General features: G+C 50.9%; 3 protein-coding genes and 1 long non-coding RNA gene across 7 annotated transcripts in view; 3 read left to right on the forward strand and 1 right to left on the reverse strand.

Annotated features, from left to right (window-relative positions):
- Positions 1–3,358: 3,358 nt before the first annotated feature.
- DIPK1C (divergent protein kinase domain 1C) lies at positions 3,359–20,873 on the reverse strand. Its single transcript, XM_060311034.1, has 4 exons — positions 20,688–20,873; positions 11,270–11,944; positions 8,366–8,530; positions 3,359–4,073 (listed from the first exon to the last, which is right to left on the reverse strand). The coding sequence occupies exons 1-4, from the start codon at positions 20,871–20,873 to the stop codon at positions 3,873–3,875; spliced, it is 1,227 nt and encodes a 408-aa protein (XP_060167017.1). The 3' UTR covers positions 3,359–3,872.
- A 244-nt stretch (positions 20,874–21,117) lies between these two features.
- On the forward strand, positions 21,118–31,383 carry LOC132598300 (uncharacterized). The gene is made up of 3 exons (XR_009566339.1): positions 21,118–21,690; positions 22,758–22,818; positions 31,254–31,383. It is a non-coding gene; the product is annotated as an uncharacterized lncRNA (long non-coding RNA).
- Positions 31,384–48,886: 17,503 nt separating this feature from the next.
- On the forward strand, positions 48,887–66,368 carry CNDP2 (carnosine dipeptidase 2). 3 transcript variants are annotated; one of them, XM_030868189.2, is made up of 12 exons: positions 48,887–48,955; positions 51,947–52,036; positions 53,133–53,276; positions 56,635–56,797; positions 58,919–59,007; positions 60,492–60,692; positions 60,924–61,008; positions 61,761–61,921; positions 63,732–63,896; positions 64,847–64,988; positions 65,201–65,348; positions 65,741–66,368. In XM_030868189.2, exons 2-12 carry the CDS (start codon positions 51,977–51,979, stop codon positions 65,808–65,810), a joined length of 1,428 nt encoding a protein of 475 aa, XP_030724049.1. In that variant the 5' UTR covers positions 48,887–48,955; positions 51,947–51,976; the 3' UTR covers positions 65,811–66,368. The 3 variants fall into 3 exon arrangements, with proteins under 3 accessions (XP_030724049.1, XP_069903021.1, XP_060166097.1); XM_070046920.1 differs by having other exon boundaries at positions 48,937–48,955; positions 51,780–52,036; XM_060310114.1 differs by lacking the exon at positions 48,887–48,955 and adding an exon at positions 48,962–50,622.
- Positions 66,369–68,544: 2,176 nt separating this feature from the next.
- Positions 68,545–69,512, forward strand: part of CNDP1 (carnosine dipeptidase 1) — a 33,967-nt gene continuing 32,999 nt past the window's right edge. Inside the window, exon 1 of one of the 2 annotated variants that reach the window (XM_070047080.1) lies at positions 68,545–68,757. Coding sequence is in view for 1 of the 2 variants with exons in the window: in XM_030868182.3 (XP_030724042.1) it covers positions 68,734–68,757 (24 nt within the window). In the remaining variant the exon portion in view is untranslated. The remainder of the gene's footprint in view (positions 68,758–69,512) is intronic. The other variant, XM_030868182.3, reaches the window with a different exon arrangement.

Below are 69,512 nucleotides of genomic sequence, written 5' to 3' on the forward strand. Positions count from 1 at the left end.
CTCCTCTCAGGTTTCTATTGGGGAAAATAAAGGACAAAGCAACCAAGTGAGCCCAAATACCCCAGTTTAGTTTCTTAACCACGAGGTGCCACAAGCACCTCCCTGATCCCTGCGCACAGCGCTGGCTACAGTGTCTTTCTGAAGCATTAAGCTCAGGGCACTGAGAGCAAACGGACACTGCAGGAAAGCAGCTGCGCATGGAGGCCTTCGCAGGGTCAGAGCCTCCCAACACGCGGAGGCACAGATGCTAGCTGGGCGTCCGCGCTGTCTGCACTGGGAAGCGGGCCCTAGGAGGTGAGGGAGAGACCGTTCCCGCAGGCACCCCTCCCACCGCCTCAGACTTACTGGGGAGCAGCTGGCTCCCTTCTTCACGGCCAATGCCATTATCAGCAGCTCTGCCCAGGAGGCACCTTGGGCACTCACAGGTAAGTGGGAGTTGGAGACCCTGGCAGCTCCGGCATTGCTCCGCTCACACCCTAGCAGGCTCTCTGCCACGCACCCCGGCACTGCTGAGCCCACCGCTCTCAGGGAGGGTCAAGGACAGCGTCCAGGGCAGCGTGCAGGGCAGGGCAGTCCTCTTAGTCAGCCCAGGCTGCTATAACAAAATACCATAGACTCGTGGGAAATACAGGGGATGCTGGCAGTTTTAGAAGAGGAAAGGGAGAAAGGCTGAACCCAGAGCACCACGAGGAAGAAGCAGAGAGAAGGGGGCTCATGGAGACTTCTCCCAGGAAGACAGGAAGAAAAACCGCAACTCCTCACCCATCAGGTGCCCCACCAAGGGACTCAAAGTGGGCCCAGCAAATGTATCTGCTCTTAACATTTGCCCATGGGATTTCTCATGAAGCTTCACTTCAGCGATCCTTAGGAGGAATGAAATACAGTCCACTGGAAAAACACAGGGAGTAAGATTGAGGCCAAAGTCAAGAATCAACGTCTTCAACACAGATTTCAGGACCCAAAAGGTGGGAGAAATCACGTATGTTACAGAGCCAGAGTGGCGTTTTCCCCCTACACTGCAATTACTAGCACAGTAAATGTTACAGTTTCTTTATGTTCCTTGGTTTCAGAAATTTCCAGCCTAACTCTCCCACCCCAGCTGCTCAAAAAACAGCTTCCAAATCAAGTTTTTAAAATAGCTGCTCTTCCAATAATTTAAGTTAAAATTCTAGGCGTTTGTCCTGGGTGTTCCCAGATGGCTGGTGCCGAACATGGGGGCAGACCCATGGGAGGCAAGCCTAGAGGACTTCTTGGAGGTGGCACATCTGTGAACTGCTTGCTACTCACTTCCTGTGAGGAGATAAGAACTGAGAGGAGGGTTAGAAACATTTGTGGCCACTTGACATCGTCCATGCCTCGTGGAACAGTTCAGGCATCATGCGGTCATAGCATGTGGCCTGAGCTGCCTACAATTTCTGTGCAGTTAAGGTTTGTCACCTGTAATCCAACAGGGCATAAAATCTGGAATCATTTCATCAAAAGATCATTTTAACTGTAATTTATTAAGGTAAGTTGTGAAAATTGACTTCTGATGAGGGTTTATAAATGAATAAAGCACTTACTTGCTTTAATTTGGATAAACTTTAAAAGGAATAAACCGTGCTTGCTGAGCTCACTTTATAATCTCTTCGAGTCCCGTCCACACAGTACTGAGCGTGTTTTGTCTACTATGCATGTTATTAAAACAAAACATAGAAATATTTAGGGAGACATTTTCCCCTACAAATACGGTGGTTGTTTAATTAGATAAGCAAGAAAGAATCTCACTTGTCACATTGAAAATATTAAATACAGATACAGTGTTTGTTTATTGTATTATATAAAAGTATTATTTTGCAAGCGTTTGAAAATTGAAAAAAAAAAACTGAACTTCACCACAGTCTAAGAGATACTGCCATAGAGGGAATTCTCCAGGCAGGATGGGAAAGGGGCGTGGTGTGTGTCTGTGTGTGTGTGTGAGATGGGTGGTCAGACGCAGGGGAAGGAATAAACTGCAATTTTCAACAATAAAAACACTATTGTGTTGGGTAATTACATGTTGCACAGCCTCCATGACAAACAGAAACATTTGTTTCCATTCTGGTTGAAGTGAAAAGGAAACTTTTCCCTCCGCTGCCTGGGCGGTTAGCTCAAAGGCCAAGGAAGGGGTGTAACCCCAGGGCAACCACAGGAGACCCATGTGCCCTCACTATGCAAAAGACGACTGTTTTGAGGGCACAGACCGCAAAGCCCCTGCGCCTCCCTCCCTGGCCGTCTATTTCTCACTGCCTTCGTGGGAACCTTTGGCTCAGAAAGAGAACCTGCCCTGAGGGCCCGGAGGTTCGTTAAGACCCTCACCACTGCAGACACAACTTCGAATAGCACAGCTCAGGTGCAACAAGCCTCTGCTGGGAACACCGCAGCCAATTCTCTTTTTCTTTTAGAATCTACTAATCCAGGGCCTGTGCTCAAACTTTAGTTTTAGTTTACTTCTGCCACAAAAATGACAGACGTGGATTTTTACTGCCTGCTAGGCAGAGTGGGTCGTTTATATATTTGATTAGAGGAGGCCGTTGATGAAATTCAGTCATGTGGAAAATGCCAGTGGTGATGGGGGAGGGGAGGGGTCCTTCCAACCAGAGTGTGGGGAGTCACAGAGTTAGAACTGGGGGGCCTTAGACTACACCCCCCAACACGTCCTTCCTCTGGGCGAGTGGAGATGCAGCTGAACCAGCATACACAGACAATTGCTCTTTGTCTGCATCAGAAGGGGTTTGGGCAAGGAAAAAAGAAATACTTGGAATTTGTCAATTTGTGATATTTTAAAACTTCAGATTAATTTGTCTTCTCCTGTTTGTAAACCATCAACAGAATCCCTAATCCTCTCTTGGCGTCTTTCTGGGTTTACCTTGAGGGTGGCCTGTGGTGGTTTGCTGAGCTCTCACCCTCCCCAGATGTGGACTAGGGCTGTGTCCCCCCCAAGGTGGACAGACCTCTGGCCGGCTCCACGTGCCCGACCCAGGGAGTGACCAGCATGCGGTTTCCTCCCGTTTGCTCTCTTGCAGCAGAGCCACAGCATCGGGAACGCCTTGGAACCAATTCTGCCAACAGGTGACACAGGGCCTGCGGCCTGGTCTTCACTGGAGCGGCAGAGAGGCGCCGGGTCACAGACAGGCACTGAGCACAGGCCACCTGGCCCTGGCTCTGCCTTGAATTCACCAAGCCTGCAACCCCTGCTCCCAGGGAGGATGTACTGTGATACGAGATGAAGTGCTCCCTAAAAGCGATGTTACAATCTGTAAAATCCGTTCATTCCTCAAAATGAAAAACACTGTAAACTGTGCTTTCACACCCTTGCCAGTACAAACTACAGCTCCCAGAGATAAAACTTGGGTTTTTTATTGTTTTCAATTCCAAAAGCAAGATGACTCGTCTCTGCTAGCGAGGCCCGCGGTGCCAGTGGCTACGCCAGAGAAGGCACCTTCCCCGCCCGGAGGCGCACAGGGCCCACACCCTCACCCGCTCACACACGCGTGCACACACGTCCACACACCTGCGCAACTTTCACGGCCACGTGCGCACTCACCCTCGCGCATGCGCGTGTGCGCGCACGCAGGTGCACTCTGTGACGTGGTGACGTCTGCAGGGCGCCGGCGGGGCTCTTGCTCCAGCACAGCGGAGCCATCTTCCGAGAACCCGGCGCCGGGACCCCCCTGCTTTGTGTCACTTCGAAGGGGTGACGGGCGAGGCCCAGAGGGGTCCTCAAAGCAGAGCAGAGGGAGGAGGCGGCTGAGGGACGAACAGCGCCGGGCAGCCCCCTCCGCACACAGTAAGCGTCCCCGAGGCCCTTATCCGCGCCGCAGACGCGCTCCCTCACCGCGCGGGGGCCGCGGCTACTCGTCCTCTCGCAGCTCCCGCAGCGCGGCCTGGAGGAGGCGCCGCAGCTTCGCGAGCACGCGGGGCGCCGCGTCCTGGGACCCCGGGGCCGCGCACTCGAGCACCGCCGCCCGCAGCTGCCGCCGCAGCGAGGCCGAGACGGCGGGGCTGCCGCGGGGCGAGGAGAACCAGTGGCGGAGGATCTTGTCGCAGACGACCTGGGGGAGGGCGGGAGGGGGCGGTCAGCTCAGGCCCGGGGGCCTCCTGGAAGGGCCCTTCCTGGACCCTAACCCGCCCAGCGGGGAAAAGGCCACCCCGGCTGTGGTGGAAATGCCGAGGGGGAAGCTCCGGGTGACACTCAGAAAGGACTGAGGACACTGCAGCAGAAAGTCACAGGCGGGAGCTGCTGCATAAAGAGTGGGCCCTGGGCAGGCCCAAGGCTGCCAGCCCCGCCATCACCGCACCCCTGAGGGCGCGCTTTCTTATCCATAGGTTGGTCACGGTGACAGTCATCGCCACCTGGCAGGGTTGTCCTGAGAGCCCCAGGACACACTGGTGACGAGGGGTATGCAAACGTGATAGTACTTTGAGGCTCACTGAAAAAAAGGTATATTGGAAGGGAAAGGCTGCAGACTCTTTCTGAGGAGCCTTTGAGAGTTTTATTTTAGGAGAAGTAAAAATTAAGCCACTATCTCACAGCCTTTAGTTCTCCTTGGGTATGAAATTCACTGAGGCTGAAGATCTCTTTAAATTCTCCATTTAAACACACTGTCTGTTTTACAGCCGTCATGGTTTCCTCCCTGTTGGATGGAGCGCTGCCTAATTAATATTCTGCTCCATTTTTCTATGTCACACTTTATATTAGACTCAGTTAACAAATGCCTCAATTTTATAGAGCTACTGTTTCTATAATTTTGACTTGTGTTTCCCCACCTCTGCAAGACTGAGGATTCTGTTTAAAAACAAATTATCTTATTTCTCTTTTGAGTTGATAATACATTTTCAGGGGCAAACATGGAAAATGTCCCAAAAGATAGGCTGTAAGTCTCCATCCCACTCCTCATAACCAGACACTCGGCTCCTGGCTCTGAGAGGCAACCACTCCCTTGAATGTCCTTCTGGAGAGTCTATAAATATACATGCATTTCCTTTTTCTTTTACTTTACATGGATGGGAGTATATTGCACACACTGTTCTGTAGCTTCCGTTCCCATTTAACGAAATATAAGGGAGAGCCTTCCAAATCAGTCCTTATAAGGATATTCCATTTGTTTTAATGGCTGTACCTCAAATGCATATCATAAATTATTTAGCTAGTTCCCTATTGGTGGAAATTTAGGTTGTTCACTAACTTTTGCTATTATGAAAAATGCTTCAGTACATATCTTGCAGATATCTTTTTCATTTTGCATATGACTAAATTTCTGGAAATGAAATTTCTGGGCCAAGGGGTATGCATATTTTTTGTTTTGATAGCTATTGCCAGATTGACCCCATAAAAGTTGTACCGAGTTACACTGTCATAGCAGCGTATGACAAGAATGCCCTCAACAACACGTGTCGTCTTTCTTTTTTGTTAACTGATGAATGAAAATGGTTTAATTTGTATTGCTCTTCTTATCGGTCAGGTTGAAAGTATCTGTGCTTCCTTTCCAGTGAGTGGTCAAGGTGATGTTCTTTGCCCACATTTCTATCAGATTGTTAACTTTTTTCATATTGATATGTAAATGCTCTTTATATATTAAGGACATTAACCCCCTGCTTAGATTGGTTTCCTGGGGAGCAGACTGTAAGGTGGAGGTTTTCATGCAGGGATTTATTGAGGGTCGTTCTCAGGAACCATCTTTCCATGGAACTAAGGGAGGAGGAAAACTTCTGGTACTGGAATGGCCTACAGAGTTTTCCTTATAGAGGCCAGGGGGCTGGGCTTTGCATTTCCCGCCTCCCCACTGACCAATCACTAGATGCTGCCCCTGGGATGTGGGGTTACCGTGAGCCAAGGACGATGCTGGGGGATGCCGTGAGTCTCAGCAGCTCTGAGTCTCAGACAGATAAGGGCTGTCTCTGTCCTCTATGCTCCTCGTCTGTAAGAGGAGTTGCAAATATTTTGCCAATTTTCTCATTTAACCTTTAAATTTGCTCATATTTTTTGTAACTTTGTTTTGTTTTTGCCATGTGGATTTTTTTAAAATGGTTAAATGTGTCAGTTGTTCCTCTTATAGCCTCTGAACTTTGTTCTGTACTCAGAAAGGCCTTCCGAACTCTAGGGTAGTACTTTAAATTCTCCCAGTTTTTTCTGGAACATTCAGGATTCCATTTTTTAGGTGTAAGTATTTGAGCCGTCTGAAGTTTAGTTTGATATAAGGAGTGGACCAGAAGTTAATGTGATCATTTGTTGTTCCTGAATACCCACTTTACCAGCACCACTCACTGTATAACCCAGCTTCCCTCTCACTGGCCTGAGAGGCTGCCTTTATAACATACTGAATACCCATATGTCATTAGGTATACTTATGCAATTTTTAAAAATTCTATTCCTTTGATCTGTCAATCAACTGATGCAGGGCAGGGATTTTTTTTTTTTTTGAGTAAAAGTGTAAGTTAGAAAAGTAATACATACCACCGTAGAAAATTTATAAAATATAGGGCAAAAGGAAGAAAGTAAAAATTATCTGTAATCCTATCATCCGTAAGTAATTGCTTTTGACGTTTTCATATCTTCTTTCCCAATCACGTACTACGTAACGAAAATGAGATCATGGGTAAATACTGATTTGTAACCTGCATTTTTTCGCTTAATGAATGCTTCATATTTTCTCATATCCTTAAAGGAAGCGAAATTTCGTTTCTAGGTCTTTATTCAAAGGCATGAATCAGAAAAGGTGCACAAATGAAATTGCTCAGCTAAAGAGAGTATTTCCAACAGTCATGCACCCTCCAGAGGGATGTAGAATTTCACAATCACGTTAACAATACAGACTCTTACCTCGATTTCTCTGAAGCCTCACCTGTTAATTAATAGCATTTTAACAACTATTCCCAATAGTTAAAGGTAAAAAATTATTATCGCTGGGTTTTAACTTGCATGTCTTTGAATAGTAAGATTAAATATTTTCCAGGTTCTCTGTCTGTCTGCACTTCAGCTCCCGTGTATCTGTCATATGTTCTTCTCTTGCCAGTTTTGTGTGTGTGTACCTCTCCCCGCTTAACGGCTCTGTAAGAGCCGTTTATATATTAAGGATACAACCCTAGTCTCCAGTTATGCTGCAGAGGGCAGGTGTTAGTGTTTCCACTTTGTGGTTTGAGGGCACAGGGTGGTTGATGCTCTAGTGAAAGCATATTGTTCCCACATCTGGAGAAGAACGATTGCGCTGCAGACCCACCGAGGGTGTGAGTCCACGTTACGTTGTAGAGGCTGCCGAGTCAGGGCCTTGTTCGGCCTGGTCCAGGACCGCCAGGTTAACTACACAGCTGTCCAGGTCTCCCCAGGTCAGTCCTCTGTGCCGGCGTGACTCAGCCTCAGGCTCTGGCCCCATCACCAGGTGTGCACCGGGGTTATATTGGCCTTATGGGCTGGAGGATTGTACACAGACTGCGGTGGAGGTGAGACTGCGGAGTGGACTGGCTAGGAGAATGGAACACTAGGAGGGCTGAGGCTAGAGCACAGATCAGCGGTGGTGGAGGTGCGCCCAGCTTCCCTGCTATGACCTCTTCCTGGTTGTGGTCAACACCTGTGAGCCCAGCTCATCCACACCCACCTGAGGGCCTGGAGTGAGGGCTGGGAGCAGACAGCTTCTGCCGGAAGAGGGGAGATGTCTTCCCAGTGCAGGGTTCTCCAGCCCCACATCTGGGTCTCCCTCACTCTAGCCTGGATCCTAGAGCTGGAAGCCAGGATGGGTTCCTACTTGTCACTGGTCTCCTGGATGTGGGACCCATGCACTTTCTCCTTCTATTAACCACCTGCTGGCCTAACCCCTTGCCTGTCGGATCTGTGGTGTCGCCCACCCTCTCCGGTTTGGCCAGTTTTCAGGACTGCTTTGCCCTTTTTCTAGATTTATCCTTGGTGAATCAGTCTCTGGGTGCTCATTCTGGGTGTGTGTGTGTGTGTGTGTGTGTGTGTGTGTGTAGATGCAGAAATTAGACCTAGAGAGAAGGGCTACCCAAGTCCCCATGGCTCTGGGGGACCCAGTAAAGGCTGTGCTGGGAGCACCATCCATTAACCCCATGGGGTCACTTGGCCGACAACCTCCGGGGTAGACGACTAAGAACAAATGATCCCCGTCTCCCACCATCCCTGCCCTTACTGGACACATCGAGCCCAGGTGACATGGTAAGGGTGATGACCTTCAGCTACATCACCGGGATGTCACAGTGTGGCAGGCAGAGGCACCCAGAGAGAACAGGGTCCCCCCTGAGAGAGGACAGGGTCCCCCCCGCAGAGAGGACAGGGTCCCCCCCTCCGGAGAGGACAGGTTCCCCCCCACCCAGAGAGGACAGCAGCATTGCTCACCTGCAGGTTGCTGTTGGTTCTCTGGGCTCCACACCTGTGCACTCGCAAATCACACTTTGAAAAACAGTCAAAGAAATTGCAGTCTTCATCTCCCGTGCAGTTCTGCTCAAGAATTTCCCTCATTTTAGGTTCAAAAAAGGCCATGTCCACGTCAATAGCCACCACCTGTAATTGAAACAGCACACGCCTCTCAAGAGGACCCCCAAGGCCGCAGCACAGAGGGAGCCCTGCAGTATCACCCCACCCCGTTCCCCTTTGCAGGTGCAAGTGTCACAGACTTCAGGGGTCACAGAAATCTACCAGCAGGGAAGAGGGGCCAGGTTGTGCTGGGGACATACAAGCCACCGGCATAGATGGCATGGCAAGGCTTTAACTGCAGAAAGGACCTTTGTGGTCACCAGTGAAAGCCTAGCATGTGCAACTAGTATCACTTTCCATCTTTAAAAGTTTTCTCAGATTTAAAAGTTGAATCTCTGAAATATCTTTAAAATGAATTGGTTTCCCCTTCTGTTGCTTTGTCACTTTGGTTTCTGACATTCAAGGCTCAGGAACACAAAAGCTGTGAGACACAGGTAATCTATCCCTATGAATATAAGCAACAAAAGAAAACTACATTCAAGGGACAGGTGGAGGGTGTGATGGTGAGAGTGGGGTGGGCAGTACGTAGGTCGTCTATTTATGCTGTCTGTTACCTGAGGTGACTGGTTTCCAGCTGTGGGGAGCTGGGGGAGTGCAGGGAGTGGCAAAGCCAAAGTTCGTAAATTAGGGTCGATACATATGGACCCTGGTCCAGCAGCATCAAAAACTAAGTCCCACTATCAGCGTGAAAATGTGATGAGCCCCTGGAATTTCAGATTTATCTTCCTAGCGTCAACCCAAATAGACTTCAAAACCAGAAAAAGAATAATGTCTAAATTATGCAGATGTTCCTCCACCACCTGAATTTAAAAAAAAAAAAAGATGAGCTCAAACCTGAGAAAACCTGGACTCTGCCCAAATCAAGCCGTGTATAGCTTCAAGGTATTAAAGAGCTATTAGAAGACTCGATGAGGTTAATGGAGTCTGTGGCATTTCACAAGCCTTCACAGATCAACCTCAAAATATCGGCCTTCTCCCTTTGGTAGCGTCTCAAAAAAGTGTTCATTTACATCTCAGTTCTCTGCAAAGTCAGGAGGCACATTCCCAGGTTGTTGTTTCTGTTTTTTCCTTCAAGATTGATGCCAGAATGCAGTAAAGCTTCTTGGGGATTATCCAGTAAAACAGAGGAGGGAAAAATACTTTATTTCAAAATATGTGGAGAATAATGAAAACAAAGAACAGGGAACTTTTCCCTATTTAACAGCCTTGTCGAATTACTAATCCAGGCTCTGCAAACAGAAATTACCATTTTAATCAATTTTTCCTATCTTATTATTCAGACAAAAGAAATAGCTCATTTCATTATTTATACTGGTTAATACACTAGAAATATATGAGGCTGTGCTAATGAGTCTGTTGTCTTTCATAATTTATTTGGGGGGCTACAAGACACTTCTTTTGATAGTTCCTGGCCATCTCCCCAGCTTCCCCTGGGCCCCGGTGGAATTTCAGCTCCCTGTTACTTCTGTCTTCTGGCTCTGATTGTTCCCTGTTCATCTCCCAGGAAGAGCCAAGTTTATTTTTTAATTTTAGTGTGTGCTGTAGAATGGATTACAGCTCCTGGAAGCATAACTCTATGCACCTAAAATAAGAACAGTAACAAAATGAACAGAAAAACCTGCCTGAGGTTTCTTAGATAACATCGGGAGAATCCTAAAATTTTTCCTGCACAAAATTACCTAACTTGCATCATCTTCAGACATCGTCCTAGCATCAGACTAGAACGGATTGACGAGGATTATTTTGTTCTCCACTGAAAAGTGTGCCTCTAGAGCAGGAAACATCATCTGTTTGAAAAGAGCACTTTCTGGCAATAGTTTGGGAGCAAGAAGTAAAGATGTTTTCCTAGTTCTTTTGCAACCGCCGGACAGATTCTCAAGACCTGCAAGGGGGGACCCGAGAAAGTGAATGACTGCGAGTCATCCATTCTTAACACGTTACCTGAAGGACAGCGCTCCTTCCCCACTGCAACACGGACCAAAGGGGGAACCCTCCTGCTGGTCCGTCGGTTGCTAGTTCTCACACTGAGTGTGCATCAGAATCACCTGGAGGGCTTGCTTTTAAAACACAGAGGGCCGCATCCCACCCCGGAGCCCCGGGCCTCCTGCTGCTGCTTCTCCACCTCGGTCCCTTCTTTGTAGGCCTGCACTGCCTGGAATGGGACATAAAATGCACCTGCCTTCTGCAGAGCCTGCAGAGGCTGACGTGTCCACCCGGGAAGGATTCTCCCTTGTGTGAGGCACCAAAACGCCAGTTGTCCCTCTAGAAGTCTCACCCACAGAAGGGAAACTAGAACGTCTCCAGAGGAAAGTATTAGAAAAAGTTGCCCATCATCCTAGAGCATGGACACCTTGAAAACAGTGTCCCCCTACGGAGCCTTTGTACAAAGGCCCCCAAAGGCCGTCCTCTCTCCTCATCCTCCGAGGCTCCTTGTCTCCTGAAGACTGTTTTCTGCACAATTTGCTTGCTTTCAAAATAGCCCTAAGAAGACGCGAAGTCGCTTTGGAGAAAACAGAGCAGCCCTTAAGGACGACAGACCACGCCTCCCGCTGCGAGCGGCCGTCCTCCCAGTTCGGCACCGGGCAGGCGCCTCTGTTCTTTAAATTCTGTCATTCCCACTCGGAAGGTTTGGCAGGTCGGAGTTGTCCTGGCTAGAAGGTTGCATAACGCTGCAGGGTCTCCCCTGATTTCAGAAACCCCCTCGTTTAGGACCACCCAGACCCAAGTCTGCCCTCCACGGGCGAAACACACGCCGCAGCCACTCACCGTGAAGTCGCTCCTGATGGCAAAGTTCTCGGGCTTGACGTCGCAGAGGTGCAGGCGGTGCGAGAAGTCGTGCTCGAAGTGGCGGACCATGTCCAGGAAGCTGAGCGCCACGCCGCTGAGCGCGCGCGCCTGGGCCCGGCCGCCGCGGGCCGCGCCGTCCAGGGGGAAGAGGGCCCGGAGGCGGGGGCTGCCCGCGGCCAGGTGCTCCACGGCGTAGAAGTGGCCGCAGGAGCCCAGCACGGGCGGCGCGTGCGGGCTGCGGCCCCGCAGCAGGCTGAGCAGGACGAACTCCTCCTGCTGCAGCAGCGCCCACAGGCTGGCCAGCTGACCCCGCAGCCGGGGCCCCCGCCGCCCCAGGCCCAGCCGCCCCAGGCCGCCCTCGGCCAGCTCCAGGCCCAGCGCGCTCTTGACCTCCCCGGCCGCCAGCAGGAGGAGCTCTGCCTCCGGGAAGCCCTGGCCGCCGGCCTCGGGCTGGCCTTCCAGGAGGCCGAGCGGCGGGAAGCTGGAGAAGGCTTCCTCCTTGGACTTGAGGACCACAGGCCGGCCGCGCCAGTCAGCCTGCAGCACCTTCTTGCCCCGCTCGTAGTACAGGCAGCGCCGGTACCGTAGCTGCCCCGCCACGCACAGGTCCTCGCACAGGTCTCCGCCGAGCGCGCCGCCCCGGTAGTCCTGGCACTGGAAGGAAGGGGACAGTCGGTTACACCGCGGAGGGTCAGCGAATAGACACAAGGCTGGTCCCCGCACCCAGCACGCTCCTAACAGCTGTGCAGACCATCTTCACCAGAGTGAACCACGAGGCTACTCGGGTCAGAGAGGAATTATGAAGTCAAAGGTTTGAGAGCTTCCCTGCTGGCACAGTGCTTAAGCGTCCGCCTGCCAACGCAGGGGACACGGGTTCGAGCCCTGGTCCGGGAAGATCCCACATGCCGCGGAGCAACTAAGCCCGTGCGCCACAACTACCAAGCCTGCACTCTAGAGTCTGCGAGCCACAACTACTGAAGCCCGTGAGCCACAACTACTGAAGCCCGTGTGCCACAACTACTGAGCCCACTTGCTGCAACTAGAGAAAGCCCATGTGCAGCAGTGAAGACCCAACGCAGCCAAAATAAATAAATACATTTAAGTTAAAAAAAAAAAAAAAGACTTGAAAGAGTGCCTCAAGTTTGTTCTCCATCAGGCCCAGGTCTTAGGAAGCAGGTCTCTGCCCTCCCCCACTTCCAGCTGAGGTGGGTGATGCTGGCAAAGGCCTCTGGCAGCTGCGTTCAGTTTCCTTGACTGTCAGCGAAAGGGCTGGGCCAGGCCCGTGGTTCCCAACTCTTGGCCTCACGTCAGGGTCACCCAGAGAGCTTTCAACCCCCGGTCAAGTACAGGTCAGCCAGACCTCGGGAGGTGGGTCCCCGGCGACCCCAGGAATGGCCCTTCCTCTAGAACCTCTCCTTGCACCCACTGTGGTCGCCGGGAAGTGGTATGGCTATAAGGCCAGCAGGCTCTGGGGGACTGCGGGGTCTGGAGAGCCCACTGCAGGAAACAGGAGGCAGGAGAGGCCTCGTGGCTGGCGGGGCAGGCACTGGGCGCCTGCAGAAGAGGAGCCCTGCAGGGTAAATTCCAGAAGCGGGGGGTGTTCGGTTCCTGGGGGTGGTGAGGAAGGCACTCAGGGACCCTGAAATGGGGAACTTCTCCTAAATGTCAGGCTCTTAGGCCCTCCTGCCACATGGGGGACCTGGTGACCCCACCACGACACTGCAAGCATCCGTGCTAAGAATACAGTCCAGCCAGGCCCTGCCCTTCAGACCTGCTAGAGGGGGAGCAGGAGATGCCAGTGTGAAACCGATTGAAAGGGAGGATTATTATTCTGTTCTCTTTCTTTTTTATCTCTTTCAGGAAACCTAAACCTCTGGACCCACGTTTATTAGCGGTTGAGCCTATTTCCTGACTCCACCTGTTTCCCCCCAGATGCCTCTTCCTCCCACGTGGGCAGAGGCAGCTCAGGTCTGTACTTATATGCTGGCCAGACTCTCTGGTGGTTCTGTGCTGCTCGGCTTTAGTAACCCCAAGGAGGTTGTATACAGCTCCTTCAAGTCGGAAAATACACCTCCAATGCTTGGATATGTGAATAATCCCCGAATCCAAAAAGCTCGGAAAACTACAAGTTTTTCCATGACTCGTTCGCCCTCATGGAGTGTCACATCCGACTGAAAAGATGAGAGCCTATTTATGGTCTGAGTGTATTTGACCTGTGACTTTGCATATACTTCGCTGCAGAGGTATTCATCAGCTGGATTTGTCTGATTACGGGTGCTGCCTCATGTGCAAAATAGAAGGTATATATATGCGGCATATTATCTAACACCCCAAACAGTGTGAATTCTAACACAGGCCTGGCCGCAGAGCACTGGATAAGGGATGGTGTATCTTTATAAATACTCCCAGTGACTTGTTGAAAGCACATAACCAAAACGCTCATTAAAAAGATATACTGGGCTTCCCTGGTGGCGCAGTGGTTGAGAGTCCACCTGCCGATGCAGGGGACACGGGTTCGTGCCCCGGTCCGGGAGGATCCCACGTGCCGCGGAGCGGCTGGGCCCGTAAGCCATGGCCGCTGAGCCTGCGCGTGCGGAGCCTGTGCTCCGCAACAGGAGAGGCCACAACAGTGAGAGGCCGGTGTACCGCAAAAAAAAAAAAAAAAAAAAAATATATATATATATACTCCCTGTTCTTAAAACAAGTATCTGGATTTCAGGGACCGTTTCAGGCAGTAACTGGACAACAGCCCCAAAGGACCAAGACAAGCCATCAGACCTGACCCCCCCAGCTTCCTGCTGAGGGGCTCCCACAAGCTGCTTCTCCTTTGCCGCGTTAGATCTCGGCGCCGCACCGTGTTGGGCGGTGGGGATGTCACGCTTGCCAAACCCAAAGATGCACGTGATGGTCCCGATCCTGGAGTCTGGGAGTGCACCCTGTTTGCCTGGGGCTCGCTTTTTGTCTTTGCAAAACAGACAACCATAATGCAGCTGTATTAATAAACACCCATGAAACTGTTTTAAATACACTTGATGCTGTGTACATCTTGCAATTTAACTTAACACCATTTTGGTCAAATGCCATCCTTTTACTTTTCATCCTGGTACCTCTTTCCAAGGCGTGGGGTCATAAGAGGAGCATCAAAGGATCAGGACCCTCTGAGTGACTCTCTCTGCTTGGAATTGCTTCCACATCACGGTGCCTCGGAAGAAAGCATCAGCTGATTCTGGTTCCTCTGAGACCTTTCAGGGTAATCTTAGAGGTAAGGTGGGAATGCAAGGTTTAAATGATTGAGACTCCCAAGAGTAAAAAAGGTGTGAGTGACGGAAGTAATGTGGGCTGTTCATTTTACCTGCTGCAGCTCTGTTCTATTTTATCTGGTATTTACAGAGTTTCACATCTCTGTAACAAGCCTGACAAGAAAAGGCAACATTTCTTTTTCTTTTTTTTTATAAATTTATTTTTGGCTGTGTTGGGTCTTTGTTGCTGCACGTGGGCTTTCTCTAGTTGCGGCGAATGGGGGCTACTCCTCGTGGCAGTGCATGGGCTTCTCATTGCGGTGGCTTCTCTTGTTGCAGCACGGGCTGTGGCCGCGCGGGCTCAGTAGCTGTGGCTCGCGGGCTTTAGAGCGCAGGCTCAGTAGTTGTGGCGCACGGGCTTAGTTGCTCCGCAGCATGTGGGATCTTCCCGGACCAGGGCTCGAACCCGTGTCCCCTGCACTGGCAGGCGGATTCTTAACCACTGCGCCACCAGGGAAGCCCAACATTTATTTCTTGATTGTCTTATGAAGCCCCTAAGCCCTTTGAGTATATCCAAAATGGTTTAATTCAATTCCATAATCCTTTTTAGAGTGTCATCAAATTTGTAGTTTAATCAAAGGTGTTTTTGTATGAAGGACAGAACAGAACTGGAAAAGAAAGAAAAGCAGATGATACAATCGAGTTTGGTAGGAGGAGATGGATCCTGAGCTGCGAGCTTCAGAATCCTGCTGTGCTGGGCCGAGGGGAGAGGCATGGGGAGGGCGAGATAGGGGTGTGGGCCCTGGCTGGGCCACTGCCGGAGAGCGGGGAGTGCCGAGGGTGTCAGCTGTGACTGCCCAGGGCCTTCACTCTCCTCATCTAGAACTGCGGCTGAAATTGTCACTGGCCATGAGAGACACCTGTGGGCCCAGAAGCCCGCTCCACACCCCGGGGGTGGGGAGGGGCCGTGGGCAAGCTGCCTCGGGCGCACCCAGCCACCTTCCAGCTAACAGTGCTGTGTGTGAGCTGAGCCACGATCCAGCTACAGGTGCCGGGCTCAGGCTCAGGCATCACAGAACGAGGTGGCTGCCTTTCAGACTCCTCAAGTGACAGTGGAGTGTAAGCAAGAAAGGCACATGGCCAGGCTTGGCTTTGGGGCCAGCTGGGTTTGCCTCTGGGCTCAGCCTCTTGCTGGCCTGTGGCTTGTTTCCAAGTCTGTAACATGGGATGATGACACTGTGTCGTGGGAGACCTGTAAAGGTCAACCAAGGCCATGGGTGCGGAGGACCTGGTGGTCTCTGAATTCTAGTTCCCTCCAGCCCTGGTCATTAGAAGGCAGGGGGCTGGGGAGGCTTCTTTCTGGAGAGATACACTCGAGCTCAGTTTTGAAAGATGAATTGCGAGTCTGCCTAGCGGACCAGGAGGGAGAGAGCAGGGAATGACCTGCCGAGGAACCCACAGATGCGAAGTCGCTCGAGTGTTCAGAGAACCGGACAGTTCAGGGGAGCACAGGGCAGGGTTAGAGCAAGTGCCGTGCGTCAGGGACTGGGCGTCCTGCCAGAAACGCCACTTGCTCTGTCTCCACCTGACAGAATGCTGCCCCCTGCAAGGGTCGGACCCACCTTCCCTGGGAGGCCACCCCACCTGCCAGTGGGAATTCTTGTCTCCTCGGCCCCAGGTTCCATTAAATAACCCCCGTGAGCCTCCATACCATCCCCGGCCCCCGCTGGCTCCCCACAGCATGGTGTTTTCTACGAAACCGTACCGCGTCGATGAAGTCAAATTCAAATTGAACCCATACGAGATTTGCCCCTGCAAATTTAGAAGGCAGTTCCAAACGGGTTGCAAGGACATTTGGCATATAGTCTGCTGATTTTGGAGGGGAACGTTACCTTTGGCTGTTTTTTTCTGAAGGTCAGCATGTTGAGGTATAGGCATACCTCCAGATGGCTGGCAGCTTGCAGGGAAGCTGCCGATCAGGAAGGGTGGGCAGTGGCGCTGGGCGCCCAGAGCCCTGCCGGGCCACCAGCTACTGGAGGTGTTGTCCTAGGTTTCTGACCTAACTTTCCGTGCCCCGGCTACCTCGTTTGTCACGGGAGATCGCAGGGGTAGTTAGTGCAGAGCTGCTCTTTGTCGTCACCCTTTGTGATGAAGCCTTTTTGGCACATCAGTCCCTGCTCTTCTGATACAGAATGTAAAATTCATCCACTGTGGCTCTTCTGGTTACCAGAGTTCCAGTGAGTTCTGTAGGATCTTTTTGCATGCCTGTGCTTGCTAAACTCAGAGAAAGACTTAGCTCGGCTTTTAAAAACCAGTAAATTTACAGATTACAAGTTTACAAGCTAGTTAAGCAGTGTCATCGTGTTAGAGACAAGAGTGAAATTATCTTATTAGCAGCATGTCCTATTGAGGTAGCTAATTTTTTTAAACTCAATAGAAGTAATGTACTTTTAACTCCATTTTAAAAAAAATCACTTTCCTCTGGATATGAGGAGGCCCTGACTGCCATCTTGAACAGGTACATTTCTGTACCCAAATGTGTGTGCATACAAAATCCACAGGTATCAGATTTTAAGATAAGCTGGGAAAAAAACCAAGTTAATAAAGTCTCATTATAGTTAACTGGCATTTTTAAAAAATTAATGAAACTCACAGCGAATTCATATTTCTTATAGGTTGTGTGCAAACGCACACTCCCAGCAGCCCCAGTTCTTGCAGAAAGCGTTCTCAGTGGTGGTTACTTAGAACCTCCCTCTCTGGCTTGTATCTCGGTTCTCAGGCAAAAACAAAACCTGTCCTCTCTAGTCTGGGAAACCGGTGACAGGGTCTCAGAGGTCATGCCCAAGGGCTGGGTTTTCTTTTGTGTGTTTGTTTTTGTTTTTAAGGAGAATTAAGTTCCTATGCGGTTAGCAGCCCTTATATCTCACGGTGGAATTCCTTCATGGAGCAGTCACGCTGTGCGTTGCAGAACCTCAGAGCAATTAGCCAGGCCACTCTGCAAGCCTTCTTGACCCCTGGACAGCTTAGAAGATAGACATCACATACGTGGCCAAAGCACTCATTCCCTGCTATAAAATCTCTCTGGGTATGTGCCCTGGATGCTGTAGTCCCACTGGGACCTTGGGTTTCTATCAGAGCAAAGAAAGATAAGCCTGCCCTGTTAAAAAGAAATCCCAGATGTAGGCAGCCAAGTTAAGTCACATCAAGACCTAACCAGCCGGAAGGGACTTAAACCTTCTGAATAACAGAGAGTCTGTGGGAATCTTTTTGAGATGCTTTGAAAGTGATGTGCTATAGAAGGGTTAAGTATGCCCAGTTGTTAGTTACTTATGGTTTTCAGTATTGGAGGAGCCAGTTCTGTCACGGGGTCTCTACTATCAGAGGCACATCCTGGCTCCACGACACAGTAACCGTGTGAATCGGGACAAGTTACTTCACCTCTCTGGGGCTCAGTTTCGCCATCTGTGAAATGGGAGGAGTAAAAGTACGTACCCCGCAGAGGCTGAGATTAAATGAATGAATACGTGTAAAACTACTTAGCACAGAGCCTGCCCCGAGTGAGCCTCAGCGGGCACCCGCAGCATACGTCCCCGCCGCCCTGGGAGGCGCTCTGCCTGCAGAACCGGAAGCAGGGCCTGTGAACGGTCAGACCCAACGCTAGTCAGCCTGGCACAGCCTGCTGACACGGTTCCCTGGGAAAGTGGGGCTCTGGAAACCTCACAGAGATGTCTTGATTACGGAATGAGCTGAAAAGCCGCAGGAAAAAGGGGGGCTGCCGTCTGCCCAGAAAATTCTGAAGCTGGAAGACCTGGGCTCGACTCTGGAACCAATCCAGTTGGCTCTTCCAACACTCTCTTGAGACTGGAGTGTGCGGGGCCCCCTCCAGAGGTGGGGTGAGGCTCGGGGGGGCCCCAGCGCCCATGACTCCCCGCTCCTAACCAGCCCCTCAGCTTCATCCTCAGATTCTCCACCTGCCTGGCGTGAGGGCCCGGGAACGTGCTCAGAGGTTCACAGCTCCCTTGGCTTTGCCCAAGGGAAAGGGGTTCCCTCTGGCTCAGCTGCGGCTGTTCCTTTGGTGCTCTGGGATTCAGAGTGAAAGCTAATGAGAGTCTGGAGGCCAGTCAGAAAAATAACAGCCAGTTTTATTATTAAGGATAAAAGCCAGGCAGAATGAATTGAAAGGACCGGCGGAGCTGAGAGACAGAGGCTCGATTCAGTCCTGGGAGGCCACAGTGCCACAATGCCAGCCTCTGCGTGGCCGCCAGGGCCCGGCAGAGTCTAGGATGTGGAGACTGGGGTCCTATTCAAACCTCAGTCTAGTTCACAGTGTCCTGGGTGAAAGGGAGCCACGGTGCTGGGTGGGGTTCCCGCCAGCAAATCCAGAATGGAGAGGGTAGAAAGGGAAAGTCAGGTCCTGAGCAGAGCGTGAGAAATGGCGGCCTCAAAGGGGGCCTCCAAATGACGCTCCCCCCAAAAGCAGGTCATTGAGAACTGGTCAGGTGAACTTCAGGCAGACAGACTGACATGGTATTTCAGATTGTACTTTTGGCAACAGAAAAGATTGGCTGCCACAGGAGACATGTTGGTTCAGCCTCCAAACAGAATTGGTTTTAATTTATGAGCTGGAATGCTGGGAAAGTTATGATGAGCAATGACTTAAGTTATACTAGGCTATTTAATTTCCATTAGGCTTTCTCTCACTTAACCAAAGGTAAAGAAATGAAAAAATAGTGTTTGTTTTTTATTTTAATCTAAAAGACTATTATATTATTTTTGGTACATGGGTAGTCATCCTGGCCAAGCTATTCATTTTATACTATAATTAGTCAATCAGTCTCCCCAAAACAGAGGGAAAAAAATCTTTATCAGTGAAAGGAATTTTTAGAGGAGTTATTGAGGAAAATCAATGAGCTCTTGTAACTTAAAGAAAACTTGATAGAACGTCAGTGTAACAATGAACAGATAAGTGGATAGATTATTGATAGATAGGATGGAGGGAATCGATGAGTATCTCACCAACGTTATGATCAATTCATGCGGACACGTCAGACTCAATTAGGGAAAATGATTTGGTCTAGCTTGTCCATTTCACCTCATTCCTTTAGTTTTTCCAAGCTCACTTTTTAAAAAAATCATTTACCTGAAAGCCTTTATGCTACCACGTTTTGAAAACCTACAATCTCAGAAGGCTCACCCAGATGTAAGCAATTGGACTGAAAACTTCCCATGAGTTTCTTGAAGATCTCTTAGAAAATAGATCACTTTTCACACCAAACACTGAGATGGTCAGTATTTTAGGAAGTGAGTAATCACTCAATCAATGTAACAATAGTTGCCTTTACCTTCACCTTGGCCTTCCTTTTAGGGATTCCTGCCTTTATCCAAGTCTCCTAATGCGCTTCATCTTCCGAACCAAACAGAGAGACCAAAGAGCAGCCGGCGTTCGGAATCAACTAATGCGCCTCTGGGGCCCAGAGCGCGCAGCAGCAGCCTGCAAACCCAGGTGTTTCTTTCTCTCCCTAATTGCCGGGCTCAGCTATGGAGCCCCCAGGCCCTCCCCTGTCCGGAGACCCCGCTCGGACCCCAGGGTCCGACCGCCTCCCTCGCGCTCCGTTCGTCTGAACGCGCTCTGTCTTGGGTCCCGCAGACCGCGCCGGGGAGAGCAGCGGCTCTGGGGCGCAGCGAGGCGGGGGCCGGGCCCTGCGAGCCGTCTGCATGGGGCTCGGCGAGGTGCAGCCCAGGCTGGACTCGCCGAACAGCGGCTGAGCGACCGAACGGCGAGTCCAGGGGCAGGGGCGTGGGCTCCCCGACCCGAGCCCTCAGCGGCCCGCGCCCCGAGCCCCGCTGTCCGAGTCGGGAGACTGGGAACAGACCCGAACACTTGCTTTAGGAGCGCGGGCTGGGGGCGGCGGGAGAGCAGTCGGGCAGGAAGACTCTCTTGGGACAAAGGACCAATTTGGGCGAAACGGGGGGAGACATCCCCGCCCGCGCACAGAGGACTCCCGGGATGGAGACCGCATCCCACGCACCGTGTCCGGGTCCCCTCCCCTCGGTCCACGGCCGTGCCCAAGTCCCCGGCTCCCGGGGCCCGCGGAGGGTGTCCCAGCCCTGCCCCCGGGGCGCGCGGCGCGGGGCAGTGCGGCGGCGGCGACACCTACCAGCGCGGCCAGGATGCGCCGGCTCTTCTCGTCGGTGCAGCGCTCGGAGAGGACGCCCGGGTGCGCGCGGAGCAGCAGCGCGGCCGCCAGCACCCAACCCGCGGTCCACGCGACGCAGACCAGCAGCGCGCCCCGCCCGCACCACCCGGGCCGGCCCCGCGAGCCTGCCGCCCGCGCCCGCGCCATGGCCCGCCCGCCCCGCGCCCAGCGCCCAGCGCCCAGCGCCCCGCGCCCTGCGCCCCGCGCTCGCGTCTGGGCTCGGCGGCCCGGCGGGGGAGGGGCGCGGGGGAGAGGCAGAGCGGGCGGAGGGGAGGGGGCGCGGGGGAGAGGCAGCGCGGGCGCCCGGCCCGTCCTGGGGGGCGGGGATGAGGGGGGTGTCCCGCGGCAACAACCCGCGCCCGCCCGAGCAGCCGGGGTTCAGTGGGTGTCCGCGCGCGGGACGCCCTGCTCCGCCCGCCTCACCCCGCCACCGTTTGCACTTTTTTTTGCACCTTTTCCCCAAGAAGACCAGCTCCTTCCTGGTACCGACTCTGCGTAGAGTCAGGCTCGCCCCGTTTAGACTCCTGGCTCCCCTGAAGACAAGCTCTCGCCCCTTCTCCGGGCGGCTGCTCGGCGCCCTGCACTCTCTTTTACAGACCCCCGCCCCTCGGACCCCTGGGCGCCCTCGGCTGCAGCCCTGACCCCCCATACCCCCACTTGGGTCTCCTCCGAGCGCTTCCCGGGGTGAGATCCTGAGTCGGGGGTCCGGGACAGTCTGGGAATGTCGTGGCGGCCCCCGCCCGCCCTTCCCAGGCAGCTCCTGAATCCCACCGCCGTCTCCCAGACTGCCAAAAACTCCAGGGTGTCCTTGCCAGGGGTGAAAAAGCGCCGCACTCTTTAAACGTTTCCCTTCCCCCTGGCGAGGAGGAGTCGTTCACTGAATGTATCTAAACCTGTGTTTCTGTGTATCTGCAACGTCCTCTGGGGAGCAGGCTTCCACGTTCCATCGCAGTCGTCGTATGAGGTAGGCAGGAGCCCCGGCCTTCAGAGCTGCCCCTGGTTCTTTCCAGCCCTCCCTGACCCCACCCCAGCTGCCCTCCGCTCCCTAAAAGCGTTTCTCCCCTAAACGGAGAGCCAGGGCGGGGGAACTGTCACAGCCAAGGCCTCTGAATGCTGCCCCCGCTCCTGCATTCACTCAACAAAAGCTTATTCAAGGCCTGTTGTACAGCCAGCCCGTCCCGGGAGGTCAGGCCCTACCTGACCGCCCTGCACCTAAATTTCACATATTCCCACCCTCCACCCGCAGTGAGGGGCTAACAGGAGTTACTCTCACCCTGATGGAGCATCCTGTAATCACCCCTGAGGAACTGGCTTCTTAACCTTGTCTATTCTGCAACTTGCTGGTTTAGCTTTCAGTTTCGTGGCCCACAGGTGAAGTTCTCCAGGAATTATGAAGCATCCAATTAACAAATGCTCAGCCCTCAGGAACACTTTGGGTACCCCGCAGCTATTCCCTAATGCAACAGACACTTGGGATTTGGGGATCACTTGGCTGGTAACAGTAGTGCCTGTTCGAGTTCCTTCTGTGTGACCGTTTCTCCCACCTCCACCCTACCAGCCCCCCCCCACACAGGGCACACCCCACCAGAAGAACCACGTGGGAATATTTCCCTAGGCTGGCTCTATGAAAACTTGGTCTCTTCTTTTAAAATATTGCAGTTGTGGAGTAAAGGAGGCATCCTAGGACGCTGCTTTAAAATCTTGGCTTGGGGCTTCCCTGGTGGCGCAGTGGTTGAGAGTCCGCCTGCTGATGCAGGGGACACGGGTTCGTGCCCTGGTCCAGGAAGATCCCACATGCCGCAGAGCAGCTGGGCCCGTGAGCCATGGCTGCTGGGCCTGCGCATCCGGAGCCTGTGCTCCGCAATGGGAGAGGCCACAGCAGTGAGAGGCCCGCGTACCGCAAAAAAAAAAAAAAATCTTGGCTTGATGGTGTAAAGCTGATTCCCTGTCCCAAGAATTTTATTGGGAGGGGGCAGGAATAGGAAGAAAAATAAAATACAAAAGTGTTAACACTTCTCCTTTAAAACCTAGGTGTGCAAACCACAGGGGAAAAGCAGAACATGAAAGCAAAATTGATATTAGGATTTGCAAGGTAAGTTCTACTTTCATAAGTTTTAAAAATACATTATTAATAATACTTCTTTTGGCATTTTTATAAAGAAAAGTATACCAAAGAAAATGATAATCCCACAGTAAAGAGATCCTTTAAGCATTCAGCATATTTTAAATTGAAATATAGTTGACATACATGAGCATCGTTTTAAAACAGAAGGTATCGTACTCTCTAGAGCCAAAACAAAACGCTTAGAATGCAGAACTTACACCGGCTGCCACCCTCTCGTGCGGTTTGTACGCTGCACAAAGCCGCGGAGGGGTGGATGGGGCTGAAGTCCACCAGAGCCCACGCCACCAGGCCCTTTTCCTGGGCGCCCCATCCGACTAGAGGGGATGCCTTTTTAAATGACCTGTGCAAAGGGGGCTTTTTTGGGGATTCACATGACAGTGCCTTACAGGCCAGCTGTACCCTGGGTACTAGATATTCCCCTAGAGCAGCAAACAACTAAACAAATAATTACATTAGCAATAAAACGTGAAGCTCTGGCTTAACAAGCAAGGTAAAACGAGTCTGGTCTCATCTCCCAGGAACCAGCGTGCTGGTAGCACCAGCTGTAATTCCCAGGCAGCCTTGGCGGGGCCCGGCAGGGAGCCTGCAGGTCAGGATGAGGGGACAGGCAGAGCTGGGAGAGCGGCTTGGCTCAGTGCAGGTTTCACATGGAGTTGATCTGAAGAGTCTTTGACTCCTTCAAAAAACTGTATGAAATCCAAGAACCACTTTTCCCCACTCCCTTACCCAGACTGTGAAAACTGAAGTCATAACACTAGAAATGGCTTGAGTGCAGTGACCCTGCCAATCATACTCTGGTCACACAGATATTCACAAGGTGGTTTTCCTCTGTCTTGAAGGAGATGGAGACGTGTCTCTTTATAACCACACGAGGCAAAAAGTCCTCTGAGCCGGTGATAGGGGCCCGGGGGTCCAGGGCCCTGTGCCCACACTCAGGCACCACCACAGCCAAGCAGAGGGAGTGTACTAACCAGGGTGCGTCTGCTTTAACTAAGCACTTAGACTAAACTGTATTTGTTCACTTACTTCTTCCATCAGACCAGAGGCTACTTGAGGGTAAGGACTGCGTCTCCCAGCACCTAATCTGATACCTGAATCAAAGGAGGTCCTTAAAGACCTGCTAAAGAAATGAGTGGAATATGTATCCTAGCTTTTCCTCTGAAAGGTCAGAAAACTTCGAGCACCCTGGAATTTTTCTTGAGAAAGTGCTTTTAACACATAAATATTTCTCTCTGATTTCCTGAGGCTAAATGGAGCAATCCAGACACGTCACAGGGTTAGGAATACGTTTGAACGTACGCTTTGGATTCTGAACTCATCTATTGGCAGTTGAACTTGTCACTGAGAACAGGATATGAATATTTTGATTATAGGCCTTTCTTGGAAGAAAAGGTAAAATTCTATAGTTTCGGCTCTGATTATATTAGACAAATAGGTTTATTAGTGCTCAATTCTACTACATTTCTATGAGCTCATAAAAGTATTTTTCTTCCTGAAAGGACTTTGACAACAACAAATATCTCTGTGTTTGTATAGTACTTGGTATATTCCCAGACATTAGCTCATACAATTGGCCTAGCAACCTGGTAGGGTGGATTGAGTGAATGTTGTTATCTAATATTTCATAGAAAAGGGTAATGGCCTTTTTTTTTTTTTACTATCATCTGTTAGTGGGAGTGACAGGGTTAGAGGCTGACTCACCTTCTTCTAGGTGTTATATTCTAACGCCTGTTTCCATGTCAGAATTGCCCACCTTAGAAGTGAGGGGGTGAAGTGTTCTATGCACCTCACAATCATTTATTGATGTATCCTGCCTCAGGCCAAGAAAGTTTCAAACATTTATCAGCTTTACCAGTCATTTGCAAAATTACAGTTGGAATAGGATTCTAGCTCATGCCCAGCTTTGCCATGGTCTCTGTGGCCCTCTCCCAGCAGTGGCGACCACATTTGCACAAGGGTCAAAGTGCAGGAAAGGGGAGGCCACCTTTCGGAAGGGGGCGAGTTTCCGATCACCTGCGGGGTTGCAGGGTGAGGGAGGATAAGCCTGAAGAAAATGAGAGCCAGACAAACTTGCCTCCCCACTCAAGAACATCTCCCCTCAAACTCATCCCACACTTCAGCAAGTTCAGCTGCTCCGTGGTTGGGGTTTTACTTTTTCCAGATGCTTGCCTTGCTTTCCTCCGAAGCGAGACCAGCCTGTTTTAAAGTGAGAGTTTTGTTTGGAAAGGAAGAAGTTACTTCATTGTCTGGGACCAGCCTCGGGGTGGGGATGGGAGATCTGGGTGTAGGTCTCTCTGGGAGCCCTTTATAACCAGAAGCCTGGGTTCCAAGAGCCGAGGAGAGAAGAGCTTAGAACGGTTAGCAGAAACGTGGGGCTTCTCCCGCACTTTTGCCTGGACTCCCCAGATCATCTAGTTCATAAAGATCAGTAACTGTTTCACCGTGATTCGGGAGAATTAAGAAGAGGTGAAGGATGCGGGCACAGATGTAGTGTTAGGATCTCCTTTCCCGCATGGTTGCTAACAGCAACAGCTGGAAGTTACCTCAGCGTGTGTCCTAGGGGTTGGGTTGATAAACGGTGGTCATCCACCGGTGGAACCATGTGTACTGTCACCAGAGGTTGGACCTGAAGCCTGTGTTGATAGGAAAGGTGTTACTGGAGAAATGGTCCTTTTTCCTGGCCCTGCACCTTCCCTTCTCAGTGCACACCCCACGTCTTCTTAGGGAACCACACCTCTCACGCTCAGTCCTGTGGTTTGTTCCAAAATGCAGCAGCGGTGAGGGCTTGTGAGAAAGCCCACTGGGGAGAACAGAGACACAAGCTCCCAACCACAGGGCTGGTCCGGGGCTCCCAGCAGGCCAGTGGGACGGAAGGGACTCACTTCTCAGCGTTGTTGGAACCGTAGGGAAAGAGGAGGCTTCTTCCCCCTGAGGATGCCAGTGCCGGGCTCTGAGGATGCAGGGGCTAGAGGGCTATCACACGAGGATCTGCTGGAGGATGAGGCCAGCCTCGAGGAAGGAGGGCATGGGTTGCAGGATGCCTCAGGACTTCGTGTGAGCGCCTGACTTTTCAGTTACCCAGTGGATAGATTCCCTTTGTGGCTGAAGCCAGTTTGGGCTGGGTTTCTGACATTTACAATGGACAGAGTCTTGGTCAATAGACATTCATGATACGTCATGGAGTGAAAAGGCAGGTTTCAAAACATTATGTTCCATCTTAGTGTTTAAAAGCATACCATATACTTATTTATAGACACAAAAAGTCTTGGAAAGAGACATCACAATGTATGTTATCTCTAGCTGGAGGAATGACAAGTGATTTTTCTTTTCTTCTGTTAATTTTCTAATTTTAAGTAAGACAGGCATGCCTTATTTGTGTAATGAAAAAGCGTTTTTATTTAAGGAGATGAATTACAGGAAGAGAAGCAGACATCAGGGCTCTGGGATCAGTAGCTTCTAGTCTCAAGAGCTGCTGTGATGCTGGACGTCTGAGAGGTGCAGCCCTTGGCCATCCTGAACCACTTTGTAAGGGCTGGTTCGTCTTCTGTGACCTCTCAGCCTTGTTCCTTTTCCTGTAATAATGCTTACCGTGGTGGGCGTTCATTCATTCATTCATTCATTCACTCTGTAAGTGCCGCTACTCTAGTGTTAAAGATGTCAAGATGAATGACACAGGGTCTCAGTCCTCCTTTGCTGGGAGCAGATGCTCTACAGCGTGGAATTCTCTGCAGAAGGATCTGCTGCATCTCTGCTCCTCTCTGTTCCTTCCTGACCCCCCAGGCCCTCTGAGGGACCCTGCCAAAGGACAGGTCTGGGGCTGATGTTGCCAAACCTCTGCTGGACCCAGGACCACCTGCTAGGCCTTGCGCTGCACGGGCACACGGGGATCCCGCCAGGACTGGAGTGGGAGCCCCGGGGGGGAGGGGCTGTGGGCCAGGCCACGGGATGATAGAGGTTCTTTTCTCTTTCATCCTTGTCATCTACCAGGAGCCAGAGAAAGCCTCTCACCATCTGCCCGAAACTCAGGAACAGCTCCTGCCCTTCCCAACTCCTGCCTGGAAGATGAGGGGACACAATTTCCTCCTTCCTGAGGGCAGGTAGCCTCCTAGATCAGAGACCCTCCACACCTTAGGTTTTCAGATTGCTGGGCTGTAGCCGTCGTCATTATTTTTTCACAAATTTATTGAGGCACGTTTTACATACCTGAAATTTACTCCGTTTTAGGTGTACATACAGTTCAGTGATTTTCAGTAAATTTACAGGGGCTGTGCAACCACTCACACCATCCGGTTTGGGAACATTGCTGTCACCCCAGAAAGATCTGTCTCGGGCACCCATTTGCATTTGCTGCCTGTTCCCGCCCCCAGCCCCAGGCAGCCACTGATCTGTCTCTGTAGGATTGCTTCTCTCTGGACGTGTCATCTAAATAGAATCGTACAACAGGTGTCTTTTGCTTCCGGCTTCTTTCGCTCAATTTCGTGTTTCTGAGGTTCATCCGTGTGGTAAGAGCATCAATCCTCCATTCCTTTTGTATTACTGCATGGTGTTCTATTGTATGGACAAGTCACGTTGTTTATCCATTCATCAGTTGCTGGACATTTGGGTTGTTCCCACTTTTTGGCTGTTGTGAATAATGCCGTTATGAACTTTTACGTACACGTCTTTATGCGAACACACGTTTTTATTTTTCTTGAATTCGTAGGGGTGAAATTGCTGGGTCTTATGTAAATTGACCTCTAGCTTAAGGAACTGTCAAACTGTTCCAAAGTGGTTGTACCGTTTTACATTCCCCTCAGAAATTACAAGGATTCCAGTTTCTCCACGTCCTTGCCAACACTCATTATATTGGTTCTAGTGGCTGTAAAGTGGCATTTCATTGTGATCTTAAAGTGCATTTTCCTCACGAAGAGTCATCGTATTATTTTCCGTGGCCAGAAGTGACCCCACGATTTGTGTGATCACTCTTTCCTTGTCCTGCAATTCGGTCCGGTGATGCTGGTTAAAGGGATGGGAGCTAAAGGCCGGCAGGCACTCAGCATGGTTTCCTGAGCTGTCTTGAACGTGAGAGTCTGGAACCACCCACTGCAGTCTTTGCTGTGCTGTTTTGCTGGTGCCTTTGCTGTGTGTTAAGGTTGGCCCGAAATCCTTGCACAGAACAAATCACTGTGTTCCTTGCAGGGTTCGCCTTGGTCGTATAAGCCTTGGAGTTTCCTAACCCCCCACACAGTTGCACTACATTGTTTGGGACAAACTTTAGGAAATCTCTGCCCTTCTTCTGGCCTCCTTTCTTGCATTTTCATTTCAACTCAAGACACAGCTGCTGGTTGGAATTTCCCTCCAGGACGAGGGGAGCGATGGGACTGATCACACTCCTCCCTCCCACCCGGAGCGCCTGCTCCAGCCCACATCGTGTGTGCGGTGCTGTCTTCGAGCAAGCGCACGAGAAAGACCGGTATCACGCCCATCACATTCCCGTGAAAGCACCTCGCGGGGAAAACATGCAGCCTGCGATTTGGCCTCGAGACTCCTACACAAGGGCTCTTAGGAAAGGGTGACATTCCAGAACTTATTTCCCTTTTGGCGAATGACATGCCGCTCTGCAGGGAGCGTGCTCCACCCTAAAGTGTGCCTGAAATAGTCTGCAGCTGGAACTGCTCACCTAGCTCAGAGCTGGGTCCCGTTAAGGGGGTCTCCTTCACCAGCAGCTGAAAGCAGAAGGCCCTCAGCTCTGGTGGGTCCAGGTTGCTGAAGTCGGGAGAGCCTAATGCCTTTGCCAGATATGCGTCCTGAAAATACCGATAGTTCTGGGATGAGATTCTTCTCACCAGGTTATTGGATGTCAGCCTATGAGAAGACACAGTGTCAAGTCACCCCCATTTCCCCTCCCCTCCCATTAACCTTGGCTCTCCAAGTGCTGTTGAGAGACAGCGGTGGCCTCGTGAGTGAAAAAGATCGCACTATTACATCCAAGAGGTTGTGCCGCCTGAGCCCCACTCCCCAGAAAGCATCTCCCAGCTTTCACCTCCTCAGGGTAGCGGGCTAGACGCCGAGGAATTCAAGACGAAGAGACACTGCTTTTCCCAGTTGGTGGGAGAACCAGGTTTGTCAAACACACACACACACACACACACACACACACACCCAGGTGTTCAGACAGTGGCGGGTGGAGCGAGGGGAGGGGAGTCAGGTGAGACCCTGAGGAGGTGGCCCTGGTGCTGACTCTTGAGGGTGGAGCAGGGGCCACCAGTAATGAAGGAGGACCCAGGCCTCCACAGTGAAGACACGGAGGTGCAGACGGAGGACCTGGGGCGGGGCCCATGCAGCGGGGGACAGAACAGCCCAGCAGGCAGTGCATCACACAGCGATCAGGACCCTGGGTCTGGAACGTGGCAGTCGGCTTCCTGGTCCAAGAAGGTAACTCATAGCTCTATTGAGGTGGGACTGGAGGCTGCCTTTGGGGAGAGGAAAGGCCCTCATCCTGGATGGAAACCTGGATGTGAGGCCTCAGAGGACCAGCTGAGACCTTTAGTGGCCCCCAAAGCACTGAAAGGGTGGTGGCACCCCACCCCCCAACTAAGTCAGCATAAAAATAACCCTCAGCATAAATTAACTGCTTGGAAGTCTAACAAATTTAGCTTTCCCCGTGATGATTATTCCATTGCTTCTCATGAAAAATCCAAAATAAAATGAAATACTTTCCACACATATTTTGAGTTTTCGTGCCATCCATGTGTCCTAAGCCTGTGCTCACAATCCCCACTGAAAAATGCACTCAACGTCGTATGTGCTCAGCAGATTGCAAAGTAAAACAACAGTGAGCTATCACTACACGTCTATTAGAATGGCCCAAATCCAAGCACCGACAAAACCGTCCTTCTAGTGAGGACGTGGGGCAATAGGAACTCTTTGTGTTTTGCGGGTGGGGACGCAAAAGGTCTCCGTCCACTCGGCAAGACAGCGTGACTGTTTCTTACAAAAGTGAACATATTCTGACCATATGATCCAGCAATTACACTCCTTGGTATTTACCCAAAGGGTTTGTGTCCACACAAAAATCTGCACCTAGATGTTTATAGCAGCTTTATTCATGATTGCCGACACTTAGAAGCAACCAGGATGTCCTTCAGGGCTTCCCTGGTGGCTTAGTGGTTGAGAGTCCACCTGCCGATGCAGGGGACGCGCGTTCGTGCCCCGGTCCGGGAGGATCCCACATGCCGCGGAGCAGCTGGGCCCGTGAGCCATGGCCGCTGAGCCTGCGCGTCCGGAGCCTGTGCTCCGCAACGGGAGAGGCCACAACGGTGAGAGGCCCACGTACCGCAAAAAAAAAAAAAAAAAAAAAGATGTCCTTCAGTATGTGAATGGATAAACTGAAAGGTATATAATTCCCCATTGGGAAGCATTTTTTTATTGTGGTAAAATATATATAACATAAAATTTACCATTTTAGCCATTTCTAAGTGTATAGTTCAGTGGCGTTAAGTACATTCATTTTGTTGTGCAAATAATACCACCATCTCCAGAACTTTTGATCTCCCTAAACTGAAACTCTGTCCCATTAAACAATAACCCCCATTCCTCCGTCTCCCCAGCCCCTGGCAACCACTATCCTACATTCTGTCTCTATGAGTCTGACTACTCCAGGTACCCCATAAACTGGAATCCTACAGCATTTGTCACTGGAATCCTACAGCATTTGTCCTTTTGTGTCTGGCTTATTTCACCGAGCATAATGTCCTCAAGGTTCATCCATGTTGTAGCCTGTGTCAGAATTTCCTCCCTTTTCATGGCTGAATCATACTCTGTTGTATGGATAGACCACATTTTGCTTATCTATTCTTCTGTCCATAGACACATGGATTGATTCCACCTTTTGGCTATTGCGAACAATGCTGCCATGAACATGGGCGTACGTACGGCTGCATGAGTCCCTGCTAGAATGCATGATTGTTAATAAAGGAAAATAACAAGCGATAACGAAAGTGCGCCTTCTGATAAGGCACGGCCGCTTCTGTGAAATCAGAAAACGGATTCTCTATAAAGCACAGATCATGGCCGTTCTGATTGCAGCTAACATATACCAGCAATGTTTTTTTTTTTTTTAAGTTACGAAAACTATATTTTACGTGCTTGCCAAGGTACAGGATTACTCAGGAAGAAAATCTCCTACAACCAATGCCAGTCAATGCAAATAATTAAATAACTCTAGCCTCAGGGGTGGGGGGAAGTTGTCTTTTCATCGTGCAGACCCGATTACCTCACCTAATTCCCTCACTAGCAGCTTCTGCCAGCGTCCCGGCCCCCTTTCCAGTCTCACTGCCAAGGTCTTCTCATTCTGTCGTGTAAGTTTTTCCCTTACCCACGTGCTCCTTCCGCCAAGTGCACTTACCCTTTTGCTTCCACAGATTGCCGTTTTCATGGGGAATTTCTGCTGACTCGTCCCTGAGCCTTGCCTGCCCCTCACATCCCAGTCGTCTTAGACTGTGAATTCCAAGAAGGCAGGCAAGGTACTGGTTTCACGTACTTTGAGCTGGGAAGTTGCCTGCGCTGCCCGCCTCTCCAGCAGCCCTGGATGGTAGATGCATTGAAGGGAACCAGGGTGGGGAAGTCTCAGAGCAGGTCCTGGCCCCAGGGTTCCGTCCCCTCCTCACATCAGAGACTGAACATCTCACCAGCACAATGAATGAGCTGATCTGGTTCAGAGCAATCAGGAAGCAGATTTCTGGGTGTTTCTTTTCCATAACATGTAGTGTTTTCAATGCTCCTGGCTGCTGACGTCACTTTCGGCGATAAACAATAGCCTATTTTCTAAGTAGTGAAGAGTCTCATCCTGTGGAACAGGAGTGCTCCAGAGTTCACTTACAAATCCCGTCCTTTCTTGGCTCAGGTCAGCCTCGGACCAGAACATCTGTGCTGAGGAGGGGTGTGTGTGATCTCTTTTCTTTGTATTTCTTAGCCTCCCTTCTTCCCGACTTGCAAGTAATGATGGTGTGATTTCGTCCCTTCCAATCCTTCTGTCTTTAATTTTTTTGAACCTCCTGTCAGTCTTGTTTAGAAGTAGTAGTAATAAGCATCCGTGTCTTACTACTACATTATTTTTCCCTGTGACTGAGTCACATATTTCATTTGTATAACTGAAGAAAATGGGCAACTGGTACTGGGCGCTTTAAGGAATTTTGCTATAATGAGGGCCTTTCTGATGCTGATCATTGAAAGTACATGGGAATAACCTGTGCAAGTTCTAACTGATCTTAGCTTCTACTGTTTGATTTGTAAACCAACATACAGTGGAATTGACTTCTGTGTGAACGTGTGTACCATTCTATGAATTTTCACACGTGTATATATAGAATCAAGTAACCGTATATACAGAACAATTCCACCATCCAAAAAACCCCCTCATGCTGCCCTGCCCCTCCACCACATCCCCTGGTAATCACTGAGTTTTGTCCTTTTGAGACCGTCATGGAAATGGAACTGATCTCGGGTGGCCTCGGCCTGCAGCGGCTTGAAGCAGGGTTTCGGTTCCCGGCCAGTGACTGAGGTCGGGTCGCAGCAGTGAGAGTACCGAATCCTAGCCACTAGACCAGTGGTTAGTGACAAGGCCCTGCCTCTACGGCTCTGCAGAAAAAAGAATTCCCACAAAGATGGAAAATAGTGAAACAAGTAAAGTATTTATTTAGGAGAAAAAAAGAGTACATGTGGATAGACACACGGGCGGACTCAGAGAGAGAGTCGTGCCGTCGCAACAGTTTAAATCACTTACATGGGGCATTTCTTCCGTGTTTCCTTTGTCCAGTCATTTTGCTTTGCCTGGTTCAGACTCCATATTCGGTGTATCTCAGGATTTTCCCATGTGTGCGCGCGCATCTCTTAGCCAAGATGGATTCCACGGAAGAGGCCTATGGGTAAGTGAGTGTCAGTTGGCATCACTCCCCTTTTGACCACCAAGGAGCCTTTCTGCGCATGCAGTCGGGGAGGTCTCCTGACTTCAAGAATGAGGTATATGTGGTATCTTATCTTCTACCTGGGCAGGGCCCAGCCTCCTCTCTCAATTGTCCTGTTATTCCCGTCTATTGGTCCACAAGGAATGAACTCAAACTGTTTGCCCTGGGGGCCCATCTGTCTCCTGCCCCAGAGCCATACATTTTTGAGACTAGCTTCTTCCACGCAGCATCATGCTTTTGAGATTCATGCAAGTAGTTGCATGTATCAGTAATTTATTCCTTTTCATTATTGGGTCGTATTCCATTGTATGAATGTTATCAGTTTACCCATCCACCTGTTGAAGAACACTTGAGTTGTTTCCGGTTTGGGGTGAATATGAATCGACCTGCTATGAATAGTCATGTCCAGGTTTTTGTGTGAACACATTTTTATTTCTCTAGGAATCTCATACCTAGGAATGAGATTGCTTAACTTTACAAGAAGCTGTCAAATTGTCTTCCAGAGCAGCTCTGCCACTTCACATCGCTACCAGCAGTGCTGAGAGCTCCAGGGGCTCTGCATCCTCACTAGGACTTGCTATTGTAAGTATTCTTTTATTCCAGCCACTGTAACAGGGAACAAGTCCCCTGGCCTCTTGGAATTTACACTCTGAGACGACATTGTTGCGAAGGGGCCTGTAAGGCTTGCAGACAACACACTGTGGCGTTAGTCTGCATGTTCCTAGCATCTAATGGTGTCGAACATCTTTTTATGGCTTATTTGCTGTCTGTAGATCCTCCTTAGTAAAGTGTCTGCTCAAGCCTTTTCCCAATTTTTAACTGAGTTTTCTGACTGTTGAAGTTGAGGGTTCTTTATGTATTCTGGATAAATGTCCTTTAATGGCTACATGGTGTGTAAGTATATTCTCCCAGTGAGGAGCTTGTCTTTTCATTCTCCTAACAGCTGATTGCAGTCTTTGAGTTAATTTTTGAATAAAGCCAAAGGATGTCGGGGTCCCTTTTCTGCGTATGGGAGTCCCATTGTTCTAACACCATTTTTGAAAAAGTCTATCCTGGTTCCACTGAACTACTTCTTTGCCATTGTCAGAAATTCACTTGGCCATATTTATGTGGGTCTAAGTCTAGACTCTGTTCTCTTCCACTGATCTATGTGCTTATCCCTTTGCCAATATACACTGTTGTGATTACTGTTGTCTCTATAGTAAGTCATAAAGTAGGGACAAGTGTGATTCCTCCAACTTTCTGCCTCTTTTTCAAAGTTGACTTGACTATTCTAATTCTTTTGCCTTTCCATGTGAATTTTAAAATTAGGTTGTCTTTATCTGCAAAATAATCCTGCTGGGCTCTTGCTCTGAATTGCATTAAATCTGGAGACCGTTTTGAGAAGATTTGACACCTTTACTATTATGAGTCTTCCAATCCATGCACACAATATATTTCACCATTGATTTGGCATTCTTGGAGTTCTTTCCTCATTTTTAGTTTGCAGCATACAGATTCTGTATTTTCAGCCCACAGATCCTGTTGTTTCCAGAGTGTTGTTTCTAGCTTTAAAAGAAATAATTCTGTTTCCCATTTATGACGACTTATGTTGCAAGTGTTTTACAGATATTCTTTATCAAGTTAAGGTACCTTCATGAATGGATGTTGAATTTTATCATATGCTTTTCTCTGCATCTATTGAGATGTTCATATATGGTTATATGTAACCATATATGATCATCTGATCTCTTAATGTAGTAAATCAAATGTATAGACATGAAAATATTAAAGAACCTCTGAATTCCTGTGAATCCAACTTGATCATAGCATGTTATCTTTTTTAATGTGCCGTTAGATTCAGTTAATATTTTATTAGAACTCTTCATCTATATTCATGAGTAAAATAAGGCTCTAATTTCCCTTTTACATACTGTTTTTATCTGGCGTTGGTATCAGAATGATACTGGCCTCATAGAATGATTTGGAGAGCATTTCTTCTGGGAGAGTTTGCATAAGATTGGAATGAGCTGGTCCTTGAAAAGTTGGCAGAAGTTTTTGGATATGGTTCTTTTGTGGGAAGATTTTTAATTACTCCTATTTTTCTTAATAGTTACAGGATTATTGGGGCTTTCTATTTTTTCTTGCTGCATGTAGTAAATTATTATACCTTCTAATAGCTCCTCTGTCTGGTCCCGTCCTCTTTTTCATTTATAACGTTATTTATTTATAACCACTCTTCTTTTTCTTTAATGAATCTACCAGAAGTTTTAAAGGACCACATTTGGCTTGATCAGCCTTCTTAGAGCGTTGTTTTCTGTCTGGCAATATACGGTCTTTTGTTTATTATCTCCCTTCTTAGATTTTTTTGGAGTTCTTTTGTTCTTTTCCTAATGTCCTTTTTTAAAAATTGAACTATAGTTTGCTTTTCCTAAGTTCTTAAGTTTGAAACTTGGCTCACTGAGTTTTTACTTTCTTCTTTTTAAAAGATACAAGTATTTAAGGCTATTAATATATAAATATTTATATAAACATACAGCATACACATACAGGCTCTGAAACATCTTGTTCACTCTACTGACAACCTTGCTGGGATCAATCCCACTTGGTCATGTTATATAATTCTTTTTACACATTGCTGGATTTGGCTGGCCTGTATTTTCAGGGTTCTTGTGTTAATATGCCATAAAGTATATGGCATATAGTTTTCGTTTCGTGTGATCTTTGTCTGGTTTTGGTGTCAGGGTAATACTGGCTTCATAAAATGATATTGGAAGTATTTCCCCCTCTTCTATTTTTTTGGAAGAGCTATGAAGGATTGGTTTTCATTTTTCTTTTAACATATGGTTGAAATCACCAGTGAAGCCAACTTGGGCTTTTCTTTGTGGGAGGTTTAAAAATTACTAAGTTAATCTCTTTACTTGTTATAGGCATATTCAGATCTATTTCTTTCTTTTTAAGATTTATTTTTATTATTTATCATTTTTTTTAATTTATTTTTGGCTGCGTCAGGTCTTATTTGCAACATGCGGGATCTTCATTGAGGCACACGGGATCTTTCGTTGCGGCACGCGGGCTTCTCTCTAGTTGTGGTGTGCGGGTTTTCTCTTCTCTAGTTGTGGCACGCAGGCTCCAGTATGCGTGGCAGGCTCTAGCTGAGGCACGTGAGCTCAGTAGTTGTGGCGCGTGGGCTTAGTTGCCCCGTTGCATGTGGGATCTTAGTTCCCTGACCAGGGATCGAACCCGAGTCCCCTGCATTGTAAGGCGGATTCTTTACCACTGGACCACCAGGGAAGTCCCAGATCTTCTATTTATTCTAGAGTCATTTTTACTCGTTTCTGCCTATCTTGGAATTTATCCATTTAATTGAGGTTTTCTAATTTGTTGCTATTCAGTTGTTCATAGGATTCCCTTACTGTGCTTTTTATTTCTGTAGAGTTGGTAGTGGTGTCCCCTCTTTTATTCATGATTTTAGTAGCTTACATCACCTCTCTTTTTATCTTGGTCAGTCTAGCTAGAGATTGTCGATTGTACTGGTCTTTCCCAAGAGCCAGCTTTGGGTTCTGTTGATTTTCTGTGTTGTCATTCTGTTCCTTATTTTATTTATTATGCTGGAATCTCTAATCATTTCCTTTCTTCGGCGTGATGTGGATTTTGTTTACTTTTCTTTTTCTTCTTAAGATAGAAGATTAGGTTGTTGATGGCGATCTTTGTTCTCTTTAATACAGGCGTTTACAGCTATATTACATTTCTCTCCTTTACCTGCTTTATTTCACTGCTTTAGTTGCAGCCCCTAAGTTTTGGCATGTTGTAGTTTTGTTTTCATTCATCTCAGCGTGTTTTATAACTCTCACCTTATGATTTCTTCTTTGACCTGTAAGAAGTGTGTTGTTTCATTTCCACATATTTGTGACTTTCCCAAATTGTCTTCATTTATTGGTTTCTTATTTCATTCCATTGTGGTGAGAAATTGTGCCTCAGACTGTGCACTACGCAACTCCACAGGGCGACTTTCACACGTATATGGCAGCCTCGGGAGGAAGAGGCCCTAGAGGATGAGGACGGCTGTCATTTGACACTGGGGCCCTCGAGAGATGGCATATTTCAAATGCTGATTTCTTTCCTCGAGATGCTTTATCTTCAGAGATAACATGCTGCTGGGGCTGGGAGTCTGTGACCCACAGTTTCCTTGGTGGTCCAAGACTCCCTCTGGTGCTTACACTCCATGTTCTGCCCTGTTTTAGGGGCCCCTCCTCCAGATGTTCTACCCAATCTCTCTCCACATGGGTAGATTCTCTCTCCACATAATCCAGACGGTTCCCTTCTGCAGGGTCCACATCTGGCCCACAGGAAGCTCTGGAAACAGACCACCCCTGCCCCAGCCACTTCCTCTGGTTTTTCCACGCATGTGAGTAGAGTAAAAAGGAAGCAGCTAGTGGCTAAGCCGAACTCCCTGGGCGGGAACGTGACCCTGCGTGGTTGTCTGGACACTGCAATGTTGGACTTTCAAGATGGGTCTTTTTTTTTTTTTTTAAAGATTTTTTTGATGTGGACCATTTTTAAGTCTTTATTGAATTTGTTACAACATTGCTTCTGTTTTATGTTTTTTTTTTGGCCGTGAGGCATGTGGGATCTTAGCTCCCCGACCAGGAATGGAACCTGCACTTACTGTGTCGGAAGGCAAAGTCTTAACTACTGGACCGCCAGGGTCCCTCGAGTTGGGTCTTTGATCTGAGCTTGTTCATCTCCCAGGAGACTTTTCCACTAATACCTCACACGTGGTGGGAGGCTGAGTAATAACCCCCACCACACACACATGAGGATGTCCACGTTCTTATCTCTGGACCCTGTGACGTGACTCTCTCCATGGAAAAGGGGACTTTGCAGGTGTGACTAAGGGAAGGATCTCAAGATGGGGAGATTATCCTGAACTACCCTGGGGCCCGATGCACTCGCAAGAATCCTTGTGAAAGGAGGTAAGACGGTCGGAGTCAGAAAAGGAGATGTGATGGACCAGGTGCTGGCGTGATGCACTTGAATAAGGAGGAAGGGGCCACAGGTCAAGGGTGGCCTCTGCAAGCCGGAAAACGCAAGGATGGGTATTCTCCCCTGAAGCCCCCAGAGGAGCCAGCCCTGTTGACGCCTTGATTTTAGACTTCTGACCTAAAGACCTGTGAGAGAATGAATTACTGTTGTTTAAGTCACTAGGTCTGTGTTGGTTACAATAGCCACGGGAAACTAATGCACACGTCTTTTACTTGGAGAACTGTCTCCTATAAACTGTCAACAGACGTAGAGGGAAAATTGGAGCACTTCAACATTTAGCAGAAATTCCATCTTGGGTTAATTTAAGGATGAGTTCCTCACATCCATAAAACCAAGTTCCAATTCCTTTTTTTTTGAACCACAATGAATAGTGGCACTTGAATTGTGAGTGACAGCAACTGTTTACAGTTTGAAAACTTGCAAAATCATCCATGAGCAGATGATGGCTTTGAACCCGGCACTTCATTTACCTTGCCCATGTTTGCCCAACGGGAAACAAATGCTTTAAAAAGAAATAAAACTTCGTTCAGGGTTCCCGGCAGCATTCAACAATGGAACCCCATCTATTCAAATAAAAGCTTCAGTTGGAAACTTGTCATCTTGGATCGCATCGACAAAATTCTTTAACCCACCAAACTGAAAAAGAAGTTCCTGTTACTGCTGGCCTTATGTCCCGGGTCTGAGCAGACCCTGATGACAGACCAAGGATGCACTTCCTCTCTCTATATATGTTACAGCTGCACAATTCCCCAGACTGCTCGGTGCCATAAACACCCACCTCGTGGCGCCCCCGTTACTTCTCAGTGTCCCCAGTGGGGTGACCTAGGGTCCCACACTGTCCTCAGGTTGCAGGCAGTCCCCGCGTACCCTGGCTCTTCCTCAGCTCCAATACCTGTTGCCGCATGGGCGGCCCTGCCTGCCGAATCCCTCAGCCTAGCCTCCCCCACCACCAGGACAACAAGGGGCCTGTGGGAGCTGCCGTCGGGGGGCTCAGGAGCCAGGCATCTGCTGGCCTGGGGTGCAGGCTTGAGAATGGCTCCTTCCGCAGCCCTGCAGCAGCTCCTGCCCATGGAAAAGCAGGTCCACCTGGTCTGGTCCTGGGGCCCCTCCCCACAGGTGCTCAGAACCCGTCCACACGCGGCATCCTCCCTCCCCTGCTCTCCCCACATGCTCAGAATCCTCGCTGGACCCACAGCGCCTGAGGCAGGAGGGCCTTCCCTAGGAATCTCAGCAACCGGTCCTGAAGGAAGTGTAGCCGAGGGAAGAAACCATCCACGCTCATCTTCCCCCGCATCACCCTCCCCAGGTGGAGAGAAATCCCCCCACTTCTCCCCTAACGGCCTCTCCTGATGACACAACCATGCCAGGCAAACAAACTTGGATCCTATGGGCAGCCCCCAACCTGGGAGCCTGCAAGCTTTGGGAATCTTGGCTCCCAGCCCTGCCGGCTGCACGAGAACCGCCGTGAGCCCACAGGGAGACACCGTGTTTCCTAAATCTTCCCGGGGGATGTTCCATAGGCTGAGATAGTTCTCGAAGATAATGAAGAGGCCAAGCTAACAGTAACAGCAGAAATGCCAGTACACGTGGTTTCTTCCATTTTATTTTCTGTAAGATTAAGTACAGTGAAAAGCTAAACGGGTGTTTTAAAAATAGCACAACTTAAATCACGAGGAGATGGCAGAAACCTCTGGGATGAAGCCCACATGTCGTCCAAATGGGGATTCCAGGCAGCAGCCTGGATGCAGGCTGGGGGGCCTTGCACATCTTGCCTGGAGGTCTGGGCAGCTCTGTCCTCCCTCGTCAGCCCAGCCTGGACTCAAGTTCATGGGACCTGACGTCTTAGAATTTAGGGGATCTCTTTAAGAAAAAGAACACAGAACTGTGAATAAAAATTAGACACAAAACCGGATACTTATTTATTTAGAAGGGGCCTGCGGGAGAGGAGCCCTGAATCTCGAACGTCACTGATTTCAAGGTAAATGACTTCTCCGATTAGTCCAAATATTCCATCACGTTCTGGCTCTACTGGTACCGATCAGCCAAGCGCGTGCCGACATGTCCAGCCTTGGCTGCCTCCTCGTTGTGATGACCTGCGTGGTGTCCTTAGCCCCCTGGGGAGGGACAGCGGGCGGCGAGAGCCTTGTTATCTTCCAGGAGCGCCTGACACACATGGGGGTGGGGTGGGGTGGTGACGCACCATGGGCCCTACTAACAAATACCCCAGCTGAGTAACAACTCCACCTCTGCCATCATCCCACCTGCACTACTAGGCCCCAAAGGTGCGCTCAGGACCCGGGGGTGGGCAGGTCTCACCACCGGGACACGTGTGGTCGCTGTGAGCCTGACCGCCCGGCTTGCTCTGTCCCCTCCTTGCCTCGGGACCTCCTCTCCACTAGGTATTCCTTTTCCCCATTTTCCGCCTATTTTTCTTCCTCTTTCTGTTTCTCTTCTTCCTTCTGGAGTTCGAATAGGAGTCAGAAGCTGCTCTGGACACTGACTATCAGGGTGTCTCTTGGGCTCACTCAGTGGATAGAGACCCAGCAGAGTGGCATGAGGGCAGCTGCGGCTTCCCCGAGGACGGGGACCCGCAGAGCGGGGTGTGTACTGTGCGCACGTGATTGTGAAATACACGTTCACTGGCTTGAGTAGTGTGCCCCCGAGTTCTTGTCCGCCCGGAACCTCAGAGCAGGGCCTTATTTGGAAATCTGTCTTTTGCAGGTGTAATTAATTAAGATGAGGTCTGACTGAATTGGGAGGGCACCCTAAATGCAATGACTGGTGTCCTTTTGAGAAGAGGAGAGGCCACACATGCACACTCAGGGAAGAGGCCATGGCAAGACAGAGGCAGAGACTGGAGGGCTGCAGCTGCAAGCCTGGGAACACCAGGGGCCACCAGAAGCTGGAAGGGGCAGGGAAGGAGCTCCCCAGAGCCTTGGGCCTTGATTTCCGACTTCTAGCCTCCAGAACCCGGAGACAATACAATTCTGCTGTTTGTCAGCCGCCCAGTTTGCTGCAGGAGCCCCGGGAACCTAACATGCATGTAATAAGTCACTTTGAGAAACAGTCCCAGGGTGGCTGAGTACATGTGCAGTAGTAGGAGAGGAAAGCCCTACCTGTGTTGATGGCTGAAGCTTTTTGACTCGGCCTTTGTTTCACAGTCAGAGGTAAGACCTAAGTGCAAATGCATCCGGGAGAGGCAATGTACTGACGTAACTGAGGCTGAAAACGATGCTCTGGGCCAAGCAGCCTTCTGAAACCTTCCTGTGGACACCAAAGGTGGCAAATATCTGAATGTGAGCAGACGTTTTTGTCGCATAACTGGACGTTTCTCTGTACGTTTGGTTATGTTGCTTTTCCCAAAGAAGAAAATGAAAATTTCAGTCTGGGTTTGCAGATTTGGGGGCAGTAAATAAAGAGAATTGTTTAGCAGGCCTCACCTACCCCCCATCCACCTATTCCTCCAGCTTTGGACAGATTGTTATCTCTCAGAACACACGGAATTCCTGATGTTTGCTGGAACAGTAGAGCACTTCAATTTCCCTCTGCTTATCTGGGGGTCTTTAAACTGTTTATATTCAGGATAGATTTTATTGGGTATTTTTCTTCCTCTCACTTAAAAAACAAACTGGGAAATAGCCTCCAACTGGCAGTGAAATGTAAACAAATCATGAATTTTTAAAAATCCTCAAGTACATGCTTTGCTTCTCAGATAAGAAATAGAAAGATAACTGGAGAGTCGGTCAATCAAAAAAAAAAGGAAAATGGAAATGCTTATCACCTAATTGCACTGGCTTAGAAATAGGTGAAGATGGAACAAATCATGGAGCACAAAATAGAACATGTATTTCGAGAACTGTTTTGGCAGAAATCTACTGTGAGTTATTGCTAAATGGGTATAATTTCTGGTGAGCAAACATGTTTCCATTATGTTTCATAATTTTTAGTTTAAATCTGAAGTAAGTTGCAACCAGTGGTGTATGCTTTTAATTAGACTCAGCATTTGGACCCTTTCTAAATAATCAGTGCAAGATGGGGAGTGTGGGAATAGACTGAAACGTTAAAAAGTTTCTTCTTGATTAATTAGTAAATATAACCCTTAACTATTTGGAAATTTTAAAAATATAATTGAGAAATGAATAATAGTATTCTTGCAGCCAAGAGAGAGGATATAAACCCAGAAGAGTTATCACCAGCTCACAGGTGAGTCCTGAAAATTTGTCACGTTATAAAAGATGACAAATCTCAATTAATATTATTAATGGCAAAGCTCCAAGATCAGTCTGAAATTCTCATGATGGTGTGGAAATTGGCACACATTATTAGGGTGGAATAGATGCAAAAGACTAAAATGAAAAATCATTTTTATTGAAGTTAGTGTCATAATAAAGGTAGACGTGTAAACAGAAGCCTAACAGGTAAACTTGCTAAGCAGTCCTCTTCATCCCTGCTTCCAGACCTTTGCACCCTGGTATGCTGTGACCGGGAGACATGGGGTCTCAAAACTAACTCCCTGTGCTGGCACGTGGGGTGGGCTGGCCCTGCGTTCCTTTCAGATCATGGGCCACCATGACTTCGGTTCTCTTTTTCCTTGGTCAGATACCTACTTACAGATGCTGTGCCACTGTTTCCCTTTATGGGACAAGAAGCTAATGTTCTCTGAAGTCTAAAAAAATGAAAGACTTTGTGAAGTCTGTACTTAAAAATGCCAAATGGTAATTAAAATACTTTTTGAATTGTTTCCATGTCTTGGCTATTGGAATAAGGCTGCAGTGAACATGTGAGTGCAAATATCTCTTCAAGATCCTGATTTCAGTTCTTTTGGATAAATACCCAGAAGTGGGATTGCTGGATCGTATGGTAGTTCTACTTTTAAATTTTTGAAATAAGCTAAATGTTCATTGACAGATGAATGGATAAAGAAAATGTGGTATGTACGTATAGCAGAATATTATTCAGCCATAATAAAGAAGGCAGTTCTATCATATACAACAAAAGGATGAACCTTGAGGACATTGTACTAAGGGAAAGAAGCCAGACACAGAAGGACAAATACTGCATGATTCCACTTATGAGGCATCTATCGATAAAATAGTCACGCTCACAAACAGAGAGTAGATTGGTGCTTGCCAGGGGCTGGGGAGGGAGAAATGGGGAGATGTAATTCAATGGGTGTAAGGTTTCAGTTATGCAAGGTGAATAAGCCCAAGAGATCAACATGGTACCTATTTGTGCACTTACAAATCTGTCCAGAGGTTAGATTTCATGTTATTGTTCTTACTACAGTAAAAAAGAAACTTTTTGGAAATTCTGCCAAAGTTAACTTTTTTGTATATTGAGAGTCATAACTTTTTTTTTTAAGGTCAATTCATGGATTCCATGAATCCATGAATTTTAGGGTTTTTGTAAGAATCAAGGTGATGCTGTCACGCCTGTAGATGGAAGACATCCAACACAGGAAGACTGGGGGAAGGGAAAGCATTGTAACTTTCCTTCCCGGTCACTACACCTATAAGATACACCTGTTGAAGAGGACCATCCCAGGCAGGGGAGGAAAGAATGATAGAAAGAACAGCTTTATCCGTCCATTCATTTGTCCACTCACTCTCCACGTTTAGTGAGCACCTACTGTGTGTCAGGCACTAGACTAATTCAGGACTTGCGACCCACATTCAACGTTCTCAATTCCTACAGCTTCTTGTTGATATGACACAACCGTGATTTTCAGAACACTCTTTCCAAAAGTGTTACATTGTGAAGATCTGTGTGGCAATTGAGATCATCAACAAAAACATATCTCTGAAAAGGCAAACATGAAAAAAGAAAATTCAGCGCTAACCTGACAACAAAGCCCCTTTTCAGATACACAACAGCCGAACTCTATCTCTAGTAAAAAATACATGACTAAGAACACTTGCCGTAAAACAGAGAGCAGACTGTCCTGGATGCCTGGACGTGACAGCACAAGGCATAGAGCCAGAACTATGGAGTCTAAATGTTAACCGTGGCACGTGGATACTTATTCCAGTTTCACGGTGCTTTCATTGACCTTTGTAAAAAGCTCATAAATATTAGGGGAAACAGCAAAGTCTTATATCTTGAAGCTCTTTCAGGCTCTTTGAACTTGAAAATCTTTGGCATAGTCAACATAGACTTCACTGAATTAGAGAAAATTGCAGGGGGGTTTATGAATTCACTCAACTGACGTTCTTAAATATACTCAGAGTTAAGGTGTCACATAATTGTTCCAGGCCAGAGAGCAGGAAACGCTGATTTCAAAGGTGAAGACCAGGCTCCGCTGCAGCTGCTGCTGTTCTAGTTGTTTTTTAGTTTGGGGGGTGGGGAGGGGGGAGTTGTCAGAATAATTGGAGTTTTCTTCAAAGTAGTGACTTAAAAGCTCTCGTTTCCGTCTCTTACCTGCCTACTCACATTTCTCTGCCCAGGGTGGCACCTCCAGGCTCTTGGATGAAAGTGCTGTCCTGGAAACCATTAAGTCAAGAAGTCGGTACTGAGTCGGCGGTAGCTTTTGTCTTGAGGATAAAAGCAGTCCTGTTTCTTCAAGTGCTGGGATGGCGTCCTGACCTGACCCCAAATTGGAATGGAAGCTTCTGTCACTTCTGCCCGAATCCCCAGAGAGCCAGGGCCAACTGCCCCCAGAGTCCCACCTGCTAGAAGACTCTCCTGTTCCGTGTCCTGTACGCTGGGGAACGGGCCAGGCCAGGCAGGGGCCTCAGTCATGCCACCCTGTCCACCGTCAACTGCAGACCGCGTCTGTCTTGGTCTCCTGCAGCACAGAGCGCCGCGCTGAGCTGGGACGTTGCCCCCTCGGCCAGATTGGGGTTGCACCAGCTGGGGAGACCGACCCAGAGGCAGCTGTCATCATGCAGGCTGCTGGCCTGGTTAGAACCTGGCCAGACCTTCTGGCAGGGGAATTGACTCCTAATGGTGACTTGCTAAACCAGTCATATGCTCTCTTTTGAGAAATGTCAACTTGAAGCAAAGGAAATGAATTCTCAGTGTCCGAGTAGAAAGTGGAAGCAGACTCATGGGGAGCAGGAACCAAAGGCAAGGGTGCCGTGGACTCCTTGGGTGACTGCTGGGTCATCAGGGTGGACGTTGGCCATCCAGTGGCCGTGGCCGTGCGTGGCACCCAACGGTCTGTGGGCATCTCTCTCTAGGAAGCCCCTTCCGTCTTAGCACCTGTGTGCTTCTCTCTCCCCTGGGAACTAAGGGCCTAAACCCGGGCCTCAGAAGACACGCTGGGCATGGGCCTTACCCTGGAGTGATGTGTAACCGGTGAGGAATCAGAACAAAGGAAGAGTGTCCTCAGTAGAAGCTGCCCTACCTTTCCCAACTCATTTTCTATCTTATTTTTGAAATATCCTCCTGGGTCAGGAATAGGAAGACATGAAGGTATTTGTTAAGTAAAAAACTATTGCCCACAAAGACTGCTGCATGCCCTGCCTGTGAGAGCCTTTGCTCTGGAGAGAGGGGTTCTGGGCGGAGACCTAATCCCCAGCTCATAGGGAGGATAGAGGACACCAACCGTGGCTCCTGGATGCTCTACTTGGGGATGTGGGGGGGTGCGTAAGGCGGGTGAAGTATGAAACGTGAATCCTGGTTACGTGGAGCCTGCGGCCGCTACATCTATGCTGCTGCTTCCGCTCTGGATCAGACCTTCCATCTCCCTGGGATGGGGACGGTGAGACCACTAGACGGTTCAGTCTCAGCCTTTGAGTTTCCAAGGGCTGCCTGGTCCCTGTCATAAAGAATGAGGAGCGGTGGGCTTCCCTGCTAGCGCAGTGGTTAAGAATCTGCCTACCAATGCAGGGGACACGGATTCGAGCCCAGGGCCGGGAAGATCCTACATGCTGTGGAGCAACTGAGCCTGTGCGCCACAGCTGCTGAGCCTGCGCTCCAGAGCCCGTGAGCCACGACTACTGAAGCCCACGTGCCTAGAGCCCGTGCTCTGCAACAAGAAGCCACGATGATGAGAAGCCTGCGCACCGCAACGGAGAGTAGCCCCCGCTCGCTGCAACTAAAGAAAGCCCACACGCAGCAACGAAGACCCAACACAGCCAAAAATAAATAAATAAAATAAAGTTATTTATATATATAAAAAAAGAATGGAGGGCGGTGTATGACAGACACACTGAGGGAGACCCACAGAGACCACTGTGGGGGGACTGGAGTTCAGCAGCCCCTTTGGGGCTGAGGCGTGTGAAGCAAGGCTGGCGTCTGCTGTCCCCTCCTAGCCTCCTCCCCCGCTGTTCTCTGTTTGTGCCATCCAACGTCGCAGGCATCTAACGTGGTGACCTACCACTTCTCTGCATCTGGGTTTCTGAGAACAATTAGGCTTTCCAAAGTGGCCCCTGTGCTCAGGAAAATTCTCAAACTTCCAGGGTGATGGGTGCTCCCATGGTCTGTGTGCTTAGTTAAGCTTGGTTAAACAGAGCTGCCTGGGAGTCTGGAGACTAAGCTCTGTGACCGTGCTGGGAACTGAAAATCGTGGTGATTGGAAGGACGATCTAATGTATCAATGGATCTGTAATCAATAGTAACTTCCGTGATGGTGGTATTCCCTACGTTCTCAGAATAAGTCATGTCATTTCTCTTTCTGAAGCACCCAACCTCTGGTCACCCGACCACATAACTCTTTCTTTGTCTTCTCTCATAGTGTCCTTGTTCCCCAAAAAAATCCAGCAAAGAAGTGAAACCTATTTACTTAGCTCTTTAAACTAAGATTGGATTTTTCAATACTGAGCAATCTGCAAAGCATCCTTTACCCAAGGACTGGATTGCATCGCCACCTGCTGGAGATTTCCAGCTGTGTACCCTTAGGTTTAAATATTAGCTCATTTACTTAATCGCTGGGTAAGGCAGTGATCTTCAGACTGAAATACCCATGGGCACAAGAAGACTTTTGAAGAAGGGTTCAGAAAGTTTTAAGGGCACCAATTTCCAGCTGCCCCAATTCCATGTTTTCTCTCTCCTACAGCAGATAAACCTGAGAACCTGCTGGCAGTGGAGCCACCTGCTGTCCTTATTGCCTTCCTGCATTCCTTTACAAGACAGAGCTACACAGACTGCAGGTTTGTGTCCTCCCGAAATTCATATGTTGAGACCTAATCCCCAAGGGGATGGTATTTGGAGGTATTTGGTATTAGACCTTTCGGGAGGTGATAAGGTCATGAGGGCAGAACCTTCATTAATGGGATTAGCGTCCTTAGAAAAGAGACCCCAGAGAGCTTTCTGCCATGTGAGCTTGCATGGAAAAGACAGTGTCCATGAACCAGGAAGCGGGCTCTCACCAGACACTGAACCTGGTAGCGCTTTGATCTTAGACTTCCAGCCTCCAGAACTGTTCGAAATATATTTCTGTTATCTATAAGCTATCCAGTCTTTGATATTCTGTTATAGCAGCCTGAGCAGACCCAGACACTCAACCCCGGGCATCGTTCTAAGTGCTGTACATTTATTACCTCTTTAAAAGCCAAAATGCTCCAAACAAAGGGACAATTTGAAATACAGTTTGAAAGTATGTTATGGGAGAACGCCTCCTCACTCAAGACCACCTGTCTGTTGCATGTTTTGCTTTATTTCAGGGGGTAGGAGATAGAAAGTTCCACCTTCTGACAATTAACGTTATATTTCCAAGTAAAAGAGTTTTGTATCAAGATTAAATTGTGCATTTTCTTAACTTTTATTCAGATTTGCAGGAGAAACATTTTCATTAACTTTTGTCAAATGATTATTAGCTACTGTAAATGCACATTCACTTTTTACTTGGACCCAAGCTTCCTCTTTGCTCTTATTTATTTCTACCACATGCCCATAAAATTTTAATATATGAGTAATGTATTATGGATTTTATTCTAAATCACTGTTTTTGGCTGTGTTTTTCACCGAATCCTGTCTCATTCGAGCAATAATCTCATTTATAGATAACTGAACTAATTTTTTAAAAGCCTAATAGATATGAGTAAAGCATATATTTCCAATAAATTACTTTAAATAGCTAAAAATTCTTTACCAAAGCGTATAATATATGTAGGTGGTTTTTTAAATCAATCATGTACTACTAATAATTGTAATGAGAATTTAGCCCAGAGGAAAGATTTAACACTTAGAACTTTCTAGCTATAGTAAATACTAATTTAAATTTTTATACATATTCTGTTGCAGAGAAGTATGATAGTATCATCAATAAAAGACTCTCAAGTATAAACGTGTTATAATTTGACAAAATTCTGTGAGGGATATGGATGGAAATAGAATTTCAAAGGAAAAACAAACCATGTAAAAATTTATTTCAAAATAGTTTCTTTCAAAATATTTACAGGGTGTGGGAAACTACATCCCTTGCAACTATTAAACTTGTTATTAAAACAACAAAGAATGTGGGAGGGGTAAAAGTTTTGCCAAATTTTGGGGGAATACTCTAACGGAGATAATCGTACCCCCAAGGATCCTTGTAAGGGTTAAAAAGAGAAGTAGTAGATGCTGAATAAGTAAATGGTGGGTCTACTTTCTTCATTAATTCCTAGGATTATTGGAAGACGAAATACTAAAATATTTCCCCCTCTCAGCAATGGTACTGGTGAAGGCTTGGCGAGCGAAGTGCCAAAGGTATGTGAAATTGCAACGCGCGCCCCTCAGGAGCCTGCGGGGACGGGAGCTTTCGGCGGGAGGGTTCGGGGTGTGTGTGGGCGCCCCCACTTCGGACCACCTTGCACTAAAGACCTCTTCTCGGACCTCACTGTGAAAGCACTAGGCGATGGACGGAAGGATGTCGCCGCCCAGGCAGGTGCGTCGGACCCCGCCTCCCTGGGTCTCAGTCCGCGCGCCCCCGCGCGCCCCCGCGCGCCCCCGCGCGCCCCCGCGCGCCCCCGCGCGCCCCCGCGCGCCGTACCTCTCAGTGGAGGGGCGGGGCGACCGTGGGGGCGGGGCGGCGCCGTCTCCAGAAAGGCCCGCGATTGGTGGACGGCACGGCGGCGGGGGCGGGGCGACGCCAGCTCTCCGGACAAGGGCGGGGATTGGTGGGCGGGGATTGGTGGGCGGGGCGGGCCCGCGCCGGGGGCGTGACCGGGGCACGTGGTACGGAAGCGGCGAAGCGGCAGCGGCGGGCTTGTGAGGTGCTGTTATGGACCGCTAGGCGGGGAGGCTCCTGAGGGCGGCGGCTGCGGGGCGGAGGCCGGGAGCGTGGGGCCCCGGGCCGCCTCCGGGGGAGCAGGGGAGGCTGGGCGCGGCTGTGGGGCCGAGGACACAGGCCCGCTCCGCGTGTGGCCGGCCTGACGGGAGAAGAGGGTGTCGGGTCAAAAGGCCCGCTCGGGGGTCCGGGCTCTGGGGCGGCGGGGAGGACGCGCGCGTGCCGGTCTTTCGACCCTCCCTCGGCGAGGACCGCAGAAAACTAAAGCCTGTCTTTTTCAGCAGAGCCCTTGGCGGAAGCCTGAGTTTGGTGTCGCGGGACGGCCAGCGCCCGGGGGGTCAGAGGCCCGGGGTCAGGGGTCTCTAGACCCCGCCCACATTTAAGGCTGGGAGTTTGCAGCTGGCAGCTCTCAGGCAGCCTCCGTTTTCTCACCTGTCAAGTGGAGTGATGCCTGGTCCCGGTTCGGCCTGCACCGAGCCCTTGAGACCCTGGGCCTCGCGGGCAGGGCCTGCCCGCGCCGCCGACACGGGATCCTAGTGCTGGCTCAGGGATCTGGTGCAGGTTTTATTCATGCCTTTGTCGTCCCTGGAGTTTGCAGGGAGAGGTGGCGAGAAGTAATTCTGTAGAACTGTACGTTTGGATTGAAGGTCTAGATTGGGCAAACCAGACGTCTCCACAGCTGTTTCAGTGGTTTTACACAGATTTGAAGCCATGATTCAGGCGTTTGTTTAGGGTACCATGTGCCTTGAATCAGGGCGGGACAGGATGGGGGCACTCAGAACTGGGAGAATCATTCATAGGCATTGCTGGGTGGTTCCAGGTGCTACCGTATCACTTCTTCCTCTCACACTAGTTTCACTGTTGAAGTTATGTTACTCCCCAGAACCTTAGATTCCAAGAGGAGAGTGAGGCTGGCATTTCTGTCGAGAGGGTAAATGTTTGCTTTTGCTCACTCCAGCTCAGTGCTTTCACCCTAATAAATGGAGTTCACCAGGGCATATAAAAGAAGTGGTGGTGGGCTTCCCTGATGGCGCAGTGGTTGAGAGTCCGCCTGCCGATGCAGGGGACACGGGTTTGTGCCCCGGTCCGGGAGGATCCCACATGCCGCGGAGCGGCTGGGCCCGTGAGCCATGGCCGCTGGGCCTGCGCGTCCGGAGCCTGTGCTCCGCAACGGGAGAGGCCACAGCAGTGAGAGGCACGTGTACAGCAAAAAAAAAAAAAAAAAGAAGAAGTGGTGGTGAAACGGGAATAACCAGAACTGTGAGTGGGAAGGAGAAATGGACCTGGCCTGACCTCTCTTACTGGGTTAGCAGTTCAGAGGAGCAGGTGCTTTTTCTCCGGCCTTGGTGAGGTGGCCTGCGGAGCTGAACAGTTGGTCTCGGTCTCTGTTTACTCTCCTTTGATAAAAGGTGCATCTTAGATAGTTGAATCTTTGACTTTTGCTGGAAGGCCATTGGTTAATTGGGCCTCAAAGAACATAATATTAATGAGAATATATCACAGTGAGTGTGGGATTTGTGGCATTTAATGACCAGAAACTCAAATGAAAAGTACCTGATGTAGCATATTGTCCTGCTAAATAGGGTTTCTTTTGTGATTGAAAACTTTGACTTGTATGCTGTGCCTCTGCCTTCAGGGATCCCTGTCTTTGAGGTAAGAGCCTCAGCTGAAACCCTCTGAGTTGGCTGGAAGGTTGGTATGCTCTTTTATGGGTGTGGGAAGAGGGTTGACCTTACTGAACTCACACTGCACTTCCTCGATCTGTTGCCAGGCTTCATGTCTCAGTGGATAAAGTCTCTCCTGTCTTTAGAAGTCACTTCAGAATCCTATACCAAGAAAAAGATGCTCTTTAACTCCAGTGTATCCACACGCAGGCGCTTTTCTGGCGTCCTGCTCCGTAACTACAGAGATGTAGTAGGGTCTTGTGACTCTGCAGCTGCAGTTCTGAAATACTTCCTGTCACTGCGGTGCTGAGTTTGCTCCCTGTCCCTGAGCACTTTCTTCCTGTCACTGCTGAGGTTTGAGTCTTGCCACGTGATGGAACCTGAGTTGTCAGTTGGAGGAAGGGGGGAGAACCAATTTTGAAGGCGCCCATTCCAGGATTTTCTGTGCTTCATATTGATTCCAGGTTTTAAAGATGAGTCAGGACTTCCCTGGCGGTCCAGTGGTTGGGACTCCGAGCTTCCACTGCAGTGGGCACGGGTTCAGTCCCTAGTTGAGGAACTATCAATAGGATCCTGCATGCCTCGAGACACGGCCAAACAAACGAAACAGATGATGGGTCACATGATTTCTTTTCCCCTGTATTTGTAAGGTGGAGCAGGACGTGTTGGGTCGCACAGAGCAGAAACTGGATGTTAGAAAATGCACCTGGGAGGCTGGAAGTTTCTTTAATCTTAATCGGGCCCTAGTGGAGTTTCGTACGTTGTCTTGGCTGTTTCTGGGCCCAGGTTGTCAGTTTCCTTAAACTGAATTACGATCCTCTCCTCGGGCTTTGTTTGCTGTGTTGTTGGTTTGTGGCAGAGAGACAAGATGTGACATTTTTGCTGGGAGCCTTGGAGTGATTATTTCCTCTGTGGTAATAGTAAGGGGAAGTTGTGGACTTTAAGAGAGTAAAATTAAATTTTAAGAAACGTTTTAAAATGCCGGTATGTCAGTGCTCCTGGGGAGTACCTGCTTTTAATTTATATCAGATTGTCTTCAACTGAGGCCCTTCCTTCGATTACCTTCCATTTGGACACACAATTCTGTGTACCTTTTCCTTCTGAAAAAAGAATGGAGATCAGCCTGAGCCTCTGACTGCTTTCCAGAACCACTGTATCTGCCGAGGTCACTTGCTGGAGTCCTCGTGACAACTGCATCCAGTGCTGGTCGGGGGGTGGAGTACAGTTTATGATCCTGCACAAGTGCCTCCAGGCCTGTTGATCAATTGGACCCTGTCTCGAGGCAGCACTGACAGATTCTTCTTCCTTCCAAGAATCTCCAAGGTCTGCGGTCTGGTTGAAAGATGTCGGCCCTCACTGCCCTGTTTAAGTACGTTGATGAGAATCAGGATCGCTACATTAAGGTAAGGGAATGTTTATTCTAGTGAGCATTCAAGTTCAGTTTAATTCCATGGCACCCAGAGAAACTTTCAAGAAGCTAACATGAATTATGCTGTTCTAATCAAGTGTTAAAAATACTGTCTAGATGGAGAAAGACCAACGCTAGTGTGATCTCACATGTGGAATCTGAAAAAGTTGCGCTCAGAGAAGTGGAGAGTCGAACGGTGGTTGTCGGGGGGTGGGGAACTGGGGAGGTGTTGGCCAAAGGGTACAAACCTCAGTTACAAGATGGGTAAGTTCTGGGGATCCAGCGTACTGCATGGTGGTTATAGTCAGCAATACTGTATCGTGTACTTGAGTAGATGTTAAGTGTTCTCACCACAAAAAAAAGTAACTAAAAAAAAAAATAAAAAGTAACTGAAAAATGTGTATTGTCTAGAGGTCTTTTCCTCTGCTTTCTCATTACAGTATATAAATTGGCTTTTGACAGAAACTCTTAATACATGTTTCTAGAAATGGCAAAGCTAATTGAAGATTTTTGTTTATTCTTGTGATAGATATAAAGCACTATTTTACATTTAGCATGTTTTAAATGATTTGGTAATGTTATGCATTAATCTGTTTCTTGATGTTAACTTAAAGAATCATACGTTAAAATCGCCCTTGGTAGACATATTTCAGGTGAAATCTTTAGAGTTGTCATTCCAAAACTTATATTTTAGAGAACTTGGCCATCGTCAGGATGATAAATAAGCCAACTTGGACTCTGAAAATATTGGGTATTTTCTGTATCTTTCAGTTGTAATTTTGTCAGATGCAGATATAAACGTGTTTGTGGAACTTTGTACATGTTACACTCACGTCACTCCTAATGGTTAACGATTTTCCTGTCATGCTGTATAGCTCTTGGTGTAGGGTCAGTACAGACAGTCCCTTTACATCTTAAGCAAAAAGCAGATGCCATGGAGCTCTTCTTCTGTGTCTGGGCAGCATGTTCCAAATGGAGTGGCCGTAGGTAGCAAGTGACCTCTGTGGGCCTGACAGTGGCACACTTGTGAGTACTTTCCTTCCTCAAGAAGCAGCTTTTCAGAATCCCATCTGCTTATTATCCACAAACAGAAACTTGCAGAATGGGTGGCCATCCAGAGCGTGTCTGCGTGGCCGGAGAAGAGAGGTGAGATCAGGAGGATGATGGAGGTCGCCGCTGCCGACATCAAGAAGCTGGGGGGCTCCGTGGAGCTGGTGGACATTGGAAACCAGAAGGTAGGCGGCCGGCAATCTCCGCGCTGCAGAGCCACAGCGAGCAGGTTTACTGAGGAGTTGATAGGACTAGGCTAGTTCTTACATGTCTTTGCTTCAGATAACCTGCTGGTCTTTCAAACAAACAAGGCCTGATTTGGATGCTAAACTGTGATTTCTTGAGCTGGATTAGAGAGAGATTGGTGATACTCATCACTGTTCTCCAGGGAGGAGAACTGTTGAGTGTTATCTAAGCAGAAGTTAACATAATGGCCATTCTGAGAGGTCAGTCAGCCTTCAGACCAGGAAGTTGCTCTTTGCCAATCAGATGCAAAACTAATGGAGACTCCCACTCACACCCACTGTGTCCCCAGTTGGTAGAAACAGCACTTTTCATGACTTGGTTCCTGGAAAAGGGCTACTTTATGTGTGGGACTTGGGGCTCAGTTGCATTTTAATGCAGGATTCTGACAGATTCTAACTTGAATGAACAGTCTCATTTTATGGTACATTATTCCACTATTTTCCTTTCAGATGATTTCAGTCCCGTGTTAATTACATGTTTCATGGCATGCATTTTCAAAGTTCGCAACGCTCTTTTGTGTTGCAGTGATAACTGGGTTTGGTTTATCTTGGTTCTCTTGCCTGATGATTTATGTGTCCGTTGAAACCATATCCTAGGATTTCAGATATGGACACTCAGCTCTTTTCATAAATGGAAGGACCCAGAGGCCCAGGTGGGCTCTGTCGCCCTGGGAACCAATAAAGGGCCCATGGCAAAGGAGGTTAAAATCTGGGCCTTCCGCTTCCCAGTCCAGTGTTGTTTGTGTGAGATTTCTTCTGACCACAGACTTAATAGTTAACTGAAGATTACGTAAGACACCTTAGAGCTTCATGGCACTTTGCCCACTCATGAGAGGCTAAACCAGGTTTCTTTGAGTTAGTTTCTGTTAGGAGCATACTTGACTTGCTTCCTCTTCCTTTTTTCCTAATACATTAAAAAAAATCTAGGTGGCAAATAATTTTTAAGAGTTGTTTTGTTAAAGTGTATGGATCTATTCTGTTTAACACGGATGTAACAGTGCGGTTCTTCAGAAAGGACCTTCCATGAAAGACTAAATGACTGCCACACTATTTGAGTTCCATGATGCCTACTTTTATCAGGGAAGGAGCTGGCAGCTTCCATCACTGTTAGAGAAGCTCTGCCGAGTCCTCGTGGGGTGCAGCCATAGCGCATGTGGTCCCCTCTGCCCATCAGTTCATCTGGCAGCGGTGTTGCCCTTTTCTGGAGGTGGTGGTGACTTGGGGCAGGTGTGGGGTGGCTGTCAGCACTTGTACGCGCAGAAGCTGGGGTACCTTCAGGCTCACGGAGGAGAGATGATGTTGGGAGCCCAGTCCCTGTTGGGCAAGGCTCAGGGGCCGGTGTGATGGTGGGAGGGCTGATTTGGGGCTCTTGGGAGCAGGAGCCGTCACGTCCGGCCTGCCTGCAGCCCAGCGCTGCCCCGGGCGGTGGCGGGCCCCGTCCCTGAGGGCCCAAGCACCAGACAGAGGAGCTCAGCAAAAGGGACAGTCATGGCTCGTGAGCAGAGCAGTGACGGAAGAGCCCCCGGCGCCGGTGCAGTGGGTCAGGGGTCGGGAGCTGGACTCGTGTGGTGGCTGTTAGAATGGGTGGAAAGGAGGGAGACACGAGGACCCCGTGTCACAGACTTGTGCCCAGACAGGTGCTGGGAGAGGACAGCACGTTCTCCCTGTAAACACATCACTGTGTCCCTCGCCCAGGCCTTGTCCTGTGACATCTGAGTAAGTGGGGAAGCCCAGAGGGAGATTTGCAATTTGCGGCATGAATATCTATGGGCCCAAGTGGCTTCTTAGAAAATGCTGAAGTGTTTCGGAGGAGCTGCCTGGAGCAGAGATTTATTTAGAGAAAGCCTGTTGTTTAAAAATCACTTTCCTATGAGGCGAGCTAAGGGCCAGCTGGGACCGCAGCGCTCCGTGTCTTGTGTGACCAGGTCAGGGCATTTGGTTTCGAGCACGGTTCTTTGCCCTGGCAGCTACAGGCCGTCCTCGCGAGGACACAGCCCCAGGGCAGCTCGCGTGCGTGCGTGGCGAGGTGGAGTCCAGGATTGCGCATGGGCAGCTGCAGGGTCAGCAGCAGTTACTTAAGTTGGCATTTATGAGTCGAGTGTACTGGAAAGACAGATCCTGTATCCTGAGAGCACTCGGCGGCCTGGAACGTTCCCTGATGCGTGCGCGGACACGTAGAGGTGCTTACTGCCCCTGAGAGTTTGGAGAAGGACACTTATACCGGCCCATCACCAGCTTTGTACTGATTTGCTTGTCGGTTTTAGCTGCTGCTCATTTTACCTCTTAATTGTAAGTCGTTACCATAGTTTCATTACCAGTTAGGTTTGTGTGTTCTGTTTAGTTACGTATGTTTTCAGAGCGTTTTCTAATAACTAGCCTGACACCCAGGTGTGTGATGGCTCCTCTGTGACTCATCCTCGCTCTTGCAGTTGAAACTCAGGACGTGCTCCTTTCACCCTCCCTGCCGTTGGGGCACTTCGTAAGGACCTCGGGTTGTCCTCTTGGACTGCAGGAAGGGTGGGGAGGATGGGGTGCCGGATATTTTGCAGGGCCTTTAGTGGGCCATGGTTTACCAGGAAAGGTGCAGACGCCCAGCTGATGTGAATGTTGGAAGGGACTGGAGTTTGATGTGGGGCTTGGCGCTGACTTGCCTTCGTACACCTGCATTTCTACCCTAGATGAGGAGGGAATCCTGTGATTAATATCTGTACCCCGTTCCTAGGGGACTGGGAGGCTGCGGCCTTTGGGAGAAGGCTCAGAAGGAGTCCCAGCTACTGCGACTTGATGCAGTGTGGCCTCCTGCAAATTGCAGTTCCTCATACCCTGGTCTATGGCCCTTTCTGTGCGTGATTGTAATTTACATAAAAAACTTCAAAGTGTATCTTCTGCTTTAAGATTACAGTAGTTTTTATACATTATTTTAGAAAATAATGAACTAAGCTGCATCCCAAACTCAGCCTTTGTAATATGTTTTGTTACATAAAAGTTTTTTTTGAAAATCAACCTTAAAAATTGACCAAGCCACCTGCAGTTGGTAAACGTAATTCACTCTCTGTGCTCTGATGAGATGGGGCGCGTTTGGGGTGGTGTGGCCGTAGTCCAGTCTCTGTGCTCCGGATTATGGGAAAGTGTATTCTTGTTAATTAATGACTCGGTTGAACAGTATGGTCTTGAGCTCTGCAATAGAAGTGGTTGATGAGAACACATAAGATTGTCCAGGGCACGTTGATAACATCTGCTGTCAACACCACCCTCTTCACACAAAGCCTGTCCTCCACGGCCTCCTCTCCTCCCCCAGCTCCCTGATGGCTCGGAGATACCACTTCCGCCCATCTTACTCGGCACACTGGGCTCCGACCCGCAGAAGAAAACGGTGTGCATTTATGGACATCTGGACGTGCAGCCGGCAGCCCTGGAGGACGGCTGGGACAGCGAGCCCTTCACCTTGGTGGAGCGAGACGGTAGGGACGCTTCCCCGAGGAAGAGGACTTGTGGCATTTGCTTAGGAGGTACACCCGTGGCCTCTGGGTTGTCTTTCCAGAGCTGGCTGTTTGTACACGATCTAGAAATTGGGTTCTGGAAGCCTCATGCGTGTGCATCCATCCTTGAAACCTCCAGAAGCCTTCCTTTCTTTGTGGAACCAGGTCTCTGGGGCCTTGGGCCTGCTGGGCTTCCCTCTCCTGCTGCTGACACTTTCCCAGGAAGCCCGATCTGAATTGAGGCGGTGCAGCCTCCCAAAACCTGGGATCCAAACCTGATCCGATTCGCAGCTGCTTCCGTGGCACATTTTAGCAGCTCCGTCAGGGTTTAGGGAAGCGTCGGCCTTTCCCCAATGCCTGCTGCCCTGGTGAGGATGGCAGTGACGGCTCAGCGACGCCATCGAGGGCTCCTGGGCTGGGCCCCGTGGGCACCTCGCGCACCTCTTCACGGCCCCCCGCACTGGCCCCTCTTCTCGCTGCCCCCCAACCTGCCCCGGGTAAAGGCTCCTCCTGCCTTCGTCACTGAACCTCACGTTTCCGCACTGGATGCAGCCTTTCGCCACATGGAGCAGCCCCTTCGTTTGTGCCTCGTCCCCTTGGGCCGAGTCCAGACCGTCTTTAAAAAGAAAAAAAGCCTTTCTTGCGGGACACGCTGAGTTTCTGTTGGAGCTTCCCCAGCTCAGGGACAGTCACATCATTGCTGTGCACAGCGGTCCTCAGGGTGCGCTTGCTAACGTGTCCTCAGTCCAGGGCCTGGGCCCCCGCCCTTCCTCTCGTCCCCTCTCCTCTCTCCCAGCGGCGCCCCTCCTCCCCTCCCCTCTGCACCAGGACCCCCCCGCCCACGGAGGTCATCCTCGTCCCGCCCCTTCTCTTCCCCTTGCAAGGCCCTCCCCTGGCCTGTGGAGGCGGGTCCTGCACCACCTCCCGCCCTGCCCCACAGCGGTGCCTCTTGGGGCACCCAGTGGGCCCCATCTTCTCTCCCCTCATTGCGCCTCCTCCTGTGCCAGCCCTGGTCTCCTACTGCTCAGCCCCTCCCTGACAGCCCACCCCTAGACAGACATACAGACACGCAGGATGGAAGAACCTGGAGCGCCCCGTAGCCCGGAGAAGCTGCCCCCACACGGCTGCTGGCGTGCCGGGCCGGGGGTGGGCGCTCTCGGCCTCTGTCCGCCTCGGCCCTCACAGCCCCGCTCCCTGGGGTCGCTTGGTCAGTGTTTGCCACAGGGATGAGGATGCGTCTTAGAAGAGCTCTTTAGCTTTTGTGAAAAGCAGATTTAGTTTAAAAAAGAAATCCCCAAGGCAGTGATGGCTTTAAGCCCCACACGCCCGCTTTGGGGCAGGTCAGGTTGACCTGCCGAACGTTGAAAATAGGCTAAGGGTGAGGAGAACAGAGGACCGACCGACCGGGACAGACTGAGGCCGGGAGGGGCCCCCTGAGCACGCGGCGCCCGGGGTTCTGGCCTCCCTCAGGCCTTACGCTGTGTCTGGTCTGGGAGGGGGGTCTGGGCTTGTTTCCCTCGTGTCCTTCAAGGTGGCCAACGCCTAGCCCAGACACCTGCCTTTGTACGGGGGTCCCAGAGGTGGCTGTGCAGAGGGGAGGTGACTGGTTACACTGGGGAGGGGCAACATCCTGTCCTTTAGTGATAACCTAGAGAGGTACGTGACGAACGTCAGTTCTGTTCTTCATCAAACTGGGCTGTGGTGTGGGTGAGACTGTGGTTCTCCTTGGTCGGTGCACCTGCATCCAGCCAGGTTTCCCTCACCCGCTGCTGCCGGCTGGCTGTGGACTGGATTTTAACACCCTAGCCAAGTGGCAGTGGTCCCGCAGAGCTGGGTTTGCAGCCCGCGCCCTGAGGCGGCGGGGACCTTGGCTGCACTCCCGCGCTGCTCTTAGATCCGGCGAGTTCTCTGGAAGATCCTAACAGTCGTGTTGGGTGGAGACTCGGGGCTTCTGATAGAATGGAAACGGGGCTTCTGACACGAGGAAGAGGCTTAGGACGGCTGCGTGGGGTCGCGCTGGAATGTCGTCAGATGTTCACTGAGAGGTGCTCCTTTCTGTGCGCTGCGACCATCACCTGATGAACTTGCTGGTTGCTGTTCCAGGCAAACTGTACGGGAGAGGAGCCACCGATGATAAGGGGCCAGTGGCCGGCTGGATGAACGCCCTGGAAGCCTTCCAGAAAACGTGTCAGGTACGCTGCCCACATCTAGCGCCCGATTCACCTGCTCCACCTGGGGATGCAGAGTGGGACTTTCTGTTCCCAGAACAGCCCGTAAAGATCAAAGAGCACGGGCCAGGAGACAGCAGGCTTCCCCCGCCAAGCTGTATCAGCACAGCTGGGTCATCTTCCAGTTTATAGGTTGTTTTCTAGTTTGAGGAAACATTGAAGGTGCATTGGTTTTACAGTTGTCCCAAGGTCACCCTGTTGGTGACTCAGCAGGGACCCAGGCAGGTGAGAGTTCTGGGCTCTGACCGCGCCTGGGAAGTGGGTGCTTGCCAGGGCGTGACCCAGGCCCTGTGCTAGCCGACAAACCCTTACTTTCTCTGTGTGGTTTTTATCCTCCTAAAAGTAAATTTGATTTTTAAAAATATATTTCCTTAGGTGAAACATCTGCTCCTTGTTGAAAGTTTGTAAAATACAGAAAAGTAGAGAGAAAAAAGAGGTGCCTAGAATCCAGGCCTCAGAGACTTAACATTTTGTTACTGACCAATCTTCTCAAGAATTCTTTTTAATCTAATTGTGACCATAACGTATAGGCAGTTTCTGCATCTTGCTTTTATCTTGTGTTGCGATAAGAATGATGAGACAAGCATTTTTGTCAGGACGTGCGGTGGTAGATCTGAAAAGGGTTCGAGGGAGCTGGGCTCGGGCTGGGAAGGCCCCTCTCCTCCAGGGCCCCTGGGATCAGCGCGTGGCCAAGCAGAGGGGTGGCCGTGTGCAGGGCAGAGCTGCCCAGCGCACCTCCCCTCACCCCTGTTCCACTGGAGTGGCAGGGGGGCGGTGCGTGTGGTGAGCAGCACTGTCTGGGGGCAGCTCTGAGCTAGGACCCCGCAGACCTGAGTCCATACAGGCCCAGCCTTCCGTGGCCTTTGGCATCGCCTCGCTCAAGTGTGGCTTCACGTTCTCTCCTGTGGAAGGGCCACGTGCCTCACAGCACAGCCTTGGGGAGACCTGGAAGGCCACCGAGCAGGAGCCAGGTGGCATCTTAGGGTCACTGTCAGCTCTGGAGGAAAAGGGCCTGCAGTGCGTGGAGCGCCTTCTGAACTGGGGGAAGCGCTCTCTCGCTCTTGCGTGCGCTGCTGGTGGCCACGCAGATGAGGCTCTGGCTGTCTGTGTCGTGGCCTTTGTTTTAGAGGGAGCGGCTCAGCTTTGCTGGAGACGCAGATTCGCGCTGGGTGAGCGCAGAGACCCCAACGAGTGGCACATGTGGTCGGGCTGGGAGCTCCTTGGAAGGAGTCCTTCTAAGGGTGACCGGCCGAAGCCACGCTTGTCCCCTGGTGGCCCAGTGCCTGGGTACTGAGGGTCTGTGTGGGCCACACACAGCCTGCCCAGTGGTGGGTCTGGAGGAAGTCGGTTATTTGAAATTCGTGACTTCACAACATTGGGTGGCTTCCTGGCTGTTGCTTCTAAGTCCGTGCGTGCTGAGTACCTTCCTTCACCGGTCTCCTGCCCAGGAAGTCCCCGTCAACGTCCGCTTCTGTCTGGAGGGCATGGAGGAGTCTGGCTCCGAAGGCCTGGACGCGCTGATCTTTGCCCAGAAGGACGCGTTCTTTAAGGATGTGGACTACGTCTGCATCTCCGACAACTACTGGCTGGGGAAGAACAAGCCCTGCATCACCTACGGGCTCCGGGGCATCTGCTACTTCTTCATCGAGGTCTGTGCCGAGTCGTGCAGGGAGCAGCTGGGAGGGCTCTGGGTGCCCACGCTTTCTCCCGTGGTTGGCGTTTCCAGAGTTCTGGCATTTAGGAAGCACCTTGCTTTGCTTGTTGAGGGAGCAGATTTTGATTTCGAAAATGGTCGTGTGAATGTTCTTTGCTCACGTTACTGTCGCGTGGTAAGAACGGGCTCCCGTGAGCAGCCAAGCAGGGTGGCCGTGTGTCCGCAGGTGGAGTGCAGCAACAGGGACCTGCACTCCGGCGTGTACGGCGGCTCGGTGCACGAGGCCATGACTGACCTCATCATGCTGATGGGTGAGCGTGGGCTCCGTCACCGCGTGGCAGTTGGGCAGGAGGTTGGTGCGGGCACTGCTTCCAGGCTGCTTCATGCCTTCTGTCCCTCCCTCCCCACCCCCCGACTGACTGTTCCCTTTAAAAGACCCCCATGCTTCATTTCTGCCTCCCCTCTCCCCCACGTCGTCTCCGTGGCCCGACTTGGGCACCCCGCCTGCCCTGTCACCTGGCATCACGGCCGTCCTTCCTCTGGACGCCATTGTGTCTTACGTCCCTGGAGGGCGTCTGCTCGGTCTAGTTGACACTGACTGGCCGCAGCGGTCTCCTGTGCACTCAGCCCTTTTGAGAGCGAGGCCACGGCTGCCTTGCCCGGTGTCCCCCCGGTGCACGGCCTCGGCCCGCCGTGTGCTCAGTCCTGTTTCCTTCCCTGGCGGGCGGCGGCTGCCCTGCATGGAGTCGACTTTTCTGGGACTGGAGTCTACCCTGCCCTACTCGGTTTTCTGTCCTCAGCGTGGGAGCAGGTAGTTTCTCGTGGGACGTGCCTTAAACAGGACATGATGGACAGAGGAGTGGTTTTCAGGGCGGGCCTGTGGGAGCTCGTTTGCTCCGTGTGTATCCTGCTCCGCGACCATGGACGGCTCACCTACCTTCCGTGTCTCCATCCCTTTATCTTACACGGAAGGTGACCCCGCTCTCCTCCCTGGGTTGTTACGGTAACAAAACGGCTTAAGAAGTGCGTGCACGCCGAGTGCCCATCCTCTCCGCTCCTCCAGGCTCCTTGATGGACCGGAAGGGGAGGATCCTCGTCCCCGGCATCAGTGAGGCAGTGGCCTCCGTGACGGACGAGGAGCTGGAGCTCTACGACAAGATCGACTTCGACCTGGAGGAGTACGCCCGGGATGTGGGGACAGAGACCCTGCTGCATGACTGCAAGGTGCTGCCCGGGCGCCGCGAGGCCTGCCCCCGCCGGGCTGGCAGCGTCCCCGGTCCTGGGGCCCCGGGGAGGAGGCTGAGGGCTGGGCGGACTCGGGCGCACCCCGGGCACGGGAGCAGCCGGATGGTGCAGGCGCCGGAAGGCACCACGCGCCAGGCTGGGAGCTGGGAGCTCTTTAACGTGTCAGATGTCGACTATGGAGAGCTCGGAGCTGGGGCACGTCTGCAGAGAGGCGGGGGCTTTTCCTCATTTGCACGCGCGGGGAAGCCGCTTTACCACCCGGCCCAGAGATGATTTAAGCCGTTCCTGATGGAGCTGGGTGCTGAGGTGGAAACCATTTGCACAAAACGTTTACTTAACTGTCAGGAGAAAATCATGTTGTGATTTTTCTCTTAATTAGCTTAGTTCCTGGTTTCTAAGGTGTGAATGTAAGTTCACGTGGTTAACTAAGCTTTCATTGAGCCGCAGCGGCAGGCCCTGGGCAGGCAGGAGGGTCACAACCGGGCTTGGCGCTTGAGTGTCACCTCTCCAGGTGACAGACGGGCAGAGAAGCTTAGGGGGTGTGCGGAGGCCACGGTGGTCTGGCCTGGCGCCTGGGGGCAGGGGGGAGGCCTCCTTAGACAGGAGTGCCACGGGGCCTGCAGGAGACAGGCGGGGCCGAGCGGCAGAGCGGGCTCAGCTGTCCCGCTCGTGGGCGGCCAGTGAGGCCCGGGGTTCGGAGTGAAGGTGCCTGACGGAAAGGCCTCTGGTCTGCCGAGGAGCTCGTGCGCTGCCCTGGACGACGGCGGTGTGACTGGTGTTGAGTAGAGGGACGTGCTGATGAGACCTCTCTGGGGACAGACTGGGGGCAGGGGGTGTGGCAGCATAGGGGCTGAGGCACTGGGGCTGGGGGGCCGTGAGGCTGCAGGGGCGCTGGGGGGACGGGGAGGCAGGACTTGGGACCCCTCAGGCTCAGGACACATCGGAGAGGACCGAGCAGAGTAAGGATTTCACAGGCAGAGCCGAGACGGGTCCCTCGCGGACGGTAGTTGGTTAGGTCCTGACGCCGTGACCAAGAGAGACTAGTCCCGGGGTAGGGACGAGTCTGGGGAAGGTTGGGCTATGGACACATTTGTATTTCCTCCTGCCCCGCTGCCTTCCGGTAACGTTTGCCTTTGCGTGAGGTGCCTGCTTAAGGGCCGTGTCTGCTCCTTCCAGCTGTCACTGGGCTCTTTGGTTCACAGACATGTCCAGAGTTACGTGCTGAGTCGCAGAGGAAGCCCAGGGGTTCGGGCGGCGGCGTGTCCTCTCCTGATAACGTCGCGTGCCACCGCTGGGACGAGAGGGGCCGTGTCAAGTAGACGCTCGCGAGACGGGGGGCTGCCTTGTGCCAGTCCCCACGGCAGAAACTGCCGGGCTTGTCCGTGGGCACTGGCCTAGGACATGGTACACGGCCTGGCTTGCCCTCCTCGGGGAGCTTGCCCCACCCTCGGTGTCCTGTAAGCCCAGGACCTAGGATGGCCGGGGTCATGCCTCCCTCCCCCTCCTGGTGCCCCTGGCTCTGCAACAGCCCTCATATGCGTGGGGCCGGCCAGAACACCGTGGCTCCTGTGTGGTCAGTTCTGTTGACCCGGGCGGTGCGGACTCACTGGGAGGCGCGGAGAGGACACGCTTGCAGCCATCCTGGATGCGCAGGGCCCCCGCTTGGGGGGCTGTTGTAGCGGCTGCTGGGTCGCTCTTGCCTTCCTGACGGTGTGTGGACCCCAGGCCGGCCGGGCTCCTCCATGAGCAGGCGGTGCCGTCTCCAACCCACTTTGTCGTTTTTCTGCAGAAAGACATCCTGATGCACAGATGGCGGTACCCGTCCCTCTCCTTCCACGGGATCGAAGGTGCCTTCTCTGGGTCGGGGGCCAAGACCGTGATTCCTCGCAAGGTGGTCGGCAAGTTCTCCATCAGGCTCGTGCCAGACATGACTCCTGAAGTGGTCACCGAGCAGGCACGTGGGGCGCGGGGGCGCAGGGAGGGCGTGCCGTGCGTGCAACGCCTGCCGCCGGGGCTCTGGGCAGCAGGAGAGTGCGCCTCCGCCCGCGCAGCCCTGTCCTTGGCTCTTGCCAGCTCAGCGATTGCTGGGATAAGCAGTTCAGAGCTAATCAGAGGTAAAGGTTGTATGAAAAGGCATCCTGTGCGATTGGCCTCTGTCACTGCTGAGGCGTGCTAAAATCTCACCTCTGACCTCATCCAGAGGCTCAAGGCAGTTGCTGACTTTGGGCTGCATGTGTTCTGGTGGGAGTCCACGGGCCTTTGGTCCCTGGTGAGCGGCAGAGGGGGAAGAGTCCAGAGGGGGAGAATCCAGAGTGGGGCAGCGTCTGGTATCTGAAAGTCAGCCAGGCTTGCGGGGGAGCAGTCCCTCGTCCTCACCTGGGAAGGTTTCATGGAGAGACGGAGTCAGGACCTTCCCTGTTGGGAGGGGAAACTGAGGGCCACTCTCCAAGCCTAGGACTGAGATTTTCTCATCATGAGGTGACCCTGGGTCAGCACCTGGCTCTGTTTTTGCTTTAGATGTAATCATTTTTGTAAAGCAAGTTAAGGGGCGTTTTCTTTAAACTTGATTTAAGTGTTATCATTATATGGGATTTAAATATTAACATCATATGGGGATATCTACGTAAAGGGTGAATTGCTTGAAATTAAAACATTACCTTTTACCTTAAATAACTGAAGTTTGTTTCATGATAAAATCCATTTTTCTGCTATCGTAGTTATGCAGATCAGTGTTTAGCAGCAGCAAATGAGACTCATTGTAGACCCATAGACTCACTGTAGACCCCTTATAGACCCATTGTAGACGACTGTGGACTCACCCCCAGAGACTGCTGTGGAGTAGATCCCCAGCACTAGATCAGAGGCCAGGCTTGTAAGACGCTGTCTCTCCTGCCTGTGCTTCAGGTTACGAGCTACTTGACCAAGAAGTTTGCTGAACTGGACAGTCCCAACAAGTTCAAGGTGTACCTGGGCCACGGTGGGAAGCCCTGGGTATCCGACTTCAACCACCCTCATTACTTGGCTGGGAGAAGAGCCCTGAAGACAGGTCAGACGTCCTCTTTGGGGGCTGATAGGCACTGGTGGATTGTGGGCGTGTGGCTGTGTTGGCTCTGTCTCTGTGCGGGCTGGGCTGTGCCACCTCCAACCTTGAGAGCGGGGCTGCTGGTCTGGACTTGGGGTTGCGGGCCAGTAGATCTGTGGTGGATCCCTGGCCTCGCAGCCCTAAAGCTCAGTGTCTTTTATTCCATTCTCCTTCAGTTTTTGGTGTTGAGCCGGACTTGACCAGGGAAGGCGGCAGTATTCCTGTGACTTTGACATTTCAGGAGGCCACGGGGAAGAATGTCATGCTGTTGCCCGTGGGGTCAGCAGATGATGGAGCCCACTCCCAGAATGAGAAGCTCAACAGGTGAGGGCAGAAAAGAGGGGCCGTCTTGGGGTGACTGGGGTGGGCCAGTCAGGGACTGAGGCAAAGGAAGGCCCTGCTTGGAGGGCAGGGGGAGAGCACAGAGCCCTGGGTGTTAGGACACAAGGTGGAGACTTTGCATCCAGACAGACAGGGAGCAGCTGTGGTCCAGTAAGGCCCTTCACACTAAGTACCAGGTGAGAGCCGCACGTTCCGTTAGACCAGGACCAGGGATGGTCCCTGGTGGGGCAGTCGGACTGGACTTGAGAACCAAGGCAAGCAGCACTCAGGGCCAGCACGCCGGGACGGTGGGACGTCCGCTTCCGGGAGGAATGCAGCATGTGTGCCCGGCCCTCGGGACACCAGCCAGCGTGGTGACTGTTCCTCCCTGTCAGGCACAACTACATTGAAGGCACCAAGATGCTGGCTGCGTACCTGTACGAAGTGTCCCAGCTGAAGAACTGAGCACCGCCCTCCTCCCATCACCTCGCGCTCTTCCCGTCGCTCAGGAACGTGGAAGCCCGTCTCTCTCCTTTCCCTCTCGTCAGATTCTCCAGGCATCCGGCAGTGGACACAAGACCACATCTCAGGATGGAGTTAACCTATCCCGGCAGCGATCAATGTTCAGTCCTGGGGGCTTGTAAACGACCCTGGGTGACAGCTGAATTCTCAGTGGTGTCTCCAGAAAATAGCCGAGGCCTAAAAGCACAGGTTCTTCTGTAGAAAGTTCTGGTCGATGTCTCCTGGGCTGAAGAGAGGACTTGGTGCTTCCTGGTCCCACCTCTGCCCCCAGAGCCAGGGTCGCACACACCTGGAGCATTGAGTCGCGGGCACCTGGTGCCTCGAGGGCCATCCTTTCTGTCCGCTGCTGTCTTGGGCACATTCTGTCCTTTTCTCGAGACCTTAACTGTTACTGGTGTTCCACATCTTCTCTTTACTACGATCCCTCAAAACCTAAACCTGCTGGGAGGGTTATCTGATCTCAATCTGAGTTGCTAAATAAAAATAAAAACTGAGCCTCTGGAGGAGCTGCTGCCTGTGTGCCTTTCTCTGCGCAGCCCCGTGCCTGTGCGCGGTGAGGTATGCGGTGCGGGCTGGCGGGGTTGAGGTTCGGGCTCAGAACGCCAGTGCCCGTCTCGCTCGTCCTCTCCTGTCCCCACTCCTGGTGCTGCCGAGCCACAGAAGAGCCTATCAGACTGGTTTAAACAGCAGAGTCCCCCGGCCCAGCTGATGGAGGAGGCCACACTAAACTCCCCCGAAGGAACCGGGCCCTTGTTTATCGTGAAATCTGTGTTTTGTCTACTTTGCTGACCCTCCTGACTCATAGGCCGGGACTGGCATGGGGGACTGGGGTGCTGTTTGTTGGGCCCTGTCACACCTGACACTTAACGGGATGGAGTGGAAGCCATGCTTTCCGCCCCTGGATCTCTCCTTCACTGCCTGGGTCCTCCTCAGCCCTGGAGTCACCTCCACAGTGTCCTCAGCAGCGTTGTGAGCTGCAGCCTCCTTATCTCCATCCTTACCACTCATGCTGCTAGGCCTTGGGGAGGCTTGTCCAGGAAAACGGTCTGGTACCAGTCACCCTGCGCCCTCCGGGGACTGAGTCCTTGGAGCTACCTGCTCAGGGTCAGTGCACTTTAACTCTAGTTTCAAGTTAGGGGCAGAAGCTTTACTCGGTGCTCGTGAAATGCATTCATCCCACTGTTCCGTGGGAGGAGAGGCATTCCCCAGCTGTGACCCTGAATGGTGTTACTCCACGGCAGGAAGCTGACCGCTAACAAGAATACCCTGCCTGGTCTTATTTAGAAAAAGAGAACTTACTGGGCTGCGTTCTTGACCCAGAAGAGAAGGAGCTGAGGGGAGTCCCGACCTGAAGGAAAGCTGAGCGTCTCCGCGTGCCCAAGGGAAAGTCATAGTTCCTTTGCTCTTGCTTTTTGGCCACGGCATCAGGAAAGCGTGGTAGACCTGTCAGGATCCTTAAACCACGTGTATTAGTGAGGCCGCTATGACTGCGACGACACAGTCTTCAAGGTGATGACAGTTTTCTCGGGCAGGCGGGGCTCCCCGGCTTCAACGTCAAGGTCGTGGCCTCTGCTCCAGCCTGCAGCCCCAGCCTGTAGGAAGGAGGGATGGGGGAAGACAGGCTTCCTCGCTTCTGGGCACCATGCAGAGTTCGCATCTTTCTCAGGTAGTCACACAGCAACTCCTAACTGCACAAGAGGCAGGAAACGTGTGGATGACGTTTCTATCGCTGCAGGAGAGGAAAGACATACTGGGGAGCCAACAGTGTGGACGGGGACCCAGACGTTGCATGGATTTGGTCCCATGGCCCCAGCCGTTCGTGTGGGAGAGACCAGGGACTAACCCCGCCCAGGGATAACTCTGGCTCCCAGGCCTGGGGTGATTTGAAAGTCCTCCCCAGCACACTCTAAGTGTTTTGGAGACTCACAGCCTGTTAGTGGTTGAATTGCATCCCTTCAAAATCCGTATTAAAATCCTAACCCCCAGTACCTCAGAGTGGGACCGGATTTGGAGATGGGGTCTTTGCAGAGGTCATGTGGGTGGGCCGTAGTCCAGTATGACTGGTGTCCTCATGAAGGGGGAACGTGTGGACAGGAATGTACCCAGGGAGAGGACCACGTGGAGGCGAAGGCAGAGGCTGGGCCATGCGTTTGCAAGACAGGGAACGTGGACGATTACCTGCAGCCCTTGGAGAGAGGCCAGGCAGAGATTCTTCCCCCACCCTTAGGGAGGAACCAACCCTGCCAACATCTTGATCTTGGACTTCCCGGCCCAGAGCTAGGGGAGAATCGATTTCAGTTGTTTAAGCCGCCCGTTCTGCCACCCTTCACTATGGCAGCCGGAGCAGACTGACACCCAGCCTGTCATGCTGACACGTTCTAGGGTCACAGTGCCAGCGCAGGGCCGAGGTGTCACCTGCCAAAGGTAACAGCGTGTGTTCACATGGCCTCCCTTAGGTCTGCCGGCCTTGGGCACGTGCATCTGCTCCCTGCTAAAGGTGACACCCTCCACACGTGCCAGGCGAAGCCCCTGGGTTGTCACGCACGGCCTGGGCTGGCCTCGCTGCCCTTCAGTAACATCAGGTGACTTCCGGGCCACGGCCTCATCCCGTGTCTGTGCACGCAATGCGCATTGTCTCTCCCTCTGCTGGCGAGTTGAACGCGTGTCTCTGAAGCAGCTTTGTTTTCCGAATGTGAATAGGTCCACTATTCCAGCCTTGTCTTCCCTCTGGGGGAACGGGGAGGACGCAGACAGGCACCTCGTGGGGGGATGTTTAATGTGACCAGCTGAGGGCCTTGGTGAGACCTCCTCTTCCACTTTCCTTCGAGGTCCGGGGGAATCGCCGAGACCACAGAACTGCCGCCCAATGGATCCCAAAGTAGGAAGGATGGTGAGTAGACCCTCCACCGCTCAGGGTCCAGGGGAGCAGCGTGCTAGCCTTCCGCTTGCCTAACGGTGCGTGTGCCATGCCTGTGAGGCAGGTTGCGGAGCGGATCCCCACCTGCACTTAGGCATGTTCTCGGGTGCTGCCTGTCTCAGCCTGAGCGACGCGGCATTTGGGAGTAGTTTACCGGCGCGCTTTGGGTGGCTGTATGTTCCAACAAATAGTTAAATGGCATTACTTTCTAGCATCTTACACAGTACCTGGAAGCCAGTTCCCCTCAGTGAATGCTGGGGGCCGGGGTGCTGACACAAGGCCCAGGCAGGTGGGGTGACCTAGACGTTCAACAGCACACTTCTCCATACTCATCTTTTCTTACCACGAACAGCAATATTCTTATCAAAACCACAGAGCACAACTTCCAGCTGCTGAATGCAAAAGTCCAAGTACCGCTTAGAGGGTGATGTGGAGAACTCTACACACCCAGATACAGTTCGCTGCCCTTCCTCACTGAACTCTGAACTCTGCTCTGCCTCCTGCTGCCCCCCCAAAACATTAGTGTGAATAGTTTTGAGGTGGAAGTCTAGGAATCTGCATTTTTAAAGCATGTAATTCAATAATTTTTAGTATATTCACAGATATATGTGACCATCACCACAGTTTATTTTAGGATGTTTTCATCACCTCAAAAAGAAGTCCAATACTCCTTAGCAATTACTTTCCTGTTCTCCTATTCCTGCCCCACCCCTAAGCAACCAGTGATC

This window comes from Globicephala melas, chromosome 13 (genome assembly GCF_963455315.2).
Source record: "Globicephala melas chromosome 13, mGloMel1.2, whole genome shotgun sequence".
NCBI classification, from domain to species: Eukaryota; Metazoa; Chordata; class Mammalia; order Artiodactyla; family Delphinidae; genus Globicephala; species Globicephala melas.

Excerpts from the sequence above, each read along its gene's own strand:
- DIPK1C (XM_060311034.1), bottom strand. The coding sequence starts at position 20,873 with ATGGCGCGGGCGCGGGCGGCAGGCTCGCGGGGCCGGCCCGGGTGGTGC. Across the intron at positions 11,945-20,687 it reads GGCGCATCCTGGCCGCGCTG|TGCCAGGACTACCGGGGCGG; the intron begins GTAGGTGTCGCC and ends CCTTCCTTCCAG. Across the intron at positions 8,531-11,269 it reads CCATCAGGAGCGACTTCACG|GTGGTGGCTATTGACGTGGA; the intron begins GTGAGTGGCTGC and ends TTTCAATTACAG.
- CNDP2 (XM_030868189.2), top strand. The coding sequence starts at position 51,977 with ATGTCGGCCCTCACTGCCCTGTTTAAGTACGTTGATGAGAATCAGGAT. Across the intron at positions 56,798-58,918 it reads CACCTTGGTGGAGCGAGACG|GCAAACTGTACGGGAGAGGA; the intron begins GTAGGGACGCTT and ends TTGCTGTTCCAG. Across the intron at positions 61,922-63,731 it reads CCCTGCTGCATGACTGCAAG|AAAGACATCCTGATGCACAG; the intron begins GTGCTGCCCGGG and ends GTTTTTCTGCAG.